We start from the raw sequence: 71,872 nt of genomic DNA on the forward strand, positions 1-71,872 counted from the left end.
ATGTACCTGTGACTACATTTCACAGATGGTGTGTCAGTGCGCCACTTTACAGAAGGGAGAGGAAGAGAATCTTCCTGGGATGAGGTACAGTCTCTTGTTGTTAATGTCCTTGAGTGACTATATATGTACCAGTGGATTCTGAGACATAAACCGGGGGTTGGTGTGAGTGTGCATCTTCACGTTTGCATCTGCTGATGAGAATTTTTGACTTATGCTTTTAACTTACAGTTTAGGATGTGATTCTGTGCTTAATGCCGTAGGACTGGATAATGCACTTGTGTTCAATTTCCAGACTCACCTAATGAAGCCAGTGTCTGTATGTGCATTCTTGTTTTCAGGGTCTTTCCATTACAATTCATTAGAGGATATTGAAAAGAAATTCATCCCTGGGAAAGTTAGGTGCATCTTGATGGTGGTTCTTGTTTTAGCCGTTCTCACTTGAAATTAATTAAGTGATGTTTCATTTTCAAGGCAGCAAGTTTTGTTTTCCCTTTCCACCGCCAGTAACAGTGGTCTAGTTTCCTTAATGCCTTACGCTGTTTCTCACCTGCTCCTTTTACTCAGGCCGCCCTTCCCGAAATCCCATCCAAATCCCCCCTCTGCGCTGGATCTCTCTTTTACGAAACAGTGCGGTCTTCCCAGCATTCCCTGAGTTATCCACGTGCAGCGGACTCTCCTGTCCTTTGTGGAGTTACTGTACCCGTTCACCTCAGTTGTAGAGCTGTTGAAACTTTTATGTGCTGATTTGTTTTCATGGATCCTGTGCCTCTGGAAGAACAGAGAGGAGAATCTGCCTTTTATTTTTTACCGCCAGCTTCTCCCAGGATAGGGCTTATGTTCTGATAGCTTCGGTAAATAACTGTTGTCTAACTGAATGAATAAGCGTAGGCACATGGTCTGAACTTCGGTTCCTGATTTATCTTGTTTGTGTTCCTAGGAAGGGGCGACTTAGCCCGAAATTACAAAACCGGTGTACGCTACTGGGACTGTAGAATTGGCTCTGCAGGAGCTGACGGATCATAAAACACTGACCACTGTTGGTGGATCACACGGAGCTTATTATACACTGGGTAAGTTAGTGAACATGGCTGGCATTTCTTGTTCTCTCTGACTAGAAATTAGTGTGCTCTGGGGGGAAGGGTATATGTAGCTCAGCAGTAGAGCGAATGCGGGCTTAGCATGCAGGAGTTCCTGGGGTCAGTATCCAGTTCCTCCAATTAACGAGTGTGATACGGGGAAGGAAGGAAAGAAGGAAGGAAGGCGCAAAGGTTTTGATTCGCTTCAGCAGTGTCTTCGAAGGAAAGTCTAATCCTTCATTGTTTTCTGTGGTTTTTAGCCGATGCAGGACCTGGCGCGGCTCCGGTGTTGCCCGGCAGCGCCCGCCCTCCTGCGGCGGCCCCGGAGACCCAGGGAAGTGGGGTGGTCATGCTCTGTTGGGCCTCGTCCTGGGAAAGGTGATCTTCCCGTTCTCCCGGCAGCCGTTCCTGGAATCGTCTGCAAACTGTTTGTCCTGTGACGGGTCTGGCATGGCGTGTCGCTGCCTTTTTCAGACTCAAAACTCTTGCCCAGGAGCCAGTGGGCTGCTTCTCCCGGGAGCCCGTTGCCTTGGCTGGTGCCTGCAGGTGCAATGAGTGAGTGCTTAGGAGCCGGGGCCCGCAGACTTTGACAGTGGGTTTCACGAAGCAGCATGAGGAGAGTGAGCCCTCGCTCCACACTGACTTCTCCTGGCTCGGCTGACTCCTTCCTAACCTCCTGCACCTAGGGTTGCTCCTGGGTCACTGAGATGGGTTTCTGTGTCGTCGTTCTTTGGACTGGTTTCCCGGCTCAGGCCAGGTTATTCTCCTGTTTAGAATGTCCATTCAGATCCTGGCAACTGGAAAAAGGGCAAAGCCCGCCCTCCAGCTTTGTACGGTGTGCTTTGCGCAACTTGGAGTCTTCCTGGGTGTGGTAAGCTTCACAGCCCGACACAGTCTTTTCTCGGGAGGTAAGTGTGTCTTGGCCGCTGCCTCCAGTTGTACTCTGGGCAGAAAAGCCTGGCTCTCGGAGATGGTGCGTATTTAGTAGGGAATAGAGGCTGGAAGGGAAAGAGCCCGCCGGGAAAATGCCTCCTTCCCTTCGGGGGAATTCCGATGCGCACCAGAGTGCGTACGTTATGATTGTCCCCCACCCTGCGCCGGGACGGGCCTGCCCTGGAAGCTGTCAGAGCTGCTCGTCGGTCTCATTGCACAAGGTGGGGTTTTGCGCACGAGCTGGTACAGTCCCTTTGGTGTCAGGTGTGGGAATGAGACTCCCATCCTCACTCTCCCGTAGCACGCAGGTAGGGTGCGTTCCGTAGTGAACGTAAAATCCAGACGTCCCTGAGGATCGGGATGATTGTAGCGGAGCCTGAGTCCCTTCTGAGGACAGCTTTGTCCCCTCAGGAGCCCTTGGCCAGCTCCGCCGCAGGACTCCGGGATGCCCAGCTCCTCAGGGCACTTTGCGCCCAGGGGAAGCCCCTGTGGGGCGGAGGAGGGCCCTTTGTGAGGAGGGGCCGAGAGGGCCTTGCAGGGTCCTGCAGGCAGAGCCCTGCAGGCAGAGCCCTGCAGGCAGAGCCCTGCAGGCAGAGCGGTGACCCTGGTGCGGCTCTGCTTGCTCGTGTGGAGAATGAGCTCTTCACCTCTGTCCCGTCTCCGTGTTCCTGGCCTGCGCCGGGCAAGCTTGCGTGGACTGGGGAAGGTGGCGGGGAGGGCCGTCCCACCCAGAGCGGCTGGCTGTTGGGAAAGCGCTAGTTTGCCTGTGTGCTGGAAGCTCTGTGTGCAGCCTCTCGGGCAGGAGGACCCTTGGCTTCCTCCAATTGGAGACAGCAGTGGATGCGACGTGTGGCGTCAGGGTCATATCCCCGTATCCCCCTGTGCGGCCCAGGCTGCAGGCAGGCCCCAGAGGCCTGGGCGGAATGTGTGGCACCGTGCTGCTCTCTGGGCACCCGGTGGAGGAGTGGGTGCCCGGTGCCGACGGCTGCTGCGTTGGGTTTCGTGTCTTGTCGGTTTTGGCTCTTTTGTCTGTCATCCAACCCAGCCCTCCCTTCTATCCTGCAGGTCACCCCGTGGGCCGGAGGGCCCCAACTTTTCCGAGGACCAGCCAGTGTGGCCTGCCACGGGTGCGGCCCGTCGTCGCCCAGCTGGGCACCTGCACCTGGTCCTCCTTGGTGCCCTGTGCAACCTCGCCCCCCACCGCCAGCTGCTCCGCTCGGTAAGAGGAAAGCATAGTCCTCTGTTTCTTCCTTGAGTCACTGCAGAAGAAGGGCAGATCGCTCTCCGGGTCTTCCCCGTGCACGGGCGGCCGTGACTGTGATCACGGCCGTGTCCCTCTGGTCCCTTAGCAGAAGAACTGGATGGACCGCGTCTTCCCATTCCTGCCCTGGGGAGGGAGTTGTCTGTTGTAGAGGGAAAGATGGTCCTCGAACGGAGGGCAGACCAATCGGTTCTGCACACGGGCCTTCATCAAACACCACGTTCCGGGCTCCCTGGAGGACAAGCCCGCCCCTGTCACTGTCTGCAGCGAGTGGAGCCCTGACATTCCACAGCCGATGATCGGTTATGGAAGACACACCCGAATCCGGGGCCTGTGTTCTCCTCAGTCATTTGTACTGTGACCTGTCTCCCACTCGGTCTGATGTAAGACTTAGTGTGATACGCGGAATAAGGCCGCAAAGATCTTTTGCGCTTCAGCAAACTAACATGTTTTGTAAGGCAGTGAACCGTGAAAGAGTGTTTTGTATTTTATTTTATCTATACCGAGAAGCGAGTTGACTTGGGGAATTACATAGTTTTGTGGTAAATAGAATGCTTGCTTAGCATGCCGAATTCCATTTGCTCATTCCCGGTACCTCCATTTAAAAACAGAAGAAAAGAAAAAACAAAAACAAGAGCAAACTTCAAATGTTAGAAATACATAGTGCGCAAACCCAACTTCCATATCCATTCTTTTTACGTGTTTTCTTCTTACTACTTGGTTTGAAAGATATCCCAAACGTGACTTAAGCATTTTTTTCAGAAAATGCTCTAACTCTTTGAAAGTCTTTTCTGCCACTTTTGTTTGGACACATCCACGAACGGAGATAGACACACATGGTTGTTTTAATATACATTCGTGAATATTCTCATTAATGTACCTGTGACTACATTTTACAGATGGTGTGTCAGTGCGCCACTTTACAGAAGGTAGAGGAAGAGAATTTTCCTGGGATGAGGTACAGTCTCTTGTTGTTAATGTCCTTGAGTGACTATATATGTACCAGGGGATTCTGAGACATAAACCGGGGGTTGGTGTGAGTGTGCATCTTCACGTTTGCATCTGCTGATGAGAATTTTTGACTTATGCTTTTAACTTACAGTTTAGGATGTGATTCTGTGCTTAATGCCGTAGGACTGGATAATGTACTTGTGTTCATTTTCCAGACTCACCTAGTGAAACCGGTGTCTGTGTGGGCATTCTTTTTTTCAGGGTCTTTCCCTTACAATTTATTAGAGGATATTGAAAAGAAATTCATCCCTGGGAAAGTTAGGTGTATCTTGGAGTTGGTTCTTGTTTTAGCCGTCCTCACTTGAAATTAATTAAATGATGTTTCATTTTCAAGGCAGCATGTTTTGTCTTCCCATTCCACCGCCAGTAACAGTGGTCTAGTTCCTTAATGCCTTACGCTGTTTCCCACCTGCTCCTTTTACTCAGGCTGCCCTTCCCCAAAGCCCCTCCACATCCCCCCTCTGCACTTGATCTCTCTTTTACGAAACAGTGCGGTCTTCCCAGCATTCCCTGAGCTATCCACGTGCAGCGGACTCTCCTGTCCTTTGTGGTGTTACTGTACCCGTTCACCTAGTTGTAAAGCTGTTGAAACTTTTCTGTGCTGATATGTTTTAATGGATCTTGTGCCTCTGGCAGAACAGAGAGGAGAATCTGCCTTTTACTTGTACCGCCAGCTTCTCCCAGGATAGGGCTTATGTTCTGATAGCTTCGGTAAATAACTGTTGTCTACCTGACTGTCTAAGCGTAGGCACATTATATGAAGTTCGGTTCCTGATTTATCTTGTTTTGTGTTCTTAGGAAGGGGCGAGTAAGCCCGAAATTACAAAACTGGAGTATGCTACTGGGACTGTAGAAGTGGCTCTGCAGGAGCTGACGGATCATAAAACACTGACATCTTTTGGTTGAGCAAACGGAGGTTATTATACACTGGGTAAGTTAGTGAACGTGGCTGCAATTTCTTGTTCTCTGGGCCTAGAAACTAGTGTGCTCTGGGGGGAAGGGTATATGTAGTTCATCAGTAGAGCGAATGCGGGCTTAGCCTGCAGGAGTTCCTGGGGTCAGTATACAGTTCCTCCAAGAAACGAGTGTGATACGGGGAAGGAAGGAAGGAAGGAAGGCGCAAAGTCTTTGTTTGGCTTCAGCAGTGTCTTCGCAGGAAATCCTAATCCTCCATACTAATGTGTGGTTTTTAAACGACGCGGGACTTGGCGCGGCTCCGGTTTGTACCGGCAGCGACCGCCCACCTGCGGCGGCCCCGGAAGCCCAGGGATGTGGGAGGCTCATGCTCTGTTCTTCCTCTTCCTGGGAAAGGTGATATTCCCGTTCTCCCGGCAGCCGTTCCTGGCCTTGTCTGCAGAATGTGTGTCCTGTGACGGGTCTGGCGTGGTGTGTCGCTGCCTTTTTCAGACTCAAAACTCTTGCCCAGGAGGCAGTGGGCTGCTTCTCCCGGGAGCCCGTCGCCTTGGCTGGTGCCTGCAGGAGCCATGAGGGAGTGCTTAGGAGTCGGGGCCCGCAGACTTTGACTGTGGATTTCTCGAAGCAGCGTGAGGAGAGTGAGCCCTCGCTCCACACTGAATTCTCCTGGCTCGGCTGACTCCTTCCTGACCTCCTGCAGCTGGGGTTGCTCCTGTGTCACTGAGACGGATTTCTGTGTCGTCGTTCTTTTGACTGGTTTCCCGGCTCAGGCCAGGTGATTCTCCTGTTTAAAATGTCCATTCAGATCCTGGTAAAAGGAAAAGGGTCAAAGCCCTCCCTCCACCTTTGTACGGTGTGCTTTGTGCAACTTGGAGTCTTCCTGGGAGTGGTAAACGTCACAGCCCGTCACTGTCTTTTCTCGGGAGGTAACTGTGTCTTGGCCGCTGCCTCCAGTTGTACTCTGGGCAGAAAAGCCTGGCTCTCTGAGATGGTGCGTTTGTAGTAGGAAATAGAGGCTGGAAGGGAAAGAGCCCGCCGTGAAAATGCCTCCTTCCCTGCGGGGGAATTCCGACACGCACCAGAGTGCGTACTTTGTGTGTGTTCCCCCACCCTGTGCCAGGTCGGGACTGCCCTGGAAGCTGTCAGAGCTGCTCGACGGTCTCATGGCACACGGTGGGGTTTTGCGCACGAGCTGGTACAGTCCCTTTGGTATCAGTTGTGGGGTTGAGACTCCCCACGTCACTCTCCCATAGCACGCAGGTAGGGAGCGTTCCGTTACGAACATAAAATCCAGACGTCCCTCAGGATAGGGATGATTCTAGCGGAGCCTGAGTCCCTTCTGAGGACAGCCTTGTCCCTTCAGGAGCCCTTGGCCAGCTCCGCCGCAGGACTCCGGGATGCCCAGCACCCCAGTGCTCTTTGCCCCGAGGGGAAGCCCCTGCGGGGCGGAGGACGGCCCTTTGTGAGGAGGGGGCAGAGAGGGCCTGGCAGTGTCCTGCAGGCAGAGCCTTCCAGGCAGAGCGGTTACCCTGGTGCAGCTCTGCTTGCTCGTGTGGAGAATGAGTTCTTCACCTTCGTCCCGTCTCCGTGTTCCTGGTCCACGCCGGGCCAGCTTGCGTGGAGCTGGGGAAGGTGGCGGGGAGGGCCGTCCCGACCAGAGCGGCTGGCTGTTGGGAAGGCGCTAGTTTGCCCGTGTGCTGGAAGCTCTGTGTGCAGCCTCCTGGGCAGTAGGACCCTTGGCTTCCTCCACTTGGAGACAGCGGCGGCGGCGACGTGAGGCATCATGGTCGTATCCCCGTGTCACCCTGTGCGGCCCAGGCTGCAGGCAGGCCCCAGAGTGCTGGGCGGAGCTTGTGGCACCGTGCTGCTCTCTGGGCACCCGGTGGAGGGGAGGGTGCCCGGTGCCGACGTCTGCTGCTTTGGGTTTCGGCTCTTGTCGGTGTTGGCGCTTTTGTCTGTCATTCAACCCAGCCATCCCTTCTGTCCTGCAGGTCACACCGTGGGCCGGAGGGCCCCAAGCTTTCCCAGAACCAGCCTGCGTGGCCTGCCACGGGTGCGGCCCGTCGTCGCCCAGCTGGGCACCTGCACCTGGTCCCCCTTGGTGCCCTGTGCATCCTCGCCCCCCACTTCCAGCTGCTCCGCTCGGTAAGAGGAAAGCATAGTCCTCTGTTTCTTCCTGGAGTCACTGCAGAAGAAGGGCAGATCGCTCTCCGGGGCTTCCCCGTGCACGGGCGGCCGTGACTGTGATCACGGCCGTGTCCCTCTGGTCCCTTAGCAGAAGAACTTGATGGACTGCGTCTTCCCATTCCTGCCCTGGGGAGGGAGTTGTCTGTTGTAGAGGGAAAGATGGTCCTCAAACGGAGGGCAGACCTATAGGTTCTGCACACGGGCCTTCAACAAACACCACGTTCCGGGCTCCCTGGAGGACAAGCCCGCCCCTGTCACTGTCTGCAGCGAGTGGATCCCTGACATTCCACAGCCGATGATCGGTTATGGAAGACACACCCGAATCCGGGGCCTGTGGTCTCTTCAGTCATTTGTCCTGTGACCTGTCTCCCACTCGGTCTGATGTAAGACTTAGTGTGATACGCGGTATAAGGCCGCAAAGATCTTTTGCGCTTCAGCAAACTAACATGTTTTGTAAGGCAGTGAACCGTGAAAGAGAGTTTTGTATTTTATTTAATCTATGCCGAGAAGCTAGTTGACTCGGGGAATTACATAGTTTTGTGGTAAATAGAATGCTTGCTTAGCATGCCGAATTCCATTTGCTCATTCCCGGTACCTCCATTTAAAAACAGAAGAAAAGAAAAAACAAAAACAAGAGCAAACTTCAAATGTTAGAAATATATAGTGCGCAAACCCAACTTCCATATCCATTCTTTTTACGTGTTTTCTTCTTACTACTTGGTTTGAAAGATATCCCAACCGTGACTTAAGCATTTTTTTCAGAAAATGCTCTAACTCTTTGAAAGTCTTTTCTGCCACTTTTGTTTGGACACATCCACGAACGGAGATAGACACACATGGTTGTTTAATATACATTCGTGAATATTCTCATTAATGTACCTGTGACTACATTTCACAGATGGTGTGTCAGTGCGCCACTTTACAGAAGGGAGAGGAAGAGAATCTTCCTGGGATGAGGTACAGTCTCTTGTTGTTAATGTCCTTGAGTGACTATATATGTACCAGTGGATTCTGAGACATAAACCGGGGGTTGGTGTGAGTGTGCATCTTCACGTTTGCATCTGCTGATGAGAATTTTTGACTTATGCTTTTAACTTACAGTTTAGGATGTGATTCTGTGCTTAATGCCGTAGGACTGGATAATGCACTTGTGTTCAATTTCCAGACTCACCTAATGAAGCCAGTGTCTGTATGTGCATTCTTGTTTTCAGGGTCTTTCCATTACAATTCATTAGAGGATATTGAAAAGAAATTCATCCCTGGGAAAGTTAGGTGCATCTTGATGGTGGTTCTTGTTTTAGCCGTTCTCACTTGAAATTAATTAAGTGATGTTTCATTTTCAAGGCAGCAAGTTTTGTTTTACCTTTCCACCGCCAGTAACAGTGGTCTAGTTTCCTTAATGCCTTATGCTGTTTCTCACCTGCTCCTTTTACTCAGGCCGCCCTTCCCGAAATCCCATCCAAATCCCCCCTCTGCGCTGGATCTCTCTTTTACGAAACAGTGCGGTCTTCCCAGCATTCCCTGAGATATCCACGTGCAGCGGACTCTCCTGTCCTTTGTGGAGTTACTGTACCCATTCACCTCAGTTGTAGAGCTGTTGAAACTTTTATGTGCTGATTTGTTTTCATGGATCCTGTGCCTCTGGAAGAACAGAGAGGAGAATCTGCCTTTTATTTTTTACCGCCAGCTTCTCCCAGGATAGGGCTTATGTTCTGATAGCTTCGGTAAATAACTGTTGTCTAACTGAATGAATAAGCGTAGGCACATGGTCTGAACTTCGGTTCCTGATTTATCTTGTTTGTGTTCCTAGGAAGGGGCGACTTAGCCCGAAATTACAAAACCGGTGTACGCTACTGGGACTGTAGAATTGGCTCTGCAGGAGCTGACGGATCATAAAACACTGACCACTGTTGGTGGATCACACGGAGCTTATTATACACTGGGTAAGTTAGTGAACGTGGCTGGCATTTCTTGTTCTCTCTGACTAGAAATTAGTGTGCTCTGGGGGGAAGGGTATATGTAGCTCAGCAGTAGAGCGAATGCGGGCTTAGCATGCAGGAGTTCCTGGGGTCAGTATCCAGTTCCTCCAATTAACGAGTGTGATACGGGGAAGGAAGGAAAGAAGGAAGGAAGGCGCAAAGGTTTTGATTCGCTTCAGCAGTGTCTTCGAAGGAAAGTCTAATCCTTCATTGTTTTCTGTGGTTTTTAGCCCATGCAGGACCTGGCGCGGCTCCGGTGTGGCCCGGCAGCGCCCGCCCTCCTGCGGCGGCCCCGGAGACCCAGGGAAGTGGGGTGGTCATGCTCTGTTGGGCCTCGTCCTGGGAAAGGTGATCTTCCCGTTCTCCCGGCAGCCGTTCCTGGAATCGTCTGCAAACTGTTTGTCCTGTGACGGGTCTGGCATGGCGTGTCGCTGCCTTTTTCAGACTCAAAACTCTTGCCCAGGAGCCAGTGGGCTGCTTCTCCCGGGAGCCCGTTGCCTTGGCTGGTGCCTGCAGGAGCAATGAGTGAGTGCTTAGGAGCCGGGGCCCGCAGACTTTGACAGTGGGTTTCACGAAGCAGCATGAGGAGAGTGAGCCCTCGCTCCACACTGACTTCTCCTGGCTCGGCTGACTCCTTCCTAACCTCCTGCACCTAGGGTTGCTCCTGGGTCACTGAGATGGGTTTCTGTGTCGTCGTTCTTTGGACTGGTTTCCCGGCTCAGGCCAGGTTATTCTCCTGTTTAGAATGTCCATTCAGATCCTGGCAACTGGAAAAAGGGCAAAGCCCGCCCTCCAGCTTTGTACGGTGTGCTTTGCGCAACTTGGAGTCTTCCTGGGTGTGGTAAGCTTCACAGCCCGACACAGTCTTTTCTCGGGAGGTAAGTGTGTCTTGGCCGCTGCCTCCAGTTGTACTCTGGGCAGAAAAGCCTGGCTCTCGGAGATGGTGCGTATTTAGTAGGGAATAGAGGCTGGAAGGGAAAGAGCCCGCCGGGAAAATGCCTCCTTCCCTTCGGGGGAATTCCGATGCGCACCAGAGTGCGTACGTTATGATTGTCCCCCAACCTGCGCCGGGTCGGGCCTGCCCTGGAAGCTGTCAGAGCTGCTCGTCGTTCGCATATCACACCGTGGGGTTTTTGTGCACGAGCTGGTACAGTCCCTTTGGTGTCAGGTGTGGGAATGAGACTCCCATCGTCACTCTCCCGTAGCACGCAGGTAGGGTGCGTTCCGTAGTGAACGTAAAATCCAGACGTCCCTGAGGATCGGGATGATTGTAGCGGAGCCTGAGTCCCTTCTGAGGACAGCTTTGTCCCCTCAGGAGCCCTTGGCCAGCTCCGCCGCAGGACTCCGGGATGCCCAGCTCCTCAGGGCACTTTGCGCCCAGGGGAAGCCCCTGTGGGGCGGAGGAGGGCCCTTTGTGAGGAGGGGCCGAGAGGGCCTTGCAGGGTCCTGCAGGCAGAGCCCTGCAGGCAGAGCCCTGCAGGCAGAGCCCTGCAGGCAGAGCGGTGACCCTGGTGCGGCTCTGCTTGCTCGTGTGGAGAATGAGCTCTTCACCTCTGTCCCGTCTCCGTGTTCCTGGCCTGCGCCGGGCAAGCTTGCGTGGACTGGGGAAGGTGGCGGGGAGGGCCGTCCCACCCAGAGCGGCTGGCTGTTGGGAAAGCGCTAGTTTGCCTGTGTGCTGGAAGCTCTGTGTGCAGCCTCTCGGGCAGGAGGACCCTTGGCTTCCTCCAATTGGAGACAGCGGTGGATGCGACGTGTGGCGTCAGGGTCATATCCCCGTATCCCCCTGTGCGGCCCAGGCTGCAGGCAGGCCCCAGAGGCCTGGGCGGAATGTGTGGCACCGTGCTGCTCTCTGGGCACCCGGTGGAGGAGTGGGTGCCCGGTGCCGACGGCTGCTGCGTTGGGTTTCGTGTCTTGTCGGTTTTGGCTCTTTTGTCTGTCATCCAACCCAGCCCTCCCTTCTATCCTGCAGGTCACCCCGTGGGCCGGAGGGCCCCAACTTTTCCGAGGACCAGCCAGTGTGGCCTGCCACGGGTGCGGCCCGTCGTCGCCCAGCTGGGCACCTGCACCTGGTCCTCCTTGGTGCCCTGTGCAACCTCGCCCCCCACCGCCAGCTGCTCCGCTCGGTAAGAGGAAAGCATAGTCCTCTGTTTCTTCCTTGAGTCACTGCAGAAGAAGGGCAGATCGCTCTCCGGGTCTTCCCCGTGCACGGGCGGCCGTGACTGTGATCACGGCCGTGTCCCTCTGGTCCCTTAGCAGAAGAACTGGATGGACCGCGTCTTCCCATTCCTGCCCTGGGGAGGGAGTTGTCTGTTGTAGAGGGAAAGATGGTCCTCGAACGGAGGGCAGACCAATCGGTTCTGCCCACGGGCCTTCATCAAACACCACGTTCCGGGCTCCCTGGAGGACAAGCCCGCCCCTGTCACTGTCTGCAGCGAGTGGAGCCCTGACATTCCACAGCCGATGATCGGTTATGGAAGACACACCCGAATCCGGGGCCTGTGTTCTCCTCAGTCATTTGTACTGTGACCTGTCTCCCACTCGGTCTGATGTAAGACTTAGTGTGATACGCGGAATAAGGCCGCAAAGATCTTTTGCGCTTCAGCAAACTAACATGTTTTGTAAGGCAGTGAACCGTGAAAGAGTGTTTTGTATTTTATTTTATCTATACCGAGAAGCGAGTTGACTCGGGGAATTACATAGTTTTGTGGTAAATAGAATGCTTGCTTAGCATGCCGAATTCCATTTGCTCATTCCCGGTACCTCCATTTAAAAACAGAAGAAAAGAAAAAACAAAAACAAGAGCAAACTTCAAATGTTAGAAATACATAGTGCGCAAACCCAACTTCCATATCCATTCTTTTTACGTGTTTTCTTCTTACTACTTGGTTTGAAAGATATCCCAAACGTGACTTAAGCATTTTTTTCAGAAAATGCTCTAACTCTTTGAAAGTCTTTTCTGCCACTTTTGTTTGGACACATCCACGAACGGAGATAGACACACATGGTTGTTTTAATATACATTCGTGAATATTCTCATTAATGTACCTGTGACTACATTTTACAGATGGTGTGTCAGTGCGCCACTTTACAGAAGGTAGAGGAAGAGAATTTTCCTGGGATGAGGTACAGTCTCTTGTTGTTAATGTCCTTGAGTGACTATATATGTACCAGGGGATTCTGAGACATAAACCGGGGGTTGGTGTGAGTGTGCATCTTCACGTTTGCATCTGCTGATGAGAATTTTTGACTTATGCTTTTAACTTACAGTTTAGGATGTGATTCTGTGCTTAATGCCGTAGGACTGGATAATGTACTTGTGTTCATTTTCCAGACTCACCTAGTGAAACCGGTGTCTGTGTGGGCATTCTTTTTTTCAGGGTCTTTCCCTTACAATTTATTAGAGGATATTGAAAAGAAATTCATCCCTGGGAAAGTTAGGTGTATCTTGGAGTTGGTTCTTGTTTTAGCCGTCCTCACTTGAAATTAATTAAATGATGTTTCATTTTCAAGGCAGCATGTTTTGTCTTCCCATTCCACCGCCAGTAACAGTGGTCTAGTTTCCTTAATGCCTTACGCTGTTTCCCACCTGCTCCTTTTACTCAGGCTGCCCTTCCCCAAAGCCCCTCCACATCCCCCCTCTGCACTTGATCTCTCTTTTACGAAACAGTGCGGTCTTCCCAGCATTCCCTGAGCTATCCACGTGCAGCGGACTCTCCTGTCCTTTGTGGTGTTACTGTACCCGTTCACCTAGTTGTAAAGCTGTTGAAACTTTTCTGTGCTGATATGTTTTAATGGATCTTGTGCCTCTGGCAGAACAGAGAGGAGAATCTGCCTTTTACTTGTACCGCCAGCTTCTCCCAGGATAGGGCTTATGTTCTGATAGCTTCGGTAAATAACTGTTGTCTACCTGACTGTCTAAGCGTAGGCACATTATATGAAGTTCGGTTCCTGATTTATCTTGTTTTGTGTTCTTAGGAAGGGGCGAGTAAGCCCGAAATTACAAAACTGGAGTATGCTACTGGGACTGTAGAAGTGGCTCTGCAGGAGCTGACGGATCATAAAACACTGACATCTTTTGGTTGAGCAAACGGAGGTTATTATACACTGGGTAAGTTAGTGAACGTGGCTGCAATTTCTTGTTCTCTGGGCCTAGAAACTAGTGTGCTCTGGGGGGAAGGGTATATGTAGTTCATCAGTAGAGCGAATGCGGGCTTAGCCTGCAGGAGTTCCTGGGGTCAGTATACAGTTCCTCCAAGAAACGAGTGTGATACGGGGAAGGAAGGAAGGAAGGAAGGCGCAAAGTCTTTGTTTGGCTTCAGCAGTGTCTTCGCAGGAAATCCTAATCCTCCATACTAATGTGTGGTTTTTAAACGACGCGGGACTTGGCGCGGCTCCGGTTTGTACCGGCAGCGACCGCCCACCTGCGGCGGCCCCGGAAGCCCAGGGATGTGGGAGGCTCATGCTCTGTTCTTCCTCTTCCTGGGAAAGGTGATATTCCCGTTCTCCCGGCAGCCGTTCCTGGCCTTGTCTGCAGAATGTGTGTCCTGTGACGGGTCTGGTGTGGTGTGTCGCTGCCTTTTTCAGACTCAAAACTCTTGCCCAGGAGGCAGTGGGCTGCTTCTCCCGGGAGCCCGTCGCCTTGGCTGGTGCCTGCAGGAGCCATGAGGGAGTGCTTAGGAGTCGGGGCCCGCAGACTTTGACTGTGGATTTCTCGAAGCAGCGTGAGGAGAGTGAGCCCTCGCTCCACACTGAATTCTCCTGGCTCGGCTGACTCCTTCCTGACCTCCTGCAGCTGGGGTTGCTCCTGTGTCACTGAGACGGATTTCTGTGTCGTCGTTCTTTTGACTGGTTTCCCGGCTCAGGCCAGGTGATTCTCCTGTTTAAAATGTCCATTCAGATCCTGGTAAAAGGAAAAGGGTCAAAGCCCTCCCTCCACCTTTGTACGGTGTGCTTTGTGCAACTTGGAGTCTTCCTGGGAGTGGTAAACGTCACAGCCCGTCACTGTCTTTTCTCGGGAGGTAACTGTGTCTTGGCCGCTGCCTCCAGTTGTACTCTGGGCAGAAAAGCCTGGCTCTCTGAGATGGTGCGTTTGTAGTAGGAAATAGAGGCTGGAAGGGAAAGAGCCCGCCGTGAAAATGCCTCCTTCCCTGCGGGGGAATTCCGACACGCACCAGAGTGCGTACTTTGTGTGTGTTCCCCCACCCTGTGCCAGGTCGGGACTGCCCTGGAAGCTGTCAGAGCTGCTCGACGGTCTCATGGCACACGGTGGGGTTTTGCGCACGAGCTGGTACAGTCCCTTTGGTATCAGTTGTGGGGTTGAGACTCCCCACGTCACTCTCCCATAGCACGCAGGTAGGGAGCGTTCCGTTACGAACATAAAATCCAGACGTCCCTCAGGATAGGGATGATTCTAGCGGAGCCTGAGTCCCTTCTGAGGACAGCCTTGTCCCTTCAGGAGCCCTTGGCCAGCTCCGCCGCAGGACTCCGGGATGCCCAGCACCCCAGTGCTCTTTGCCCCGAGGGGAAGCCCCTGCGGGGCGGAGGACGGCCCTTTGTGAGGAGGGGGCAGAGAGGGCCTGGCAGTGTCCTGCAGGCAGAGCCTTCCAGGCAGAGCGGTTACCCTGGTGCAGCTCTGCTTGCTCGTGTGGAGAATGAGTTCTTCACCTTCGTCCCGTCTCCGTGTTCCTGGTCCACGCCGGGCCAGCTTGCGTGGAGCTGGGGAAGGTGGCGGGGAGGGCCGTCCTGACCAGAGCGGCTGGCTGTTGGGAAGGCGCTAGTTTGCCCGTGTGCTGGAAGCTCTGTGTGCAGCCTCCTGGGCAGTAGGACCCTTGGCTTCCTCCACTTGGAGACAGCGGCGGCGGCGACGTGAGGCATCATGGTCGTATCCCCGTGTCACCCTGTGCGGCCCAGGCTGCAGGCAGGCCCCAGAGTGCTGGGCGGAGCTTGTGGCACCGTGCTGCTCTCTGGGCACCCGGTGGAGGGGAGGGTGCCCGGTGCCGACGTCTGCTGCTTTGGGTTTCGGCTCTTGTCGGTGTTGGCGCTTTTGTCTGTCATTCAACCCAGCCATCCCTTCTGTCCTGCAGGTCACACCGTGGGCCGGAGGGCCCCAAGCTTTCCCAGAACCAGCCTGCGTGGCCTGCCACGGGTGCGGCCCGTCGTCGCCCAGCTGGGCACCTGCACCTGGTCCCCCTTGGTGCCCTGTGCATCCTCGCCCCCCACTTCCAGCTGCTCCGCTCGGTAAGAGGAAAGCATAGTCCTCTGTTTCTTCCTGGAGTCACTGCAGAAGAAGGGCAGATCGCTCTCCGGGGATTCCCCGTGCACGGGTGGCCGTGACTGGGCTCACGGCCGTGTACCTCTGGTCCCTTTGCAGACGCATTTGATGGACCGCATATTCCCCATCCTGCCCTGGGGAGGGAGTTGTCTGTTGTAGAGGGATAGTGGGTCCTCTGACGGAGGGCAGACTTGTCGGTACTGCACACGGGCCTTCAACAGATACAACGTTCCGGGATCCCTGGAGGACAAGCCTGCCCCTGTCACTGTCTGCAGTGAGTGGAGCCCTGACCTTCCACAGCCGATGATCGGTTATGGAAGACACACCCGAACCCGGGGCCTGTGGTCTCTTCAGTCAAGGGTCCTGAGACCTGTCTCCCACTCGGTCTGATGTGAGACTTAGTGTGGTATGGGGAAGAAGGCCTCAAAGATCTTTTGCGCTTCAGCAAACTAACATGTTTTGTAAGGCAGTGAACCGTGAAATAGTGTTTTGTATTTTATTTTATCTATGCCGAGAAGCTAGTTGACTCGGTGAATTACATAGTTTAGTGATAAATAGAATGCTTGCTTAGCATGCCGAATTCCGTGTGCTCATTCCTGGTACCTCCATTTAAAAACAGAAGAAAAGAAAAAACAAAAACAAGAGCAAACTTCAAATGTTAGAAATACATAGTGCGCAAACTCAAATTTCATAGCCATTCTTTTCACGTGTTTTCCTCTTACTACTTGGTTTGATATATATCCCAACCCTGACTTAAGCATTTTTTTCAGAAAATTCTCTAACTCTTTGAAAGTCTTTTCTGCCACTTTTGTTTTGACACATCCACGAACGGAGATAGATGCACATGGTTGTTTTAATATACATTCGTGAATATTCTCATTAATGTACCTGTAACTACATTTTACAGATGGTGTGTCAGTGCGCCACTTTACAGAAGAGAGAGGAAGAAAATCTTCCTGGGATGAGGTACAGTCTCTTGTTGTTAATATCTTTGTGTGACTATATAAGTACCAGGGGATTCTGAGACATGAACCGGGGGTTGATGTGAGTGTGCATCTTCACGATTGCATCTGCTGATGAGAAATTTTGACTTATGCTTTTAACTTACAGTTTAGGATGTGATTCTGTGCTTAATGCCGTAAGAATGAATAATGTACTTGTGTTCATTTTCCAGACTCACCTAGTGAAACCACTGTCTGTGTGGGCATTCTTATTTTCAGGGTCTTTCCCTTACACTTCATTAGAGGGTATTGAAAAGAAATTCATCCCTGGGAAAGTTAGGTGTATCTTGGAGTTGGTTCTTGTTTTAGCCGTCCTCACTTGAAATTAATTAAGTGATGTTTCATTTTCAATGCAGCATGTTTTGTCTTCCCATTCCACCGCCAGTAACAGTGGTCTAGTTTCCTTAATGCTTTACGCTGTTTCCCACCTGCTCCTTTTACTCAGGCTGCCCTTCCCCAAAGCCCCTCCACATCCTCCCTCTGCACTGGACCTCTCTTTTACGAAACAGTGCGGTCTTCCCAGCATTCCCTGAGCTATGCACGTGCAGCGGACTCTCCTGTCCTTTGTGGTGTTACTGTACCCGTTCACCTAGTTGTAGAGCTGTTGAAACTTTTCTGTGCTGATTTGTTTTCATGGATCCTGTGCCTCTGGCAGAACAGAGAGGAGAATCTGCCTTTTACTTCTACAGCCAGCTTCTCCCAGGATAGGGCTTAAGTTCTGATAGCTTCGGAAAATAACTCTTGTCTACCTGACTGACTAAGCGTAGGCACATTATATGAAGATCGGTTGCTGATTTATCTTGTATTGTGTTCCTAGGAAGGGGGGACTAAGCCCGAAATTACAAAACCGGAGTATGCTACTGGGACTGTAGAAGTGGCTCTGCAGGAGCTGACGGATCATAAAACACTGACTTCTGTTGGTGGAGCACACGGAGGTTATTATACTCTGGGTAAGTTAGTGAACGTGGCTGCAATTTCTTGTTCTCTGGGCCTAGAAAATAGTGTGCTCTGTGGGGAAGGGTATATGTAGCTCATCAGTAGAGCGAATGCGGTCTTAGCCTGCAGGAGTTCCTGGGGTCAGTATCCAGTTCCTCCAAGGAACGAGTGTGATACGGGGAAGGAATGAAGGAAGGAAGGAAAGCGCATAGGCTTTGTTTGGCTTCAGCAGTGTCTTCGCAAGAAAGCCTAATCCTCCATACTATTCTGTGGTTTTTAAGCCGACGCGGCACCTGGCGCGGCTCCGGTGTGTCCCGGCAGCGACCGCCCACCTGCGGCGGCCCCGGAGGCCCAGGGAAGAGGGGTGGTCATGCTCTGTTGGGCCTCGTCCTGGGAAAGGTGATCTTCCCGTTCTCCCGGCAGCCGTTCCTGGCCTCGTCTGCAGACTGTGTGTCCTGTGACGGGTCTGGCATGGCGTGTCGCTGCCTTTTTCAGACTCAAAATTCTTGCCAAGGAGCCAGTGGGCTGCTTCTCCCGGGAGCCCGTCGCCTTGGCTGGTGCCTGCAGGAGCTATGAGGGAGTGCTTAGGAGCCGGGGCCCGCAGAATTTGACTGTGTGTTTCTCGAAACAGCATGAGGAGGGTGAGCCCTCGCTCCACACTGACTTCTCCTGGCTCGGCTGACTCCTTCCTGACCTCCTGCACCTAGGGTTGCTCCTTGGTCACTGAGATGGATTTCTGTGTCGTCGTTCTTTTGACTGGTTTCCCGGCTCAGGCCAGGTGATTCTCCTGTTTAGAATGTCCATTCAGATCCTGGTAACTGGAAAAGGGGCAAAGCCCTCCCTCCAGCTTTGTACGGTGTGCTTTGTGTAACTTGGAGTCTTCCTGGGTTTGGTAAACTTCACAGCCCGTCACTGTCTTTTCTCGGGAGGTAAGTGTGTCTTGACCGCTGCCTCCAGTTGTACTCTGGGCAGAAAAGCCTGGCTCTCGTAGATGGTGCGTTTGTAGTAGGGAATAGAGGCTGGAAGGGAAAGAGCCCGCCGTGAAAATGCCTCCTTTCATGCGGGGGAATTCCGACGCGCACCAGTGTGCTTACTTTGTGTGTGTTCCCCCACCCTGCGCCGGGTCGGGCCTGCCCTGGAAACTGTCAGAGCTGCTCGTCGGTCTCATGGCACAAGGTGGGGTTTTGCGCACGAGCTGGTACAGTACCTTTGGTGTAAGGTGTGGGTTTGAGACTCCCCACTTCACTCTGCCGTAGCACGCAGGTAGGGTGGGTTCCGTAGCGAACATAAAATCCAGAAGTCCCTGAGAATACGGATGATTGTAGCGGAGCCTGAGTCCCTTCTGAGGACAGCCTTGTCCCCTCAGGAGCCCTTTGCCAACTCCGCCACAGGGCTCCGGGATGCCCAGCACCCCAGGGCAATTTGCGCCGAGAGGAAGACCCTGCGGGGTGGAGGAGGGACCTTTGTGAGGTGGTGGCAGAGAGGGCCTGACAGGGTCTTGAAGGCAGAGGCCTTCAGGCAGAGTGGTGACCCTGGTGCGGCTCTGCTTGCTCGTGTGGAGAATGAGTTCTTCACCTCCGTCCCGTCTCCGTGTTCCTGGTCCGCGCCGGGCAAGCTTGCGTGGAGCTGGTGAAGGTGGCGGGGATGGCTGTCCCGCCCAGAGCGGCTGGCTGTTGGGAAGGCGCTAGTTTGCCCGTGTGCTGGAAGCTCTGTGTGCAGCCTCTCGGGCAGGAGGACCCTTGGCTTCCTCCACTTGGAGACAGCGGCGGAGGAGATGTGCTGCGTCAGGGTCGTATCCCCGTATCCCCCTGTGCGGCCCAGGCTTCAGGCAGGCCCCAGAGGGCTGGGCGGAGCGTGTGGCACCATGCTGCTCTCTGGGCACCCGGTGGAGGGGAGGGTGCCCTGTGCCGACCTCTTCTGCATTGGGTTTCTGCTCTTCTCTGTGTTGGCGCTTTTGTCTGTCATCCAAGCCAGACATCCCTTCTGACCAGCAGGTCACTCCGTGGGCCGGAGGGCCCCAAATTTCTGAGGACCAGCCTGCGTGGCCTGCCCCGGGTGCGGCCCGTCGTCGCCCAGCTGGACACCTGCACCTGGTCCCCCTTGGTGCCCCCTGCAAACTCGCCCACCACCGCCAACTGCTCCGCTGGGTAAGAGGAAAGCATAGTCCTCTGTTTCTTCCTGGAGTCACTACAGAAGTGCAGATCGCTCTCCAGGGTTTCCACGTGCACGGGCGGCCGTGACTGGGCTCACGGCCGTGTACCTCTGGTCCCTTAGCAGACGCACTTGAAGGACCGCGTCTTCCCCGTCCTGCCCTGGGGAGGGAGGTGTCTGTTATAGAGGGAAAGAGGGTCCTCTGACGGAGGGCAGACGTGTCGGTTCTGCACACGGGTCTTCAACAGACACCACGTTCCGGGCTCCCTAGAGGACAAGCCTGCCCCTGTCACTGTCTGCAGCGAGTGGAGCCCTGAACTTCCACAGCTGATGATCGGTTATGGAAGACACACCCGAACACGGGGCCTGTGGTCTCTTCATTCCAGGGTCCTGAGACCTGTCTCCCACTCGGTCTGATGTGAGACTTAGTGTGATACGGGGAAGAAGGCCTCAAAGATCTTTTGCGCTTCAGCAAACTAACATGTTTTGTTAGGCAGTGAACCGTGAAAGAGTGTTTTTTACTTTATTTTATCTATGCCGAGAAGCTAGTTGACTCGGGGAATTCCATAGGTTAGTGGTAAATAGAATGCTTGCTTAGCATGCCGAATTCCGTGTGCTCATTCCCGGTACCTCCATTTAAAAACAGAAGAAAAGGAAAAACAAAAACATGAGCAAACTTCAAATGTTAGAAAATTCATAGTGTGCAAACCCAACTTCCATATCCATTCTTTTTACGTGTTTTCCTCTTACTACTTGGTTTGATATATATCCCAACCGTGATTTAAGCATTTTTTCAGAAAATGCTCTAACTCTTTGAAAGTTTTTTCTGCCACTTTTGTTTTGACACATCCACGAACGGAGATTGATGCACATGGTTGTTTTAATATACATTCGTGAATATTCTCATTAATGTAACTGTAACTACATTTTACATATGGTGTGTCAGTGCGCCACTTTACGGAATAGAGTGGAAGAGAATCTTCCTGGGATGAGGTACAGTCTCTTGTTGTTAATGTCCTTGTGTGACTATATAAGTACCAGGGGATTCTGAGACATAAACCGGGTGTTGGTGTGAGTGTGCATCTTCACGTTTGCAGCTGCTGATGAGAATTGTTGTCTTATGCTTTTAACTTACATTTTAGGATGTGATTCTGTGCTTAATGCCGTAGGACTGGATAATGCACTTGTTTTCATTTTCCAGACTCACCTAGTGAAGCCAGTGTGTGTATGGGCATTCTTATTTTCAGGGTCTTTCCCTTACAGTTCATTAGAGGATATTGAAAAGAAATTCATCCCTGGGAAAGTTAGGTTCATCTTGGTGTTGGTTCTTGTTTTAGCCGTCCTCACTTGAAATTAATTAAGTGATGTTTCATTTTCAAGGCAGCATGATTTGTCTTCCCATTCCAACGCCTGTAACAGTTGTCTAGTGACCTTAATGCCTTATGCTGTTTCCCACCTGCTCCTTTTACTCAGGCTGCCCTTCCCCAAAGCCCCTCCACATCCACCTTCTGCGCTGGATCTCTCTTTTACGAAACAGTGCGGTCTTCCCAGCATTCCCTGAGCTATCCACGTGCAGTGGTCTCTCCTGTCCTTTGTGGCGTTACTGTACCAGTTCACCTCAGTTGTTGAGTTGTTGAAACATTTCTGTGCTGATTTGTTTTCATGGATCCTGTGCCTCTGGCAGAACAGAGAGGAGAATTTGCCTTTTATTTGTACCGCCAGCTTCTCCCAGGATAGGGCTTATGTTCTGATAGCTTCGGTAAATATCTGTTGTCTACCTGACTGACTAAGCGTAGGCACATGATCTGAAGTTCGGTTCCTGATTTATGTTGTTTTGAGTTCCTAGGAAGGGGCTACGAAGCCCGAAATTACAAAACCGGAGTACGCTACTGGGACTTTAGAAGTGGCTCCGCAGGAGCTGACGGATCATAAAACACTGACCTCTGTTGTTGGAGCACACGGACCTTATTATACACTGGGTAAGTTAGTGAACGTGTTTGGCATTTCTTGTTCTCTGTGCCTAGAAACTAGTGTGCTCTGGGTGGAAGGGTATATGTAGCACAGCAGTAGATAGAATGCGGGTTAGCATGCAGGAGTTCCTGGGGTCAGTATCCAGTTCCTCCAAATAACGAGTGTGATACGGGGAAGGAAGGAAGGAAGGAAGGCGCAAAGGTTTTGTTTCGCTTCAGCAGTGTCTTCGCATGAAAGCCTAATCCTCCATAGTATTCTGTGGTTTTTATCCGACACGGGACCTGGCGCGGCTCCGGTGTGGCCCGGAAGCTCCCACCCACCAGCGGCGGCCCCGGAGTCCCAGGGAAGTGGTGTGGTCATGCTCTGTTGGGCCTCGTCCTGGGAATGGTGATCTTCCCGTTCTCCCGGCAGCCTTTCCTGGCCTCGTCTGCAGACTGTGTGTCCTGTGACGGGTCTGGCGTGGCGTGTCGCTGCCTTTTTCAGACTCAAAACTCTTGCCCAGGAGCCAGTGGGCTGCATCTCCCGGGAGCCCGTCGCCTTGGCTTGTGCCTGCAGGAGCCATGAGGGAGTGCTTAGGAGCCGGGGCCCGCAGACTTTGACTGTGGGTTTCTCGAAGCAGCGTGAGGAGAGTGAGCCCTCACTCCACACTGACTTTTCCTGGCTCGGCTGACACCTTCCTGACCTCCTGCACCTAGGGTTGCTCCTGGGTCACTTAGACGGGTGTCTGTGTCTTCGTTCTTTTGACTGGTTTCCCGGGCAGGCCATTTGATTCTCCTGTTTAGAATGTCCATTCAGATCCTGGTAACTGGAAAAGGGGCAAAGCCCTCCCTCCAGCTTTGTACGGTGTGTTTTGTGCAACTTGGAGTCTTCCTGGGTGTGGTAAAAGTCACAGCCCGTCACTGTCTTTTCTCGGGAGGTAAGTGTGTCTTGGCCGCTGACTCCAGTTTTACTCTGGGCAGAAAAGCCTGGCTCTCGGAGATGGTGCGTTTGTAGTAGGGAATAGAGGCTGGAAGGGAAACCCGCCGTGAAAATGCCTCCTTCACTGCGGGGGAATTCCGATGCTCACCAGTGTGCGTACGTTGTGTTTGTACCCCACCCTGCACCGGGTCGGGCCTGCCCTGGAAGCTGTCAGAGCTGCTCGTCGGTCTCATGGCACACCGTGGTGTTTTGCGCACGAGCTGGTACAGTCACTTTGGTGTCAGTTGTGGAGTTGAGACTCCCAACGTCACTCTCCCGTAGCACGCAGGTAGTGAGCGTTCCGTAGCGAACGTAAAATCCAGATGACCCTGAGGATAGGGAAGATTGTAGCGGAGCCTGAGTCCCTTCTGAGGACAGCCTTGTCCCCTCGGGAGCCCTTGGCCAGCTCCGCCGCATGACTCGGGGTTGCCCAGCTCCCCAGGGCTCTTTGCGCCCATGGGTAGCCCATGCGTGGACGAGGAGGGCCCTTTGTTAGGAGGGGGCAGTGAGGGCCTGGCAGGGTCCTGCAGGCAGAATCCTGCAGGCAGAGCCCTGCAGGCAGAGCCCTGCAGGCAGAGCGGTGAACCTGGTGCTGCTCTGCTTGCTCGTGTTGAGAATGAGATCTTTACGTCCGTCCCGTGTCCGAGTTCCTGGTCCGCACCGGGCAAGCTTGCATGGACCTGAGGAAAGTGGCGGGGAGGGCCTTCCCACCTACAGCGGCTGGCTGTTGGGAAGGCGCTAGTTTTCCCGTGTGCTGGAATCTCTGTGTGCAGCCTCTCGGGAAGGAGAACCCTTAGCTTCCTCCACTTGGAGACAGCGGCGGCGGCGACATGCGGCATCATGGTCGTAACCCCGTGTCCCCCTGTGTGGCCATGCTGCAGCAGGCCCCAGAGGCTTGGGCGGAGCACGTGGCACCGTGCTGCTCTCTGGGCACCCGGTGTAGGGGAGGGTGCCCGGTGCCGACCGCTGCTGCGTTGGGTTTCGGCTCTTGTCGGTGTTGGCGCTTTTGTCTTTCATCCAACCCAGCCATCCCTTCTGTCCTGCAGGTCACCCCGTGGGCCGAAGGGCCCCAACCTTTCTGAGGAGCAGCCTGCGTGGCCTGCCCCGGGTGCGGCCCGTCGTCGCCCAGCTGGGCACCTGAACCTGGTCCCCCTTGGTGCCCTGTGCAACCTCGCCCCCCACCGCCAGCTGCTCCGCTCGGTAAGAGGAAAGCATAGTCCTCTGTTTCTTCCTGGAGTCACTGCAGAAGAAGGGCAGATCGCTCTCCGGGGCTTCCCCGTGCACGGGCGGCCGTGACTGGGCTCACGGCCGTGTCCCTCTGGTCCCTTAGCAGACGCACTTGATGGACCGCGTCTTCCCCATCCTGCCCTGGGGAGGGAGGTGTCTGTTATAGAGGGAAAGAGGGTCCTCTGACGGAGGGCAGACATGTCGGTTCTGCACACTGGCCTTCAACAGACACCACGTTCCGGGCTCCCTGGATGACAAGCCTGCCCCTGTCACTGTCTGCAGCGAGTGGAGCCCTGAACTTCCACAGCCGATGATCGGTTATGGAAGACACACTGGAACACGGGGCTTGTGGTCTCTTCAGTCAAGGGTCCTGAGGCCTGTCTCCCACTCGGTTTGATGTGAGACTTAGTGTGATACGGGGAAGAAGGCCTCAAAGATCTTTTGCGCTTCAGCAAACTAACATGTTTTGTAAGGCAGTGAACCGTGAAAGAGTGTTTTGTACTTTATTTTATCTATGCCGAGAAGCTAGTTGACTCGGGGAATTACATACGTTAGTGGTAAATAGAATGCTTGCTTAGCATGCCGAATTCCGTGTGCTCATTCCCGGTACCTCCATTTAAAAACAGAAGAAAAAAAAAAACATAAACAAGAGCAAATTTCAAATGTTAGAAATACATAGTGCGCAAACCCAAATTCCATATCCATTCTTTTAACGTGTTTTCCTCTTACTACTTGGTTTCATATATATCCCAACCGTGACTTAAGCATTTTTTTCAGAAAATGCTCTAACTCTTTGAAAGTCTTTTCTGCCACTTTTGTTTTGACACATCCACGAACGGACATAGACGCACATGGTTGTTTTAATATACATTCGTGAATATTCTCATTAATGTACCTGTAACTACGTTTTACAGATGGTGTGTCAGTGCGCCACTTTACGGAAGAGAGAGGAAGAGAATCTTCCTGGGATGAGGTACAGTCTCTTGTTGTTAATGTCCTTGTGTGACTATATATGTACCAGGGGATTCTGAGACATAAACCGGGTGTTGGTGTGAGTGTGCATCTTCACGTTTGCAGCTGCTGATGAGAATTGTTGTCTTATGCTTTTAACTTACAGTTTAGGATGTGATTCTGTGCTTAATGCCGTAGGACTGGATAATGCACTTGTTTTCATTTTCCAGACTCACCTAGTGAAGCCAGTGTGTGTATGGGCATTCTTATTTTCAGGGTCTTTCCCTTACAGTTCATTAGAGGATATTGAAAAGAAATTCATCCCTGGGAAAGTTAGGTTCATCTTGGTGTTGGTTCTTGTTTTAGCCGTCCTCACTTGAAATGAATTAAGTGATGTTTCATTTTCAAGGCAGCATGATTTGTCTTCCCATTCCAATGCCAGTAACAGTGGTCTAGTGACCTTAATGCCTTAAGCTGTTTCCCACCTGCTCCTTTTACTCAGGCTGCCCTTCCCCAAAGCCCCTCCACATCCTCCCTCCGCGCTGGATCTCTCTTTTACGAAACAGTGCGGTCTTCCCAGCATTCCATGAGCTATCCACGTGCAGCAGACTCTCCTGTCCTTTGTGGCGTTACTGTACCCGTTTACCTCAGTTGTAGAGCTGTTGAAACTTTTCTGTGCTGATTTGTTTTCATGGATCCTGTGCCTCTGGCAGAACAGAGAGGAGAATCTGCCTTTTATTTGTACCCCCAGCTTCTCACAGGATAGGGCTTATGTTCTGATAGCTTCGGTAAATAACTGTTGTCTACCTGACTGACTAAGCGTAGGCACATGATCTGAACTTCGGTTCCTGATTTATCTTGTTTTTTGTTCCTAGGAAGGGGCTACGAAGCCCGAAATTACAAAACCGGAGTACGCTACTGGGACTGTAGAAGTGGCTCCGCAGGAGCTGACGGATCATAAAACACTGACCTCTGTTGGTGGAGCACACAGAGCTTATTATACACTGGGTAAGTTAGTGAACGTGGCTGGCATTTCATGTTCTCTGTGCCTAGAAACTAGTGTGCTCTGGGGGGGAAGGGTATATGTAGCTCAGCAGTAGAGAGATTGCGGGCTTAGCATGCAGGAGTTCCTGGGGTCAGTATCCAGATTCTCCAAGAAACGAGTGTGATACGGGGAAGGAAGGAAGGAAGGAAGGCGCAAAGGTTTTGTTTCGCTGCAGCAGTGTCTTCGCAGGAAAGCCTAATCCTCCATCCTTTTCTGTGGTTTTTAGCCGACGCGGGACCTGGCGCAGCTCTGGTGGCCCGGAAGCGCCCGCCCACCTGCGGCGGCCCCGGAGGCCCAGGGAATTGGGGTGGTCATGCTCTGTTGAGCCTCGTCCTGGGAAAGGTGATCTTCCCGTTCTCCCGGCAGCCGTTCCTGGCCTCGTCTGCAGACTGTGTGTACTGTGACGGGTCTGGCGTGGTGTGTCGCTGCCTTTTTCAGACTCAAAACTCTTGCACAGGAGCCAGTGGGCTGCTTGTCCCGGGAGCCCGTCGCCTTGGCTGGTGCCTGCAGGAGCCATGAGTGAGTGCTTAGGAGACGGGGCCCTCACACTTTGATTGTGGTTTTCTCGAAACTGTGTGAGGAGGGTAAGCGCTCGCTCCACACTGACTTCTCCTGGCTCGGCTGACTCCTTCATGACCTCCTTCACCTTGGGTTGCTCCTGGGTCACTGAGACGGATTTCTGTGTTGTCGTTCTTTTGACTGGTTTCCCGGGTAATGCCAGGAGATTCTCCTGTTTAGAATGTCCATTCAGATCCTGGTAACTGGAAAAGGGGCAATGCCCTCCCTCCAGCTTTGTACGGTGTGCTTTGTGCAAGTTGGAGTCTTCCTGGATGTGGTAAAATTCACAGCCCGTCACTGTCTTTTCTCGGGAGGTAAGTGTGCCTTGGCCGCTGCCTCCAGTTGTACTCTGGGCAGAAAAGCCTGGCTCTCGGAGATGGTGCGTTTGTAGTAGGGAATAGAGGCTGGAAGGTAAAGAGCCCGCCGTGAAAATGCCTCCTTTCATGCGGGGGAATTCCAATGCCCACCAGCGTGCGTACGTTGTTTTTGTCCCCCACCCTGCGCCGGGTCGGGCCTGCCCTGGAAGCTGTCAGAGCTGCTCGTCGGTCTCATGGCACACCGTGGGGTTTTGCGCACGAGCTCGTACAGTCCATTTTGTGTCAGTTGTGGGTTTGAGACTCCCCACGTCACTCTCCCGTAGCACACAGATAGGGTGCGTTCCGTAGCCAACGTAAAATCCAGACGTCCCTGAGGATAGGGATGATTGTAGCGGAGCCTGACTCCCTTCTGAGGACAGCCTTGTCCCCTCAGGGGCCCTTGTCCATCTCCGCCACATGACTCCGGGATGCCCAGCTCCCCAGGGCCCTTTGCGCCCAGGGGCATCCCCTGCGTGTTGGAGGAGGGCCCTTTGTGGGGAGGGGGCCGAGAGGGCCTGGCAGGGTCCTGCAAGCAGAGCCCTGCAGGCAAATCCCTGCAGGTAGATCGTTGACCCTGGTGCGGCTCTGCTTGCTCGTGTGGAGAATTAGCTCTTCACGTGCTTCCCGTCTCCGTGTTCCTGGTCCGCGCAGAGCAATCTTGCGTGGAGCTGGGGAACGTGGCGTGGAGGGCCGTCCCGCCCAGAGCGGCTGGCTGTTGGGAAGGCGCTAGTTTGCCCGTGTGCTGGAATCTCTGTGTGCAGCCTCTCGGGCAGGAGGACCCTTGACTTCCTCCACTTGGAGACAGCGGCGGCGGCAACGAGCGGCGTCAGGGTCGTATCCCCGTGTCCCCCTGTGTGGCCCAGGTTTCAGGCAGGCCCCAGAGTGCTGGGCGGAGCATGTGGCACCGTGCTGCTCTCTGGGAACCCGTTGGAGGTGAGGGTGCCCGGTGCCCACAGCTGCTGCGTTGGGTTTCGGCTCTTGTCGGTGATGTCGCTTTTGTCTGTCATCCAACCCAGCCCTCCCTTCTGTCCTGCAGGTAACCCCGTGGGCCGGAGGGCCCCAAACTTTCCGAGTACCTGCCTGCGTGGCCCACCCCGGGTGCAGCCCGTCGTCGCCCAGCTGGGCACCTGCACCTGGTCACCCTTGGTGCCCTGTGCAACCTCGCCCCCCACCGCCAGCTGCTCCGCTCGGTAAGAGGAAAGCATAGTCCTGTGTTTCTTCCTTGAGTCACTGCAGAAGAAGGGCAGATCGCTCTCTTGGGCTTCCCCGTGCACGGGCGGCCATGACTGGGCTCACGGCCTTGTCCCTCTGGTCCCTTAGCAGACGCCCTTAATGGGCTGCGTCTTCCCCATCCTGCCCTGGGGAGGGATGTGTCTGTTGTAGACGGAAAGATGGTCCTCTGACGGAGGCAGACGTGTCGGTTCTGCACACTGACTTTCAACAGTCACCTCGTTCCTGGCTCCCTGGAGGACAAGCCCGCCCCTGTCACTGTCTGCAGCGAGTGGGACCCTGACCTTCCACAGCCGATGTTCGGTTATGGAAGAAACACCCGAACCCGGGGCCTGTGGTCTCTTCAGTCAAGGGTCCTGTGACCTGTCTCCCACTAGGTGTGATATGAGAGCGATTGTCATATGTGAAAGAAGTCTCAAATTTTTGGTTTCCTTGAGTATAGTCTGTTCTGATAAGCCTAATCCTCCATCCTTTCTGTGTTTTTTTTTTCGATTCAGAACCTCGTGTGTCTCCTGTGTTCCCCGGTAGCTCCCACCCTCCTGAGGCGACCACATAGGCCTAGATAAATTTGGAGGTCATTTTCGGTTGATGTCTTTCTGGGATATTTATCCTTTTGTTTTTGCAGCAGCCTCTTGTGGCTCGTCTGCAGACTGTGTGTTCTGTTATGGGTCTGTCATGTCTTTTTGTTTTCAAATTCAAACTCTTGTCCAGTTTCCATTGGCTTTTCCTCTCCCCCTGTCACCTTGAGTGTTACTTGCAGAAACCATCATCGAGGGAGTGCTTGAGGGCTGAAGACCTCAGGTTTTGACTCTGTTTTTCTTAAAATAGCATAAGAATGGTGAGCCCTTGCTCCATACTGAATTCTCCTGGCTAGGCTAACTCCTTTTTTCCTCCTTCTCTTGGGATTGCTCCTGTTTCACTGAGACCGGTTCCTGTTGTCATTCTTTGAATGGTTTCCTTGCTCAGGCTGTGGGTTTCTCCTTTGTAGAATGCCCATTCAATTCCTTGTAACTGAAAACTGAGCTAAGTCACACCTCCAGCCTTACACCATGGTGTTTGTGCAACTTTGAGTCTTCCTGGTTATGGTAAATATCACAGACCATCACTGTCTCTTCTGGGGAGGTAAAGGTGCCTTCCCCGCTGCCTCCAGTTGTACTCTTGGGCAGAAAAGCCTGACTCTCAGAGATGGTGCATTTGTAGTAGGGAATTTAGGCTAGAAGGGCAAGTGCCCGCCATGAAAATGCCTACTTCCCTGCAGGAACAATTTGCACCACAGTCCTGGCATCATGTTCTCCATCCAACGGTGTGTCGGTTCTGCCTTGGAAGCTGTTAGAGCTTCTTCTCTGTCTCATCACACACCTTGGGATTTTCCACATGAGCTAAAATCCCGTTGGTGTTATTTGCAGGATTGAGACTTCCCCCTTCCCTTTCCCATATGACAAACGTAGTGTGCTTTTCCTAGCGAACTTAAAATCCAGACATCCCTGCGAATAAGTATGATTGTAGCGGAGACTGACTCCCTTCTGAGGACAGCCTTGTCCCCTCAGAAGCACTTTGCCCGCTCCCCCACAGGACTGCGGGATGCCCAGCTCCTCAGAGCTCATTGCGCCCAGGGGAAGCTCCTGCTGGCATAGGAGGGCCCTTTGTGATCATGGAGTAGTGAGAGTCTGGCAGGGTCCTGCAGACAGAGCAAGTACCAAGGTGCGGCTCTGATTCTATGTGGAAAACCAGGCCTTCACTGCCTTTCTTTCTCTGTGTTTCTGGTTCATGCAGACCATGCTTCTGTGGAGCTGGGGAAGGTGTCAGGGTGGGTTGTCCTGCACAGAAAGGCTTCCTGTTTGGGAGGTCCTAATTTATCAATTTGCTGGAACCTCTGTACATTGTCTCAGGCAGGACTCTCGCCTTTCTCCACTTACAGACACCGGCGGTGCCATGTGGCAACTGTGTTTTATCCCCAAGGTTGAGTATGTGGCACTGTGCTGCTGTCTGGGCACCCGGTGGAGGGGAGGGTGCCCGGTGCTGACAGCTGCTGCATTGGGTTTCAGGTTCTGTAGGTGTTGTTCCTTTTGTCTGTCATCCAACACAGCTCTCTCTTCTGTTCTGCAGGTCACTGTGGATTCCCGATGTCCCGGTACTTGTGCAGGACCACTTGGTGTGCCTCACCTGATAGGACACCCAGCGTCACTTCTCAGAGGCTATTCATCACCGCCACCCCCACCTCTGTTGTGGCCTATGTGTTCTCACACACCACCACCCCCACCACCACCACTTACAGCACTCGGTAAGATGAGAGCATGTGCTTCTGCTCCCTTGTCGAGTCTTTGCAGAAGGGGAGATGGCACTCCAGGGCCTTGCGATGCCTGAGGAAATCTGACTTGGGACATTGTGACGTCTGTTTAGCTTCCCAGCACACACATCTGATGGACTGTGTCATTTCCCCATCCTGACCTGGGAAGCAGATGTCTCTTGTATAGAACAGAAGAGACTTTTGACAGAATATCAAATGAATTTGAAGTCCCAGTTTGGCAGATGTGCCTCTTGCATGGACCATGTGATGTGCTCTGTGAGGGGTGAAGCACACCCCTAACTTCAGGGGCTCATGGGGTTGCCTCGAGGGGTAAGGGAGCGAGTGAGGGAGAGAGACATTCACAGCAGACAGCTTGTCACCATAGCAGATGTGCCCGTGCAGGGCCTCAGAGTGCAGAAGAGGGACACATGAGCCACACAGGAGTGAATAAGAGGGTGTGGAGGGGAAGAAAAAAATTGAAGGGCTGCCCAGTGGGCGTTTGTTGGGTTCACTCAGGTGGAGCTGGAAGGTCACTCCTGGCAGGGTGGGCAGCTCAGGCGGGCCGTGTGAATGCGGCGTGAGGTCCACTCAGAGCCACATGTGTGTGCAGGGGACTCAGTGCAGCCATGCACGTATCCCCTTCAGAACCCAGTGCCTCCAGAAAGCCCTCAGTTCACAACCTCATATAAAGATGATTGTTCTCTTGGGTTTCTGAAAGTTCTGGGTCTGGATGAAATCTCTGGATATCAGAGAAACTGAAATTTAGCTTGTTTTTTTCAGGGTAATTTGTGTGGCTGAAGTTTTCTTTTGCCCCAGTGATTTGAAAAGAGCAGGCAGGATTTAGATCAGCTGAGCAGGTGCCTTGCCCTTCAGCATGAGGCAGGTTCTTTGGGGGAAGTCAGGGGTGATCAGGAGACACCCTGTAGGACCCCTGTCCCTACACCCCTGCTCCCTCCTGTCACCATGCCCACTGTCAGCTTGGCATCTCCACATTTATGTCACAAGATCCAATTTCTGATTCTTTGAGTTCTTGCAGTTCATCCCCTAACACCAAGACTCAGTGGGGCCCCCACAGGGTCTCAGCATTGTTCTCTGTGAGCCGGGGGTAACGCTGGTCCCTGACGTCATTGTGAGGAGGTTTGGGTCAAGCACACACATTGTTTTGCAAAATGACTGGGACATATTTCTCACTCAGCATTCTCATAGTTTAAAAGAAAGTGTCTGCACACAGAATCATCAAAAGAGACCTTAGGAAGTACATTAAATTAAACTGAAGATATAAGAGCTCAGGCCCAGAGCTTACCATTCTCTGCTTTAAAGTTAAGGCAAAAGGTCCCTTTCTTCTATTAAATCTTAGGTCTTACTAGTTAAAGAAGGAAATATAATAATGAGAATGTGCACATTTTGAGATCTGTGTCTGAGATGTGAAAATAAATATTTTCATTCTGTATAGACACGGAGATGCACACACAGACTACAGTGTCCGTCAGAGTCCATACATACATTAGAGAAGACAAAATCAGGAAAAAATAAGATCCTATTAAAATAAATAACTCTTTTTGCCTTACAGCACAGTCCATTTGCCAACTGAAGGGGCCCCTCAGCTGTGGCAATGATGTGTTTAGAGAAGATGTCAGAGGTGCATTAAGGCCCGAATGTTTCCCTGCTCCAACCTGCCCCCTCTGCTATTCTCTCCTATTGTCACCCCTAATGAAATTGTCACAGTTCTCTCTGTGTCAGTGTCTGCTTCCTGGAGGACTAGTGGTCACACCCTCTTGAGGGCACGCAGTGATTCAAGGGCACACAACTCACAAACCAGCAGGAACTAAGATGACAGGGCAGATGCAAGGTTACCCCTTCAGGGCAGCAGTGACCACAGGGGCCCCGGGGCTCCTCCTGGGTGGTGGGTACAGCCTGTGTCTAGATCTAGTGATGGCTGTGCTGCTTCAGTCAGTAAACACTCACTGGGCATGTGGGGCCTGTCAGTCACACGGGTGTCCGGTCATGAGCTAGAGGACCAGAATGAAGTGGCTGTGTCTCATGGTGAGGAACGGATGAGGTGCAGGGAGGCCATGGGCGTCCAGAGAGTGGCCCTGCACTGACCAGGCCCGTGCCCCCACCCCGCATCTGCTGCCCGGCAGCCCCAGCTCCAGGCAGACCCTGAGGGGGGCTGAGGGTGGCAGTGCTCTCAGTGGGCCCCATGAGAGCCCTTCATCCTCCCACAGCCTCCTGACTCTGAGGTGGGCGGGGCAGGGTCAGTGGTTGGGGTGCCACCACTGCCAGGGAGAAGGTGTTGGGCATAAAAAGAGTCCACTCCACTCTGCACCAGCTGTCCCTGGAGCCCACGGGGCCCTCCCTCCTTCCAGGTGGGGGAGGCAGCCAGCCCTGCAGCAGCTCTGGGGTCCAGGCTGGGCCACAAACAGGTCAAGGTGAGACTGCTGCGCTGCCCGGGAAGTGGGGGGGATCAGCGATGCAGCAGCAAATGCCAGCAGGAGCAACTCTGTAACCGGGCTCCTCCACTGTGAGCAGAGCTGGGGCTGGAACATCGCTGTGAGGGTGGGAGTGCTGGGATACATGTGGCCCTGTGGCTCTGTGGCCCTGGACAAGGCTAGACCTGAGCTCAGGGCCTGAGGGCCTGGGGGAGAGGCAGAGAAAGACACACGCAGGGAGAGACAGTGTGTGAGTGAGAGAGAGAAAGGTGGGGGTCAAGTCCTAGAGAGGGACAGGAGGTGACAAGAGAGGGACACCAGTTGGGGGGAAGCAGAGACAAGAGGAGGCAGGAAGGAAAGAGGGAGCCAGCCCAGGGTGCGTGGTGGTGGGGGACGATGGGCCAGGGTGCCTGGGAAGGGGAGTTGGTCCATCCTTCACCAAGCCGTGTAGCTGCCACTGTCAGGGCCGCAGGGACCAGCAGCCCGCCCAACTAGACAGGCACCATCGGCCCTCAGGAAGGGCCCTCCGGCCACTTCCAAGGTAAGGAGGACCAGGAGGGGTCTTCCCAGCACCACAGCAGCACCATCTCTAGCTTCACAGAGACCCTGTGAGCAGGCGCCTTCCCGTCCCCTTTTCCACAGAGGGGAAACTGATGCTCGGCCAGCCAGCCAACTTGGCCCTGTCTGCAGGGTTATTCACTTACCAGATGCTTCTTTCCCAGGCAGGCCTGTGCCCCTTTCCTAAGAAGGGGGCCTGTGACAAGCCCGAAGTCCTGGGTCCCACCCGACTGCCCTCCTGTGCTGGGTGACCTGGGCAGGTCTCTTCCCCTCCTTGGGCCTCGACTGTATGACCAGAGGCTCTTCTCCCTATCTTCCTGAGTAGTGGGACCCCAGCAGGGCCATCACTCCAGGCCTCCCAGGCCCCTGGGTGGGTGTGGGGTGAGCTCTGGCTCTCGGGGGAATTCCTTTCTGGGCGAGGCGATGGCTCACGTGCACTCACCACTTTTTACGGGGTCACATCCTGCTATTTCCGTCTGGAATGGGACTTATCTACCATGGAGCCTGAAACTTGGTTTTCCACATTTTTCTAAATTGGCCCTTGTGCAGAAGAGCGACTCCCTTGGCCGGGGTGACAAACTCAGTCCTGGTGAGGAGGCCCTTCTTACTCCCCTCACCTCACTGCTGATGGTCACCCACAAACTCCAGAGCCATGCTCACCCCATTGGATTCCCTGCTCCCCCCTCCTCATGCCAAGCTCAGCCACCTCCTCCTGCCCCAGAGACCCCTCCTCCTGAGGGAAGTTGTGGGGCCCTTAGGGTCAGGACTCCAAGCCCTGTGTCACGGCAGGGGACACCCCAGCTGATTGGTGACAGGCCTGGAAACAAGGGTGGGGCCCTGGGCCCCAAGATGGGCTGTGAGGCCTTGGTCAGGTAACAGCCTCTCAGCCCAGCATCACAGCCTCGCACACCCCTCCAGGCCCACGTGCCTGAGATGTCAGTCACACACACAGGCTCCAGCCCCACTCCCCACCCCCATGCAGGCACATGGAGGGCACACATGTACACACAGGGACATGTACACACATACAGGAACATACACACATGCACAGGGACACACACACAGTCTCATCCCCCAGCCACCAGGATGCCACTTTTTCATTCTTACATGTTGCTGCTGCAATAAAATAATTAAAGCATGAATATTCAAATGGTAAATGCTAGAGAGGGTGTGGAAAAGAGTGAACCCTTGTACACTGTCGGTGGGAATGTAGTTTGGTACAGCAGTTATGGAAAATGGTATGGAGAGTCCTCAAAAAACTAAAAATACACTTACTATATGATACAATAATCCCACTCCTGGGCATATATCCAAAGGAAGCATTAATACAGAAAGACACCAACACCCCAATGTTCACAGCACTATTTACAATAGCCAAGACATGGAGACAGCTTAAATGTCCAACAACAGATGACTGGATACAGAAGCCGTGTCATGTATACAATGGAATACTACTCAGCCATAAAAAATAATATCATGCCATTTTGAGCAACATGGATGGCCCTGGAAAACATCATTCTAAGTGAAGTAAGCCAGAAAGAAAGAAAAACACCATATGACAACACTCATGTGGAATCTAAAATTAAACAGACTTAGAAAACAAACTCATGGTTATCAGAGGGGAACAGGGTGGGAAAGGATAGACTGGGAGTTCGAGATTTGCAGACAGTGAGTGGTAAATATAAAATAAAGCAACAAGTTTATACCACACAGCACAGGGAACCATAGTCAAAATCTTGTAGTAGCTCATGTTGAGAAAGGACATGAAAATGAATATACGAATGTTATTCTATGACTGAAGCATTGAGCTGTACACCAGAAATTGACACAAAATTGTAAACTGACTATAATTCAATAAAATAAAAATTTAAAAATCTGAATATTTAAAACGACCCTTGAGAGAAATGGCCCCATCTCACCAAAGGCAGGAAAACGCTGAGACACTATGGGGAGGAGGAGGGGAGATGGCGCTGAAAGGCCGGGAGAGCAGGAGGGCAGATATAGAGGGGCACCAGGCAGGGGGCAAATGCGGAGAAGAGGGGATAGATGCTCTACCACAAGGAACGCTTGCCAGCCAGATGTGTGACAGGGCCATGTGGCATTTGGACAAGCCAGGGTGGAGCAGGGCTGAAAATGGGCCACGGGCTGACCTGGGCATCTTTCAGGCTTCCAGCTGGGCTGGGGATGTAGGGAAACGTGTGACCCAGCCTCCCCTAGCCTCAGAGCAGGAGTCTTCAGACAAAAGCTCGGACAATGGCTGTATAGAAAACGGAGCTAAACAAACATCCAATTTCCGTGAATTATATGTGGAAACTGTTGATTTATCGATGCCCAGTAGGCAGAGAACCAGTGCAAACTGCTCTAACTCGCTCCCATACACACAGCATTGTAAACATCCACTCACCCAAGCCTTGGCACAGGACACTTGCCGTAGAGTGGTCTGTTATTCCAAAGACAGGATGAGGCCTCAGAAAACCTGTGAGAAGGGGAAGGCAAAGTAGAGAATGGAAACCAGTGCAGGATCTGACCTCTGGTAATGGAGCATCAAAGATGAAACACTGTTTACCTTGGAAGCACACTTTCAAGAAGGCAGCAAGCATGGGATTGAAGGTGATGCGCTGAGAGTTAGAAGAGTGCACCGCAGATGCTTCACTGACAGAACTCAAAAAATTAGCACAAAATATCCCCACAAGTGAATCTGAGACCAAGATATGAGCTGCCAAATCTGAGCTAGCAGAGGCAGTGGAAAAAGAGGGATAGGGCTGCGGATGATGGCTCACGCAGAACTCAGGGATCTAGAGTGCGTTGTGGGTATTGGTGGGTTCTTTCAAGAGAGCAAAGAGAACTGTGACCTCAGTGAGACAGCAACCGCACTGGAGCGTGAGGTTGAGTTTATCGATAAGTCCTATTGCCACATCCAATGCATCTGCAGGACCAGGGACCAATTTGATAATTTGCGAATACAGCACGTGTGGGGATCAATCAGAAATATCATGCATCTGGTCTGAGGGTTCCAGGGGGCGTTGGGTTTGAAATCAGTATTAAAAGTTTTAGGATCAGCTATATTCGTAACCTAGACTTGGATAAAGGTCTGCTTTGAGGCAGAGGATGCGGAACAGCTCTGTGTTTGCTTTCATGAACCCATGACTCAAGGATGAGAGAACAAGGAAGAGTGGTCAAAGTCCACAGCATGAGAAGATGAAGCATTTCTTACAGCATTATCTCCCAAATGCAGATGCTACATTTTGGACGGCACTGACAGGGTACTGCACCGAGGACACATAGGGCGGTCTGCGGGATCATCTCAGCAGGCCCTGAAGTATGAGATCCATACATATGCTTCCACTGGTGTTTCTGTAGACAGAGAAGTTCTGGGAAGAACTGGTAACATTGGGACATTCCCATGGCAGTAGAAAGTACAAGCGCACTCTCTGTAGGCTCTTTTGGAGACACTCTAAAATGACATACAGAGGAATGCAGACCAGAAAACTTATAGAAGCTTCATTTCCAGTAGAGGAAGTGCCTTGTGCGCTTTCAGAACTGTGAGATTAGCGTAATAAAAATGAGGTTCTACTAACTGATATAATATGGTGTGTTCATCACAACAAAGGGAACACCAGCAATTAGAGATATAACAGACAACACACACAGGAACAGGGCATGGCATCAAGGTCTAGGGAAAATTGTCCTCTCAGAAAAGCCATGGAATTGCTTACACCAAATACTCTAAAGTTTTCATAAATCCAAGCCATATAATTCTACACTACATACCTGAGAGTACTTGAAGAGTAGAGAAAAAGAAGTATAGTAAAAAAAAACAGGAAGTGCCTTTTTCTGTTACAAAGTGATTGAAGGCCCAAAAAATAAGCTTTCAAACAACTAGACGGCAAAACGCTACCAGAGAAAGCACTGAAAATGGAAGTGAGGAAAACACTGATGAACAGCAGGGTCTCTGAAAAACAAAAGGCAGAATACCAGAAAAGGGGAAGAGAAAGTCTAAAGAAGAACACAATAATGACAGAAAACTCAATGGGTGAGATAATAACTGGGCTAAAGTCAGTCCTATGCAGACTACATAATGCAGAGGGACTCGTGAATGACTGTGACGACAGGGGAACAGAAATCAATCGATCAGTAGAAGACACAGAAAAGCAAGTGTAAACCTACGTAAACATCGCTGTTGCATCATGGGTTAAGACAAAGCCGGAAAGAATAGGACTCATAGGTTTCCCAAAAGGAAAAGCAAGAGAAAAAACAAAAAATTCTGAAAAGGAATTTGTACAAAAATCAGAATGAAACTTGCTGAAAGCCAAGAAAGGATCATCTATAAGAATTCAGTAAGTACACAGCATCCAAATGAGGTGTAATCCCAATAGACCAACAAGGAGTTGTAGAATTCAAATAAACAAATTTCATGATCATCCCAGTGATGTAAAATGCACCTTGAGGAAATCAACTTAGTCACAACAGAACATCAAGAGGGGTTTCAGCTGATATCTCGGCAGAAATTTTGCTGCACGGGGAGGAGTGCCAGGACATAGACCATATCCTGAAAGAGAAAAAGCTGCAATCTAGGGTAGCCTATGCCAAATGACCGCCGTTTATAACAACGGCAGAGCTAGGGAATTTCACTGACCGGCAAACCTTAAAAGAATTCAGCACTTTGAGACTGATCCTAAAACAAAAATTGAGAATCCTACACTGAGTAGAAAAGTAGCATGATGAAATGGATATAACAAAACCATTATTGCAAATGCAAGAAGAGTCTGAGTTGCAAAGAAGTAAGAAGAAGAAGGCGAGGACATCAAAATCCTAAAGATGGGAGAGGGTAGCAGGAAATCATAGGTGATTTAAGCACTATCTTAAGTGAATCAGCTTATATGACTGTCTGTCTGAAGCAAAAGGAGAGATGCATGGCCTAATGTGTTTGCAAAACAAACAAACAATCAGACAAACAAATACCAAAAGGTTACAGTTGGCTGACATATACCAAACAACCATGATTATTCAAAACAAAATACTCAAAGTGATGTCAAGGATCATTCATCACGCAATGACACAGTATCGCGGCTAGCATGTACTCAAAACACTTGTATTCAGAACACAGACGCGTGCATTAATATTCATAGATACTGATCCAGAAGTGCATATCTTGACCCAAACAAATGACGGTTTTCAACAAGAGTGGGTCATAGAAAGGAATATAGACTTACAAGAATTCCAACAGGATGAATGAATGCCATATTCTAACCTAGGTAGAGAAGTAATGGCATAAGCCTATAACAAAGACAAGTAGCTCTGCAAAACTGTACTAAGAGCAAAATAGACATACAGGAAAGTGCACGTTGGGATTGGTTTCATTTCTAGGAATTTCAGCCCCCATGAAAAAATCGGATCCATGTTCTGAGACTGTGGGTGTTTCAGCAGAAAGCAACAGACGGATATGTATACTGGATGAATGGATATTACACAAACATGAGTTTCCTGGAGTGGGTCTCTGTGTACTGTGAACTGTTAGAAAGTTTAAAGAGCTGTCAATCGATAAACTGAACATGGGCACACTTCCCTCCGTTTTTACTGTGTATACAGATCTGAAAAAAAGGAAAGAAGAAAGAGAAAAGACCATGTTACCCTTGTTGATATAATCACATTTCTCTTAGGTACCTCTCGTCTAAAGCAGCCTCTCCCCCAACACTGACTTAATGCATCAACAACTGTGAATGTCACTTACCGGTTGGATTCCAGGTGGAATGTTGGTGTGTACCACGAGGCTTGTTGGGGCTGGTGGATCCAAGGTAACTGGGCAGAATTCTGTTGGTGGATCAGTGTGATGGAGTGGCTGCCACCCTATTTGGAGATTGGCTTAATTCTTTGTTTCGGGAAGCTGTGTAACTTGGAGATACTGCTGCGGCCCAAAGACCTGAGTTCACGGGTCAGTTTCCAGAATCTGAAAGGGCATACAGTAGAAGAACTACCTGTCATCAGCTTAAAGCTGAGGCTCCGAAGTACGTTCAGAATTGCCCATTCTTGTTGACGTCGACTTAATGGGAGACACGAAGAGAAGTTGGCAGAAAATCTGGCTACATGGACTGAGGAGACGTGCGAACACATTGATGAGAGTTTTTCTGCTACAGTGAAGAATATCGTCATGGAGACATCTCTAGAGCATACCAGGCTCGAAAGAAATTCATGAGAGCTACTGAACCTCGCTGATACTGGCAGAAACATACTGAGTGTGAACTTGTACTTGAGAAATTTACTCGATTCTCTGCTCCAAGAATGGGTCCATGATTACTAATATCTAAAAGAGAAGAGATGGCAGAGATGATAAAAGCGCTCATATTATTGGAAGAGTTCATGAGAATACACACATACCAAGGGGGCAGTTATGAATCATTCAGACCAAAATGCACCAAGCCCAAGTAAGCCGAATCCCAGGTTTGTGCCTAGCTATCAATCACATGCTCTTCCCTCCACTCCAATCAGACATCCATTTCAAAGGGTCAGAACCTGAGCTGCAATGAATCCAGTATTAGGAGAGCAAGCCCCTCCGAGAATCAGAGTACCTCCTCTTTCACACTCGTTAAAAGAGAACTCCTTAAAGGTCAAATACTCTCGAATAAAATAGATATGAATTGAACACTTAGCTCACACAAAGGAATGATGACCTTGCCGTAGATTCAGGAAATGCTGGGATTATGTATTCTTTGGGCTAAAAGAAGTGTGGTAAATGAATGGAATATTTGACTGAACTTGAACATGTATTAGGCCTCAGTTTTTCAAGACAGTACAGGAAAATATTAGAAGTCATATATTGAACAGAACTGTAAAAGTCGACAAACACATTAAAGACACAGGTTATGTGGACCGTCTTTCCCTTCCGTCAAGACCCGCTTCAATATATCTTGGAGGTGCAGACTTGGTTGTGTTAAATAGCTTTACCCAAAATGATTGGATGATTAAGCGTTCTCAGCAATGATAGAAGAACACCTGGTTCTCTATAGCCTAGCATAGCTACAGCAGGATTCTCAAAGTTAAATGCCTCTAGGTTCTTTTGGAATCAAGCCTAAATATATATATTCTGTTTACATTTTCTTGTATATTCCTAGAGAAGAATGCTACCGCTTGAAATGCAAACTTTGCCTAGTATGTGTCATTGGGAGTAAAGGGCACCAGGTGCACAAGGGAAACCCAGGTTGGGGGTTATTTCATGGTTCCAATAGGTATTTAATGGTTCCTATTGTTTTTGGATGCTTCAAGAGAAAAGAGTTGGCATGTCCCCTTCAAATTTTGGACTGCTATTTTACATTGATTCTTCCGGTTTTTTCCTTAGAGCTGACAAAATGTTACAAAAATTGATGTCTGGCTTCTAGGTTGATGTGGTAATTTTCAAAAACTAACTTCAATTTCATATAAATCACAAAACACGTAAATAGATACTATTAACTTTCTTAAAGACTGCAACTGCCTTGTCAACATAATGTCAAAACTGGAGTCATAGGACAATCCTTCCGACCATGGCTGTAAAGAAAACGGAGCTAAACAAATATCCAATTTCTGTGAATTATATGTGGAAAGTGTTGATTTATCGATGTCAAGTAGGCAGAAAAGCAGTGCAAACTGCTCTCACTAGCTCCCATAAACAAAACTTTGTAAATATCCACTCACCCAGCACTTGGCATAGGACAATTGCCTGAGTGGTCTGTTAATTCCAAAGACAGGATGAGGCCTCAAAAAACCGGAAGCAGGAAATGGCAAACTAGAGAATGGAAACCAGTGCAGGATCTGAACCCTGGTAATGGAGCATCAAAGGTGAAACACTGTTTTTCTTGGAAACACACTGTCAAGCGGGAAGCAGGCATGGGATTGAAGGTGATGCGCTGAGAGTTAGAAGACTGCACAGCAGATGCTTGGCTGACTGAACTCAAAGAAATCAGCTCAAAATATCTCCACAAGTGAATCTGAGACCAAGATCTGAGCTGCCAAATCTGAGCTAGCAGAGGCAGCGGAAAAAGAGGGATAGGGCTACGGATGATGGCTCTCGCAGAACTCAGGGATTTAGAGTGCGTTGTGGGATTTGGTGGGTACTTTCAATAGAGCAAATATTACTGTGAACTCAGTGAGACAGAAACCGCACTGGCATGTGAGGTTGAGATTATAGATATGTCCTATGGCCACATCCACTGCATCAGCAGGACCAGGGTCCAATTTGACATTTTGAGAATACAGCATGTGTGGGGCTCAATCAGAGGTATCATGCATCTAGACTGAGTGTTCCAGGGGTCGTTGGGTTTGAAATCAGTATTAAACATTTAGGATCTGCTACATTCATAACCTGGATTGGGATTACACTCAGGTTTGATGCAGAGGATGCAGAACAGCTCTGTGTTGCCTTCGTAAACCCATGACTCAAGCATGAGAGAACTAGGAAGAGTGGTCAAAGTCCACAGCATGAGAAGATGAAGCATTTCTTACAGCATTATCACCCAAATGCTGATGCTACATTTTGGACGGCACTGACAGTGTACTGCACCGAGGACACATAGGGCGGTCTGCGGGATCATCCCAGCAGTCCCTGAAGTATGACATCCATACATATACTTCCACTGGTGTTTCTGTAGACAGAGAAGCTCTGGGAAGAACTGGTAACATTGGGACATTCCCATGGCAGTAGAAAGTACAAGCGCACTCTATGTTGGCTGTTTTGGAGACACTTCAAAATGACATACAGAAGAATGCAGAGCTGAAACCCTATAGAAGCTTCATTCCCACTAGAGGAAGTGCCCTGTGCCCTTTCAGAATGTGAGATTAGTGTAATAAATATGAGGTTCTACTAACTGAAACAGTATAGTGTGTTCATCACAACAAAGGCAACACCAGGATGTAGAAATATGCCAGACAACACACACAGGACCAGAGCATGGCATCAAGGTCTAGGGAAAATTGTACTCACAGAAATACCATGGAATTGCGTACATCAAAGAGTCTAAAGTTTGCACTTAACCAAGCCCTATAAATCTATATTAGATACATGATAGTACTTGAACTGTAGAGTAAAACAAGTATAGTAAAAGAAACAGGATGTACCATTTTCAGTTCCAAAGAGATTGAAGGCAAAAATAATAAGCTTTCAAACAACTAGATGGCAAAACGTTACCAGAGCAAGCTCTGAAAATAGATGTGAGGAAAACACTGATGAACTACAGGGCCTCAGAATCACAAAAGGCAAAATACCAGAAAAGGGGAAGAGAAAGTCTAAAGAATAACCAATAAAATCAGAAAAGTCAATGGATGCGATAAAAACTGGGCTAAGGTCAATCCTAAGCAGACTACATAATGCAGAGGGACTCCTGAATGACTGCGAGGACAGGGGAACAGAAATCTCTCGATCAGAAAATGGCACAGAAAAGCAAGTGCCATCCAATGCTAACATCACTGTTGAATCATGGGTTAAGAGTAAGCAGGTAACAATAGGACTCATAGGATTCCCAAATGGAAAAGCAAGTGATAAAATAAAAAATTCTGAAAAGGAATTTGTAGAAAAATCAGAATGAAATTTGCTGAAATCCAAGAAAGTATCATCTATACCAATTCAGGAAGTACACAACGTCCAAAATAGGTGGAATCCCAATAGACCAACCAGCAGCTGTAGAATTCAAATAAACAAAGTTCATGATCATCCCAGTGATGTAAAATGCACCTCGAGGAAAGCAACTTAGTCACAATGGAACCTCCAGAGGGGTTTCAGCTGTTATCACGGCAGAAATTTTGCAGCACTGGGAGGAGTGCAAGGAAATAGACCATATCCTGAATGAGAAAAAGCTGCAATCTAGGGTAGCCTATGTCAAATGACCGCCGTTTATAACAATGGCATAGCTAGGGAATTTCACTGATCGTGAAACCTTAAAAGAATTCAGCAGTTTGAGACTGATCCTAAAACAAAAATTGAGATTCCTACCCTGAGTAGAAAAGAAGCAAGAAGAAACTGATATAACAAGACCATTATTGTAAATGCAAGGAGAGTCTGATTTGCAAAGAAGTAACAAGAATAAGGCAAGGAGGACATCAAAATCTTAAAGATGGGAGAGGATAGCATGAAATCATAGATGATTTTAAGCACTATCTTCAGTGAATCAGCTTACATGACTGTCTGAAGCAAAAGGAGAGATGCATGGCATAATGTGTTTGCAATACAATCAGACAAACAAACAAACACCAAAAGGTTACAGTTGGCTGACATATACAATACAAACATGTTTATTCAAAATCAAATGATCAAATTGATGACAAGGATCATTCAACACGCATCGACCCAGTATTGCGGCTAGCATGTACTCAACAAACTTGTATTAAGAAAACAGATGCGTGCATTAATATTCATAGATACTGATCCACAAGTGCATATTGTGAGCCTACCCAAATCACGGTTTTGAAAAAGAGTGAGTCATAGAACGGGATATAGTCTTACAAGTCTTCCAAAAGGAAGAATGAATGCCATATTCTATGCTTCGTAGGGAAGAAATGGCATAATCTTATAACAAAGAAAAGTAGCTTTGCAAAATTTTACTAAGTGCAAAAGAGACAGACAGGAATGTGCACGTTGGGATTCGTTACATTTCTAGGAATTTCAGCCCCCATGAATCAAATGGATCCATGATCTTAGAGTGTGGGTATTTCAGCAGAAAGGAAAAGACGGATATGTAATCTGGGTGAATGGATATTACACAAACATGAGTTTCCTTGAGTGGGTCTCTGTGTACTGTGAACTGTTAGAAAGTTTAAAGCGGTGTGAATCCATAAACTGAACATGAATAAACATCCCTCCATTTGTACTGTGTATACAGATCTGAACAAAAAGGAAATAGAGAAGAGAAAAAGACCACGGGACCATTCTGGATAGAATCACATTTCCCTTAGGAAACTGTCGTCAAATGCAGCATCACCCCCAAAACTGACTTGATGCATCAACCACTGGGGATAGCAGTTACCGGTTGGATTCCAGGTGGAATGTTGGTGTGTACCACGAGTCTTGTTGCGGCTGGTGGATCCAAGGTGACTGGGCAGAATTCTATGGGTGGATCAGTTTGATTGTGGTTCTGCTGCCCTATGTGGAGATTGGCTTAGGTCTTTTGTTCGGGAAGCTGAGTAAGTTTGAGATACTGCTTCTGCCCAAAGACCTCAGTTCACGGGTCAGTTTCCAGAATCTGAAAGGGCAGACAGTGGAAGATCTACCTGTCATCAGCTTACTGGTGAGGTTCCGAGGTAATTTCAGACTTGCCCATTCCTGTTGACGTCAACTTTATGGGAGACACGAAGAGAAGCTGGCAGAAAAACTGGCTGCATGGATTGAGGAGATGTGCGAACACATTGAACAAAGTTGTTCTGCTACAGTGGAGAATATCGGCATGGAGACATCTCTAGAGCATACCAGGCTCGGAAGACATTCATGAGACCTACTGAAACTCGCTGATACTGGCAGAAACATACGGAGTGTCAACGTGCCCATGAGAAAGTTACTCGATTCACTGCTCCAAGAACGGGTCAAAGATTCCTGACATCTAAAAGAGAAGAGATGGCAGAGATGATAAAAGCGCTCATGTCCTTGGAAGAGGTCGTGAGAATCCACACATCCCAAGGGGCATTTACAAATCATTCAGACCGAAATGCACCAAGCCCAGGTAAGCCTATTAACAGGTTTGTTGTTAGCTATCAATCACATGGTCTTCCCTCCACTCCACTCAGGCATCCATTTCAAAGGATCAGAACCTGAGCTGCAATGAATCCGTTAGGAGGAAAGCAAGCCCCTACTAGAATCAGAGTTCCTATTCCTTCACACACGGTGAACAACAGTGAACACCTTAAAGGTCAAATACTCTCGAGTAAAATAGAGAGGAATTGAATACTTAGCTCACACAAAGAAATTATGACTTTCTCCTAGATTCAGCAAATGCTGGGTTTATGTATACTTTGGGCTGAAAAGAGTGTGGGAAGTGTGGGGAATCTTTGACTGAACGTGACTTTGTATTAGGCCTCAGTTATTCAAGACAGTAAAGGAAAATATTAGAAGTCAGATAGTGAACTGAAATGTAAAATTAGCCAAACACATTAAAGACACAGGTTTTGTGGACCGTCGTTCCCTTCCATCAAGCCCCGGGTTCACTATATCTTGGAGGTACAGACTTTTTTGTGTTAAATTGCTTTACCCAACATGATCGGATGTTTAAGCCTTCCCAGCACTGTTAGAAGAACACATGTTTCTCAATACACTAGCAGAGCTGCAGCAGGTTTCTCAAAGTTAAATGCCTCTAAGTGCTTTTGGAAACAAGCCTAAATGTATATATTCTGTTTAGATTTTCTTGTATATTCCTAGAGAATAATGTTACCCCTTGAAATGCCAACATTGCCTAGTATGTGTCATTGGGAGTAAAGGGCACCACATGCACAAGGGAAACCCAGGTTGGGGGTTAATTCATGGTTCCAATAGTTATTTCATTGTTCCTTTTGTTGTTGGAGGCTTCAAGAGAAAAGTGTTGGCATGTCCCCTTTAAACATTTGGACTGTTATTTTACTTTGAGTCTGTGTGTTTTTTCTTTGGGAGAGGACATAATGTAACAGAAATTGTCAAGTATTGCTTCTAGGTTGATTTTGTAATTTTCAAAAACTAACTTCATTTTCATATAAATCCCACAACACGTAAATCGATACTATTAAGCTTCTTAAAGACTGCAACTGCCATATCATCTATATGTCAAAGATTCGGTCTTTGGACCAACCCTCCGAACATGGCTGTAAAGAAAACGGAGCTAAACTAATATCCAATTTCTGTGAATTATTTGTGGAAAGTTTTGATTTATCGATGCCCAGTAGGCAGAGAACCAGTGCAAACTGCTCTCACTCGCTCTCATACACAAAATTTTGTAAACATCCAATCACACAGCCCTTGGCACAGGACACTTGCGGAATAGTGGTCTGTTACTTACAAAGACAGGATGAGGCCAAAGAAAAAAGGGAAGCAGGAAAAGGCAATGTAGAAAATGGAAACCAGTACAGGGTCTGACCAGTGGTAATGGAGCAACAAAGGTGTAACACTGTTATACTTGGAAGCACACTCTCAAGCGGGCAGCAGGCATGGGATTGAAGGAGATGCACTGAGTGTTAGAAGAGTACACAGCAGATGCGTGGCTGCCAGAAATCAAAAAATCAGCACAAAATATCCCAACAATTGAATCTGAGACCAAGATTCGTGATGCCAAAGTTGAGCTAGCAGAGGCAGCGGAAAAAGAGGGATAGGGCTACGGATGATTGCTCTCACAGAACTCAGGGATTTAGAGTGCAGTGTGGGTTTTGGTGGGTACTTTCAAGAGAGCAAAGATAACTGTGAACTCAGTGAGACAGCAAAAGCACTGACTCGTGAGGTTGAGTTTATTGATATGTCCTATGGCCACATCCACTGCATCTGCAGGACCAGGGTCCAATTTGATATTTTGCCAATAGAGCACATGTGGGGCTCAATCAGAGGAATCATGCATCTGGTCTGAGGGTTCCAGGGGGCGTTGTGTATGAAATCAGTATTAAAAGATTTAGGATCCGCTACTTTCTTAAGCTGGATTGGGATTACATTTTGGTTTGAGGCAGAGGATGCGGAACAGCTCGGTGTTGCCTCAGTGAACCCATGACTCAAGCATGAGAGAACTAAGAAAAGTGGTCAAAGTCCACAGCATGAGAAGATGAAGCATTTCTTACAGCATTATCACCCAAATGCAGATGATACATTTTGGATGGCATTGACAGGGTAGTGAAATGAGGACAAATATGTCCGTCTGCGGGATCATCCCAGCAGGCCCTGAAGTATGACATCCATACATATGCTTCCACTGGTAATTCTGTAGACAGAGAATCTCTGGGAAGAACTGTTAACATTGGGACATTCCCATGGCAGTAGAAATTACAAGTGAACTCTCTTTCGGCAGTTTTATAGACTCTTCAAAATGACATACAGAAGAATGCAGAGCTGATAACATATAGAAGCTACATTTCCACTAGAGGAAGTGCCCTGTGCCCTTTCAGAATTGTGAGATTAGTGTAATAAAAACGAGGTTTAACTAACTGAAACAGTATGGTGTGTTCATCACATCAAAGGCAACACCAGGATTTAGAGATATACCAGACAACACACACAATTACGGGGCATGGCTTCAAGGTCTAGGGAAAATTATCCACACAAAAATACCATGTAATTGCATACACCAAAGAGTCTACAGTTTGCAATTTACCAAGCCCTATAAGTCTATTTTAGATACATGATAGTACTTGAACTGTAGAGTAAAAGAAGTATAGTAAAAGAAACAGGAAGTACCATTTCCAGTTCCAAAGAGATTGAAGGCCCAAAAAATAAGCTTTCAAACAACTAGACGGCAAAACGTTACTAGAGCAAGCTCTGAAAATGGATGTGAGGAAAACACTGGTGAACAACAGTGCCTCAGAATCACAAAAGGCAGAATACCAGAAAAGGGGAAGAGAAAGTCTAAAGTTGAACCCAATAAAATCAGAAAACTCAATGAATGAAATAAAAACTGGGATAAAGTCAATCCTATGCAGACTACATAATGCAGGGGGACTCGAGAATATTTGTGAGGACAGGGGAACAGAAATTCCTCGATCAGAATAAAACACAGAAAAGCAAGTGCAAACCAAAGCTAACATCACTGTTGAATCCTGAGTTAAGAAAAAGCAGGTAAGAATATGACTCATAGGGTTCCCAAATGGAATATCAAGAGATAAAATAATAAAATCTGAAAAGGATTTGTAGAAAAATCAGAATGGAACTTGCTAAAAGCCAAGAAAGTATCATCTATACGAATTCAGGAAGTACACAGCATCCAAAAGAGGTGGAATACCAATAGACCAACAAGCAGCTGTAGAATTCAAGTAAAAAAGTTCATGATCATCACAGTGATGTAAAATGCACCTCGAGGAAACAACTTAGTCACAACAGAACCTCCAGAGGGATTTCAGCTGATATTTCGGCAGCAATTTTGCAGCAAGGGGAGGAGTGCCAGGACATAGACCATCTCCTGAATGAGAAAAAGTTGCAATCTAGGGTAGCCTATGCCAAAAGACCGCCGTTTATTACAACGGCAGAGCTAGGGAAATTCACTGACCGGCAAACCTTAAAAGAATTCAGCATTTAGAGACTGATCCTAAAACAAAAATTGAGAATCCTAACCTGAGTAGAAAAGTAGCAAGATGAAATGGAAATAACAAAACCATTATTGCAAATGCAAGAAGAGCCTGAGTTGCAAGAAGTAAGAAGAAGAAGAAGGCAAGGAGGACATCAAAATCCTAAAGATCTGAGAGGGTAGCAGGAAATCACAGGTGATTTTAAGCACTATCTTAAGTGAATCAGCTTACATGACAGTCTGTCTGAAGCAAAATGAGAGATGCATGGAATAATGTGTTTGCAAAACATACAAACAATCAGACAAACAAACAAACACCAAAAGGCTACAGTTGGCTGACAAATACCAAACAACCATGAATATTCAAAAAAATATACTCAAAGTGATGTCAAGGATCATTCAGCACGCATCGACCCATTATCACGGCTAGCATGTACTCAACAAACTTGTATTCAGGAAACAGATGCGTGCATTAATATTCATAGATACTGATCCAGAAGTGCATATCGTGACCCAACACAAATGACGGTTTTGAATAAGTGTGGGTCATAGAAAGGGATATAGTCTTACAAGTCTTCAAAGTGGATGAATGAATGCCATATACTACGCTTCGTAGGGAAGTAATGGCATAAGCCTTTAACAAAGAGAAGTAGCTCTGCGAAATTGTACTAAGTGCAAAAGAGACAGACAGGAAAGTGAACGTTGGGATTGGTTTCATTTCTTGGAATTTCAGCCCCCATGAAACAAATGGATCCATGTTCTGAGAGTGTGGGTGTTTCAGCAGAAAGCAACACACGGATATGTAATCTGGGTGAATGGATATTACACAAACATGAGTTTCCTTGAGTGGGTCTCTGTGTACTGTGAAATGTTAGAATGTTTAAAGAGGTGTGAATCCATAAACTGAACATGGACACAATTCCCTCCGTTTGTACTGTGTATACAGATCTGAACAAAAGGAAAGAGGGAAGAGAAAAGGACCATGGGACCCTTCTGGATAGAATCACATTTCCCTTAGGAAACTCTCGTCTAATGAAGCATCACATCCAGCACGAATTTGATGAATCAACCTCTGGGGATGGCAGTTACCGGTTGGATTCCAGGTGGAATGTTGGTGTGTACCACGAGGCTTGTTGCGGCTGGTGGATCCAAGGTAACTGGGCAGAATTCTGTGGGTGGATCAGTTTGATGGTGGATCTGCTGCCCTATGTGGAGATTGGCTTAAGTCTTTGTTCGGGAAGCTGAGTAAGTTTGAAATACTGCTGCTGCCCAAAGGCCTGAGTTCACGGGTCAGGTTCCAGAATCTGAAAGGGCAGACAGTGGAAGATCTGCCTGTCATCAGCTTACCTGTGAGGCTCCGAGGTATTTTCAGACTTGCCCAGTCCTGTTGACGTTGACTTTATGGGACACACGAAGAGAAGATGGCAGAAAAACTGGCTGCATTGATTGAGGAGATGTGCGAACACATTGATGAAAGTTGTTCTGCTACAGTGGAGAATATCGGCATGGAGAGATCTCTAGAGAATACCAGAATCGAAAAACTTTCATGAGACCTACTGAACCTCGCTGATACTGGCAGAAACATACGGGGTTTCAACGTGCCCTTGAGAAATTTCCTCGATTCTGTGCTCCAAGAACGGGTCCAAGAATCCTGACGTCTAAAAGAGAAGAGATGGCAGAGATGATAAAAGCGCTAATGTTCTTGGAAGAAGTCGTGAGAATCCACACATCCCAAGGGTCATTTATGAATCATTCAGACCGAAATGCACCAAGCCCAGTTAAGCCTATTCCCAGATTGGTGCCTAGCTATCAATCACATGCTCTTCCCTCCACTCCACTCAGGCATCCATTTCAAAGGATCAGAACCTGAGCTGCAATGAATCCAGTAGGAGAAAGCAAGCCCCTACTAGAATCAGAGTTCCTATTCCTTCACACACGGTGAAAAACAGTGAAATCCTTAAATGTCAAATACTCTCGACTGAAATAGATAGGTATTGAATACTTAGCTCACACAAAGAAATGATGACCTTCCCCTAGATTCAGCAAATGCTGGTTTTATGTATTTATTGGGCTGAAAGGAGTGTGGGAAGTGTGGGGAATCTTTGACTGAACTTGAATATATATTAGGCCTCAGTTTCTCAAGACAGAACAGGAAAATATTAGAAGTCAGATAGTGAACTGAACCTTAAAAGACGCCGAACATATTAAAGCACAGGTTTTGTGGAACTTCGTTCCCTTCTGTCAAGCCCCGGGTTCACTATATCTTGGAGGTACAGACTTGGTTGTGTTAAAGTGCTTTACCCAACATGATTCAATAATTAAGCCTTCTCAAAACTGATAGAAGAACACCTGGTTCTCAATAGCCTAGCGTAGCTGCAGCAGGTTTCTCATAGTTAAATGCCTCTAGGTGCTTTTGGAATCAAGCCTAAATGTATATATTCTGTTTAAATTTTCTTGTATATTCCTAGAGAATTATGTTACCCCATGAAATGCCAACATTGCCTAGTATGTGTCATTGGGAGTAAAGGGCACCATGTGCACAAGGGAAACACAGGTTGGGCGTTATTTCATTGTTCCAATATGTATTTCATTGTTCCTTTTGTTGTTGGAGGCTTTAAGAGAAAAGAATTGGCATGACCCCTTCAAGGTTTTGGACCTCTATTTTATATTGAGTTTGTCTGTTTTTTCTTTAGAGCTGACAAATGTTACAGAAATTGTCAAGTCTGACTTTTTGTTGATTTGGTAATTTTCAAAAACTAACTTCAATTTCATATAAATCCCACAACACCTAAATCGATACTATTAACATTCTTAAAGACTGCAACTGCCATATGAACCTAATTTCAAAGAAGTGGTCTTGGGAAAAACCTTCCGACCATGGCTGAAAACAAAACGGAGCTAAACTAATATCCAATTTCTGTGAATTATTTGTGGAAATTGTTGATTTATCTATGTCCAGTAGGCAGAGAATCAGTGCAAACTGCTCTCACTCGCTCCCATACTCAAAATTTTGTAAACATCCAATCAACCAGCCCTTGGCACAGGACACTTGCCGAAAAGTGGTCTGTTACATCCAAAGACAGGATGAGGCCTCAGAAAACCTGGAAGCAGTAAAAGGCAAAGTAGAGAATGGAAACCAGTGCAGGGTCTGACCTGTGGTAATGGAGCATCAAAGGTGGAACTCTGTTATCCTTGGAAGCACACTCTCAAGCGGGCAGCAGGCATGGGATTGATGGAGATGCGCTGAGTGTTAGAAGAGTGCACAGCAGATGCTTGGCTGACAGAACTCAAAGAAATCAGCACAAAATATCCCCACAATTTTTTCTGAGACCAAGATCTGAGCTGCCAAATCTGAGCTAGCAGAGGCAGCGGAAAAAGAGGGATAGGGCTACGGATGATGGCTCTCACAGAACTCAGGGATCTAGAGTGCGTTGTGGGTTTTGGTGGGTACTATCAAGAGAGCAAAGATAACTGTGAACTCAGTGAGACAGTAACCGCACTGGCTCGTGAGGTTGAGTTTATCGATATGTCCTATGGCTACATCCACTGCATCTGCAGGACCAGGGTCCAATTTGACATTTTGCCAATAGAGCACATGTGGGGCTCAGAGGAATCATGCATCTGGTCTGAGGGTTCCAGGGGGCCTTGGGTTTGAAATCAGTATTAAAAGATTTAGGATCCGCTACATTCTTAACCTGGATTGGGATTCCAGTCAGGTTTCAGGCAGAAGATGCAGAACAGCTCTGTGGTTGCCTTCGTGAACTCATGACTCAAGCATGAGAGAACTAGGAAAAGTGGTCAAAGTCCACAGCATGAGAAGATGAAGCATTTCTTACAGCATTATCACCCAAAAACTGATGCTACATTTTGGAGGGCACTGACAGGTTTCTGCACCAAGGACACTTAGGTAGGTTTGCGGGATCATCCCAGCAGGCCCTGAAGTATGACATCCATACATATGCTTCCACTGTTGTTTCTGTAGACAGAGAAGCTCTGGGAAGAACTGGTAACTTTGGGACTTTCCCATGGCAGAAGAAATTACAAGCGAACACTCTGTTGGCTGTTTTGGAGACACTTCAAAAGTGATACAGAAGAATGCAGAGCTGATAACCTATAGAAGCTTCATTTCCACTAGAGGAAGTGCCCTGTGCCCTTTCAGAATTGTGAGATTAGTGTAATAAAAACGAGGTTTTACTAACTGAAACAGTATGATGTGTTCATCACATCAAAGGCAAAACCAGGATTTAGAGATATACCAGATAACACACACAGGTACGGGGCATGGCATCAAGGTCTAGGGAAATTTGTCCTCACAGAACTAACTTGGAATGGCGTACACCAAAGAGTCTAAAGTTTGCACTTAACCAAGCCCTAAAAGTCTATATTATGTACATGATAGTACCTGACCTGTAGATTAAAAGAAGTATAGTAAAAGAAACAGGAAGTACCATTTCCAATTCCAAAGAGATTGAAGGCCCAAAACATAAGCTTTCAAACAAATAGACGGCAAAACTATAACAGAGCTAGCTCTGAAAATGGAGATGAGGAAAACACTGATGAACCACCATGCCTCAGAATCACAAAAGGCAGAATACCAGAAAAGGGGAAGAGAAACTCTAAAGAAGAACCCATTAGTATCAGAAAACTCAATGGATGAGATAAAAACTTGACTAAAGTCAATCCTAAGCAGACTACTTAATGCAAGGGACTCGTGAATGACTGAGAAGACAGGGGAATAGAAATCTCTCGATCAGAAGAAGACACAGAAAAGCAAGTGCATACCAACGCTAACATCACTGTTGAATCATGGGTTAAGAAAAAGCAGGTAAGAATAAGACTCATAGGATTTCCAAATGGAAAAGCAAGAGATAAAATAATAAATTCTGAAAAGGAATTTGTAGAAAAATCAGAATGAAACTTGCTGAAAGCCAGGAAAGTATCATCTATACGAATTCAGGATGTACACATCGTTCAAAAGAGGTGGAATACAAATAGACGAACAAGAAGCTGTAGAATTCAAATAAACAAAATTCATGATCATCCCAGTGAAGTAAAATGCACCTCGAGGAAATGAACTTAGTCAAAACAGAACCTCCAGAGGGGTTTCAGCTGATATCTCGGCAGAAATTTTGAAGCACGGGGAGGAGTGCCAGGACATAGACCATATTTTGAATGAGAAAAAGCTGCAATTTAGGGTAGCCTATGACAAATGACTGCCGTTTATAACAACGGCAGAGCTAGGGAAATTCACTGACCGGCAAACCTTAAAAGAATTCAGCACTTTGAGGCTGATCCTAAAACAAAAATTGAGAATCCTACCCTGAGTAGAAATGTAGCACGATGAAATGGAAATAACAAAACCATTATTGCAAATGCAAGAAGAGCCTGAGTTGCAAAGAAGTAAGAAGAAGAAGGCAAGCAGGACATCAAAATCCTAAAGATGGGAGAGGGTAGCAGGTAATCATAGGTGAATTTAAGCACTATCTTAAGTGAATCAGCTTACATGACTGTCTGTCTGAGGCAAAATGAGAGATGTATGGCCTAATGTGTTTGCAAAACATACAAAATATCAGACAAACAAACAAACACCAAAAGTTTACAGTTGACTTACTTATACCAAACAAACATGAATATTCAAAACAATATACTCAAAGTGATGTCAAGGATCATTCAGCACGCATCGACCCATTATCGCGGCTAGCATGTACTCAAAACACTTGGGTTCAGAAAACAGATGCGTGCATTACTATTCATAGATACTGATCCAGAAGTGCATATCTTGAGCCAACACAAATGACGGTTTTGAATAAGCGTGGGTCATAGAACGGGATATAGTCTTACAAGTTTTCTAACAAGATGAATGAATGCCATATACTATGCTTCGTAGGGAAGAAATGGCATAAGCCTATAACAAAGAAAATTAGCTCTGCGAAATAGTACTAAGTGCAAAAGAGACAGACAGGAAAGTGCACGTTGGGATTGGTTTCATTTCTAGGAATTTCAGCCCCCATGAAAAAAAATGGATCCATGTGCTGAGAGTGTGGGTGTTACAGCAGAAAGCAACAGACGGATATGTAATCTGGGTGAATGGATATTACACAAACATGAGTTTCCTTGAGTGGGTCTCTGTGTACTGTGAACTGTTAGAAAGTTTAAAGAGGTGTGAATACATAAACTGAACATGGACACACTTCCCTCCGTTTGTACTGTGTATAGATATGAAGAAAAGGAAAGAGGGAAGAGAAAAGGACCATGGGACACTTCTGGATAGAATCATATTTCCCTTAGGAAACTCTCGTCTAATGCAGCATCACCTCCAACACGAATTGATTCATCAACCATTGGGGATGGCAGTTACCGATTGGATTCCAGGTGGAATGTTGGTGTGTACCACGAGGCTTGTTGCGGCTGGTGGATCCAAGGTAACTGGGCAGAATTCTGTGGGTGGATCAGTTTGATGGTGGGTCTGCTGCCCTATGTGGAGATTGGCTTAAGTCTTTTGTTCGGGAAGCTGAGTAAGTTCGAGATACTGCTGCTGCCCAGAGACCTGAGTTCAAGGGTCAGTTTCCAGAATCTGAAAGGGCAGACAGTAGAAGATCTGCCTGTCATCAGCTTACTGGTGAAGCTCCGAGGTATTTTCAGAATTGCCCAGTAGTGTTGATGTCGACTTTATGGGAGACACGAAGCGAAGCTGCCAGAAATCCTGGCTGCATGGATTGAGGAGATGTGCGAACACATTGATGAAACTTGTTCTGCTACAGTGGAGAATATCGGCATGGAGACATCTCTAGAGCATACCAGGCTCGAAAGACATTCATGAGACCTACTGAACCACGGTGATACTGGCAGAAACATACGGAGTTTCAACGTGCCCTTGAGAAAGTTACTCGATTCTCAGCTCCAAGAACTGGTCCACGATTCCTGACGTCTAAAAGAGAAGAGATGGCAGAGATGATAAAAGCGCTCATGGTCTTGGAAGAGGTCGTGAGAATCCACATATCCCAAGGGGCATTTACGAATCATTCAGACCGAAATGCACCAAGCCCCGGTAAGCCTATTCCCACGTTTGTGCCTAGCTATCAATCACATGGTCTTCCCTCCACTCCACTCACGCATCCATTTCAAAGGATCAGAAACTGAGCTGCAATGAATCCAGTAGGAGGAGAGCAAGCCCCTACTAGAATCAGAGTTCCTCCTCCTTCACACTCGGTGAACAACACTGAACTCCTTAAATGTCAAATACTCTCGAATGAAATAGGAATTCAATACTTAGCTCACACAAAGAAATGATGACCTTCCCCTAGATTCAGCAAATGCGGGGTTTATGTATTCTTAGGGCTGAAGGAGTGTGGGAAGTGTGGGGAATCTTTGACTGAACTTGAAAATGTATTAGGCCTCAGTTTCTCAAGACAGTACCGGAAAATATTCGAACTCAGATAGTGAACTGAACAGTAAAATTCGCCAAACTCAGTAAAGACACAGATTTTGTGGACCGTTGTTCACTTCAGTCAAGACCCGGGTTCACTATATCTTGGAGGTGCAGACTTGGTTGTGTTAAATTGCTTTACCCAACATGTTCGGATGATTAAGACTTCTCAGCACTGATAGAAGAACACCTGGTTCTCAAGAGCCTAGCATAGCTGCAGCAGGTTTCTCATAGTTAAATGCCTCTAGGTGCTTTAGGAATCAAGCCTAAATGTATATATTCTGTTTAGATTTTCTTGTATATCCCTAGAGAATAATGTTACCCCTTGAAATGCCAACATTGCCTAGTATGTGTCATTGGGAGTAAAGGGCACCATGTGCATAAGGGAAACGAAGGTTGGGCGTTATTTCATGGTTCCAATAGTTATTTCATTGTTCCTTTTGTTTTTGGAGGCTTCAGAAAAAGACTTGGCATGACCCCTTCAAGCTTTTGGAATGCTATATTGCATTGAGTCAGTCTGTTTTTTACTTAGAGCTGACAAAATGTTACAGAAATTGACAAGTCAGGATTTTTGTTGATTTGGTAATTTTCAAAAACTAACTTCAATTTCATATAAATCCCACAACATGTAAATCGATACTATTAATCTTCTTAAAGACTACAACTGCCATATCAACCTAATGTCAAAGATGGGGTCTTCAGACAAACCCTCTGACCATGGCTGTAAACAAAACGGAGCTAAACTAATATCCAATTTCTGTGAATTATTTGTGGAAAGTGTTGATTTATCTATGCCCAGTAGGCAGAGAACCAGTGCAAACTGCTCTCACTCGCTCCCATACACAAAACTTTGTAAACATCCAATCAACCAGCCCTTGGCACAGGACACTTGCCGAAGAGTGGTCTGTTACATCCAAAGACAGGATGAGGCCTCAGAAAACATGGAAGCAGTAAAAGGCAAAGTAGAGAATGGAAACCAGTGCAGGGTCTGACCTGTGGTAATGGAGCATCAAAGGTGGAACTCTGTTATCCTTGGAAGCACACTCTCAAGCGGGCAGCAGGCATGGGATTGAAGGAGATGCGCTGAGTGTTAGAAGAGTGCACAGCAGATGCTTGGCTGACAGAACTCAAAGAAATCAGCACAAAATATCCCCACAATTGCTTCTGAGACCAAGATCTGAGCTGCCAAATCTGAGCTAGCAGAGGCAGCGGAAAAAGAGGGATAGGGCTACGGATGATGGCTCTCACAGAACTCAGGGATCTAGAGTGCGTTGTGGGTTTTGGTGGGTACTATCAAGAGAGCAAAGATAACTGTGAACTCAGTGAGACAGCAACCGCACTGGCTCGTGAGGTTGAGTTTATCGATATGTCCTATGGCCACATCCACTGCATCTGCAGGACCAGGGTCCAATTTGACATTTTGCCAATAGAGCACATGTGGGGCTCAGAGGAATCATGCATCTGGTCTGAGGGTTCCAGGGGGCCTTGGGTTTGAAATCAGTATTAAAAGATTTAGGATCCGCTACATTCTTAACCTGGATTGGGATTCCAGTCAGGTTTCAGGCAGAAGATGCGGAACAGCTCTGTGGTTGCCTTCGTGAACTCATGACTCAAGCGTGAGAGAACTAGGAAGAGTGGTCAAAGTCCACAGCATGAGAAGATGAAGCATTTCTTACAGCATTATCACCCAAAAACTGATGCTGCATTTTGGAGGGCACTGACAGGTTTCTACACCAAGGACACATATGTAGGTTTGCGGGATCATCCCAGCAGGCCCTGAAGTATGACATCCAAACATAAGGTTCCACTGTTGTTTCTGTAGACAGAGAAGCTCTGGGAAGAACTGGTAACTTTGAGACTTTCCCATGGCAGTAGAAATTACAAGCGCACTCTCTGTTGGCTGTTTTGGAGACACTTCAAAAGTCGTACAGAAGAATGCAGAGCTGATAACCTATAGAAGCTTCATTTCCACTAGAGGAAGTGCCCTGTGCCCTTTCAGAATTGTGAGATTAGTGTAATAAAAACGAGGTTTTACTAACTGAAACAGTATGATGTGTTCATCACATCAAAGGCAACACCAGGACTTAGAGTTATACCAGACAACACACACAGGTACGGGGCATGGCATCAAGGCCTAGGGAAATTTGTCCTCACAGAACTAACTTGGAATTGCTTACACCAAAGAATCTAAAGTTTGCACTTAACCAAGCCCTAAAAGTCTATATTAGATACATGAGAGTACCTGACCTGTAGATTAAAAGAAGTATAGTAAAAGAAACAGGAAGTACCATTTCCAGTTCCAAAGAGATTGAAGGCCCAAAAAATAAGCTTTCAAAAAAATAGACGGCAAAACGATAACAGAGCTAGCTCTGAAAATGGAGATGAGGAAAACACTGATGAACCACCATGCCTCAGAATCACAAAAGGCAGAATAACAGAAAAGGGGAAGAGAAACTCTAAAGAAGAACCCAATAGTATCAGAAAATTCAATGGATGAGATAAAAACTTGACTAAAGTCAATCCTAAGCAGACTACTTAATGCATGGGACTCGTGAATGACTTAGAGGACTGGGGAACAGAAAACCCACGATCAGAAGAAGACACAGAAAAGCAAGTGCATACCAACGCTAACATCACTGTTGAATCATGGGTTAAGACAAAGCAGGTAAGAATAAGACTCATAGGATTCCCAAATGGAAAAGCAAGAGATAAAATAATAAATTCTGAAAGCGAATTTGTAGAAAAATCAGAATGAAACTTGCTGAAAGCCAGGAAAGTATCATCTATACGAATTCAGGATTTACACATCGTTCAAAAGAGGTGGAATACAAATAGACGAACAAGAAGCTGTAGAATTCAAATAAACAATATTCATGATCATCCCAGTGATGTAAAATGCACCTCGAGGAAATCAACTTAGTCAGAACAGAACCTCCAGAGGGGTTTCAGCTGATATCTCGGCAGAAATTTTGCAGCACGGGGAGGAGTGCAAAGACATAGACCATATCCTGAATGAGAAAAAGCTGCAATCAAGGGTAGCCTATTACAAATGACTGCCGTTTATAACAACGGCAAAGCTAGGGAAATTCACTGATCGGCAAACCTTAAAAGAATTCAGCACTTTGAGACTGATCCTAAAACAAAAATTGAGAATCCTACCCTGAGTAGAAATGTAGCACGATGAAATGGAAATACCAATACCATTATTGCAAATGCAAGAAGAGCCTGAGTTGCAAAGAAGTAAGAAGCAGAAGGCAAGGAGGACATCAAAATCCTAAAGATGGGAGAGGGTAGCAGGAAATCATAGGTGATTTTAAGCACTATCTTAAGTGAATCAGCTTACATGACTGTCTGTCTGAAGCAAAATGAGAGATGTATGGCCTAATGTGTTTGCAAAACATACAAAATATCAGACAAACAAACAAACACCTAAAGGTTACAGTTGACTTACATATAGCAAACAACCATGAATATTCAAAACAATATACTCAAAGTGATGTCAAGTATCATTCAGCACGCATCGACACATTATCGCGGCTAGCATGTACTAAACACACGTGTTCAGAAAACAGATGCGTGCATTACTATTCATAGATACTGATCCAGAAGTGCATATTGTAAGCCAACACAAATGACGGTTTTGAATAAGTGTGGGTCATAGAACGGGATATAGTCTTACAAGTTTTCCAACAAGATGTATGAATGCCATATACTATGCTTCGTAGGGAAGAACTGGCATAAGCCTATAACAAAGAAAATTAGCTCTGCGAAATAGTACTAAGTGCAAAAGAGACAGACAGGAAAGTGCACGTTGGGATTGGTTTCATTTCTAGGAATTTCAGCCCCCATGAAAAAAAATGGATCCATGTGCTGAGAGTGTGGGTGTTACAGCAGAAAGCAACAGACGGATATGTAATCTGGGTGAATGGATATTACACAAACATGAGTTTCCTTGAGTGGGTCTCTGTGTACTGTGAACTGTTAGAAAGTTTAAAGAGGTGTGAATCCATAAACTTAACATGGACACACTTTCCTCCGTTTGTACTGTGCATACAGATCTGAAGAAAAGGAAAGAGGGAAGAGAAAAGGACCATGGGACCCTTCTGGATAGAATCACATTTCCCTTAGGAAACTCTCGTCTAATGCAGCATCACCTCCAACACGAAATTGATGCATCAACCATTGGGGATGGCAGTTACCGTTTGGATTCCAGGTGGAATGTTGGTGTGTACCACGAGGCTTGTTGCGGCTGGTGGATCCAAGGTAACTGGGCAGAATTCTGTGGGTGGATCTGTTTGATGGTGGGTCTGCTGCCCTATGTGGAGATTGGCTTAAGTCTTTTGTTCGGGAAGCTGAGTAAGTTCGAGATACTGCTGCTGCCCAGAGACCTGAGTTCAAGGGTCAGTTTCCAGAATCTGAAAGGGCAGACAGTGGAAGATCTGCCTGTCATCAGCTTACTGGTGAGGCTCCGAGTTATTTTCAGACTTGCCCAGTAGTGTTGATGTCGACTTTATGGGAGACACGAAGCGAAGCTGCCAGAAAACTTGGCTGCATGGATTGAGGAGATGTGCGAACACATTGATGAAACTTGTTCTGCTACAGTGGAGAATATCAGCATGGAGACATCTCTAGAGCATACCAGGCTCGAAAGACATTCATGAGACCTACTGAACCACGGTGATACTGGCAGGAACATTCGTAGTTTCAACGTGCCCTTGAGAAAGTTACTCGATTCTCAGCTCCAAGAACTGGTCCACGATTCCTGACGTCTAAAAGAGAAGAGATGGCAGAGATGATAAAAGCGCTCATGGTCTTGGAAGGGGTCGTGAGAATCCACACATCCCAAGGGGCATTTACGAATCATTCAGACCGAAATGCACCAAGCCCAGGTAAGCCTATTCCCACGTTTGTGCCTAGCTATCAATCACATGGTCTTCCCTCCACTCCACTCACGCATCCATTTCAAAGGATCAGAACCTGAGCTGCAATGAATCCAGTAGGAGGGGAGCAAGCCCGTACTAGAATCAGAGTTCCTCCTCCTTCACACACGGTGAACAACACTGAACTCCTTAAATGCCAAATACTCTCGACTGAAATAGATAGGAATTCAATAATTAGCTCACACAAAGAAATGATGACCTTCCCCTAGATTCAGCAAATGCGGGGTTTATGTATTCTTTGGGCTGAAGGAGTGTGGGAAGTGTGGGGAATCTTTGACTGAACTTGAAAATGTATTAGGCCTCAGTTTCGCAAGAGATTACAGGAAAATATTCGAACTCAGATAGTGAACTGAACAGTAAAAGTCGCCAAACTCAATAAGGAAACTGGTTTTGTGGACCGTCGTTCACTTCAGTCAAGACCGGGGTTCACTATATCTTGGAGGTGCAGACTTGGTTGTGTTAAATTGCTTTACCCTACATGATTGGATGATTAAGACTTCTCAGCACTGATAGAAGAACACCTGGTTCTCAATAGCCTAGCATAGCTGCAGCAGGTTTCTCATAGTTAAATGCCTCTAGGTGCTTTTGGAATCAAGCCTAAATGTATATATTCTGTTTAGATTTTCTTGTATATCCCTAGAGAATAATGTTACCCTTTGAAATGCCAACATTGCCTAGTATGTGTCATTGGGAGTAAAGGGAACCAGGTGCATAAGGGAAATGCAGGTTGGGCGTTATTTCATGGTTCCAATAATTATTTCATTGTTCCTTTTGTTTTTGGAGGCTTCAGAAAAAGACTTGGCATGACCCCTTCAAGGTTATGGACTGCTATATTACATCCAGTCTGTCTGTTTTTACTTAGATCTGACAAAATGTTACAGAAATTGACAAGTCAGGCTTTTTGTTGATTTGGTAATTTTCAAAAACTAACTTCAATTTCATATAAATCCCACAACATGTAAATCGATTCTATTAATCTTCTTACAGACTACAACTGCCATATCAACCTAATGTCAAAGATGGGGTCTTTGGACAAACCCTCTGACCATGGCTGTAAACAAAACGGAGCTAAACTAATATCCAATTTCTGTGAATTATTTGTGGAAATTGTTGATTTATCTATGCCCAGTAAGCAGAGAACCAGTGCAAACTGCTCTCACTCGCTCCCATACACAACACTTTGTAAACATCCAATCAACTAGCCCTTGGCACAGGACACTTGCCGAAGAGTGGTCTGTTACATCCAAAGACAGGATGAGGCCTCAGAAAACCTGGAAACAGTAAAAGGCAAAGTAGAGAATGGAAACCATTGCAGGGTCTGACCTGTGGTAATGGAGCATCATATGTGTAACTCTGTTATCCTTGGAAGCACACTCTCAAGCGGGCAGCAGGCATGGGATTGAAGGAGATGCGCTGAGTGTTAGAAGAGTGCACAGCAGATGCTTGGCTGACAGAACTCAAAGAAATCAGCACAAAATATCCCCACAATTTTTTCTGAGACCAAGATCTGAGCTGCCAAATCTGAGCTAGCAGAGGCAGCGGAAAAAGAGGGATAGGGCTACGGATGATGGCTCTCACAGAACTCAGGGATCTAGAGTGCGTTGTGGGTTTTGGTGGGTACTATCAAGAGAGCAAAGATAACTGTGAACTCAGTGAGACAGCAACCACACTGGCTCGTGAGGTTGAGTTTATCGATATGTCCTATGGCCACATCCACTGCATCTGCAGGACCAGGGTCCAATTTGACATTTTGCCAATAGAGCACATGTGGGGCTCAGAGGAATCATGCATCTGGTCTGAGGGTTCCAGGGGGCCTTGGGTTTGAAATCAGTATTAAAAGATTTAGGATCCGCTACATTCTTAACCTGGATTGGGATTCCAGTCAGGTTTCAGGCAGAAGATGCGGAACAGCTCTGTGGTTGCCTTCGTGAAATCATGACTCAAGCGTGAGAGAACTAGGAAAAGTGGTCAAAGTTCACAGCATGAGAAGATGAAGCATTTCTTACAGCATTATCACCCAAAAACTGATGCTACATTTTGGAGGGCACTGACAGGTTTCTGCACCAAGGACACATAGGTAGGTTTGTGGGATCATCCCAGCAGGCCCTGAAGTATGACATCCATACATATGGTTCCACTGTTGTTTCTGTAGACAGAGAAGCTCTGGGAAGAACTGGTAACTTTGAGACTTTCCCATGGCAGTAGAAATTACAAGCGCACTCTCTGTTGGCTGTTTTGGAGACACTTCAAAAGTCATACAGAAGAATGCAGAGCTGATAACCTATAGAAGCTTCATTTCCACTAGAGGAAGTGCCCTGTGCCCTTTCAGAATTGTGAGATTAGTGTAATAAAAACGAGGTTTTACTAACTGAAACAGTATGAAGTGTTCATCACATCAAAAGCAACACCAGGAGTTAGAGATATACCAGACAACACACACAGGTTCGGGGCATGGCATCAAGGCCTAGGGAAATTTGTCCTCACAGAACTAACTTGGAATTGCTTACACCAAAGAATCTAAAGTTTGCACTTAACCAAGCCCTAAAAGTCTATATTAGATACATGAGAGTACCTGACCTGTAGATTAAAAGAAGTATAGTAAAAGAAACAGGAAGTACCATTTCCAGTTCCAAAGAGATTGAAGGCCCAAAAAATAAGCTTTCAAAAAAATAGACGGCAAAACGATAACAGAGCTAGCTCTGAAAATGGAGATGAGGAAAACACTGATGAACCACCATGCCTCAGAATCACAAAAGACAGAATACCAGAAAGGGGAAGAGAAACTCTAAAGAAGAACCCAATAGTATCAGTAAACTCAATGGATGAGATAAAAACTTGACTAAAGTCAATCCTAAGCAGACTACTTAATGCATGGGACTCGTGAATGACTGAGAGGACAGGGGAATAGAAATCTCCCGATCAGAAGAAGACACAGAAAAGCAAGTGCATACCAACGCTAACATCACTGTTGTATCATGGGTTAAGACAAAGCAGGTAAGAATAAGAATCATAGGATTCCCAAATGGAAAAGCAAGAGATAATATAATAAATCTGAAAAGGATTTGTAGAAAAATCAGAATGGAACTTGCTAAAAGCCAAGAAAGTATCATCTATACGAATTCAGGAATTACACAGCATCCAAAAGAGGTGGAATACCAATAGACCAACAAGCAGCTATAGAATTCAAGTAAAAAATGTTCATGATCATCCCAGTGATGTTAAATGCACCTCGAGGAAACAACTTAGTCACAACAGAACCTCCAGAGGGATTTCAGCTGTTATTTCGGCAGCAATTTTGCAGCACGTGGAGGAGTGCCAGGACATAGAACGTATCCTGTATGAGAAAAAGCTGCAATCTAGGGTAGCCTATGCCAAATGACCGCCGTTTATAACAACGGCAGAACTAGGGAAATTCACTGACTGGCAAACCTTAAAAGAATTCAGCATTTAGAGACTGATCCTAAAACAAAAATTGAGAATCCTACCCTGAGTAGAAAAGAAGTAAGATGAAATGGAAATAACAAAACCATTATTGCAAATGCAAGAAGAGCCTGAGTTGCAAAGAAGTAAGAAGAAGAATGCAAGGAGGACATCAAAATCCTAAAGATCTGAGAGGGTAGCAGGGAATCACAGGTGAATTTAAGCACTATCTTAAGTGAATCAGCTTACATGACAGTCTGTCTGAAGCAAAATGAGAGATGCATGGAATAATGTGTTTGCAAAACATACAAACAATCAGACAAACAAACAAACACCAAAAGGTTACAGTTGGCTGACATATACCAAACAACCATGAATATTCAAAAAATATACTCAAAGTGATGTCAAGGATCATTCAGCACGCATCGAACCATTATCACGGCTAGCATGTACTCAACAAACTTGTATTCAGAAAACAGATGCGTGCGTTAATATTCATAGGTACTGATCCAGAAGTGCATATCGTGACCCAACACAAATGACGGTTTTGAATAAGTGTGGGTCATAGAAAGGGATATAGTCTTACAAGTCTTCAAACTGGATGAATGAATGCCATATACTATGCTTCGTAGGGAAGTAATGGCATAAGCCTATAACAAAGAAAAGTAGCTCTGTGAAATTGTACTAAGTGCAAAAGAGACAGACAGGAAAGTGAACGTTGGGATTGGTTTCATTTCTTGGAAATTCAGCCCCCATGAAACAAATGGATCCATGTTCTGAGAGTGTGGGTGTTTCAGCAGAAATCAACACACGTATATGTAATCTGGGTGAATGGATATTACACAAACATGAGTTTCCTTGAGTGGGTCTCTGTGTACTGTGAAATGTTAGAAAGTTTAAAGAGGTGTGAATCCATAAACTGAACATGGACAAAATTCCCTCCGTTTGTTCTGTGTATACAGATCTGAACAAAAGGAAAGAGGAAAGAGAAAGGGACCATGGGACCCTTCTGGATAGAATCACATTTCCCTTAGGAAACTCTCGTCTAATGTAGCATCACCTCCAAAACGAACTTCATGCATCAACCTCTGGGGATGGCAGTTACCGGTTGGATTCCAGGTGGAATGTTGGTGTGTACCACGAGGCTTGTTGCGGCTGGTGGATCCAAGGTAACTGGGCAGAATTCTGTGGGTGGATCAGTTTGATGGTGGGTCTGCTGCCCTATGTAGAGATTGGCTTATGTCTTTTTTTCGGGAACCTGAGTAAGTTTGAAATACTGCTGTTGCGAAAAGGCCTGAGTTCACGGGTCAGTTTCCAGAATCTGAAAGGGCAGACAGTGGAAGATCTGCCTGTCATCAGCTTACTGGTTAGGCTCCATGGTATTTTCAGACGTGCCCTGTCCTGTTGACGTTGAATTTATGGGACACAAGAAGAGAAGATGGCAGAAACACTGGCTGCATGGATTGAGGAGATGTGCGAACACATTGATGAAACTTGTTCTGCTACAGTGGAGAATATCGGCATGGAGACATCTCTAGAGCATACCAGGCTCGAAAGACATTCATGAGACCTACTGAACCTCGCTGATACTGGCAGAAACATACGGAGTTTCAACGTGCCCTTGAGAAATTTACTCGATTCTCTGCTCCAAGAACGGGTCGAAGAATCCGGACGTCTAAAAGAGAAGAGATGGCAGAGATGATAAAAGCGCTCATGTTCTTGGAAGATGTCGTGAGAATCCACACATCCCAACGGGCATTTATGAATCATTCAGACCGAAATGCACCAAGCCCAGTTAAGCCTATTCCCAGATTGGTGCCTAGTTATCAATCACATGCTCTTCCCTCCACTCCACTCAGGCATCCATTTCAAAGGATCAGAACCTGAGCTGCAATGAATCCAGTAGGAGAAAGCAAGCCCCTACTAGAATCAGAGTTCCTCCTACTTCACACTCGGTGAACAACATTGAAATCCTTAAATGTCAAATACTCTCGACTAAAATAGATAGGAATTGAATACTTAGCTCACACAAAGAAATGATGACCTTTACCTAGATTCAGCAAATGCGGGGGTTATGTATTCTTTGGGCTGAAAGGAGTGTGGGAAGTGTGGGGAATCTTTGACTGAACTTGAATATATATTAGGCCTCAGTTTCTCAAGACAGTACAGGAAAATATTAGAAGTCAGATAGTGAACTGAACCGTAAAAGTCGCCGAACATATTAAAGCACAGGTTTTGTGGACCGTCGTTCCCTTCCGTCAAACACCGGTTTCACTATATCTTGGAGGTACAGACTTGGTTGTGTTAAAGTGCTTTACCCAACATGATTCAATAATTAAGCCTTCTCAACACTGATAGAACAACACCTGTTTCTCAATAGCCTAGCATAGCTGCAGAAGGTTTCTCATAGTTAAATGCCTCTAGGTGCTTTTGGAATCAAGCCTAAATGTATATATTCTGTTTAGATTTTCTTGTATATGCCTAGAGAATTATGTTACCCCATGAAATGCCAACATTGCCTAGTATGTGTCATTGGGAGTAAAGGGCACCATGTGCACAAGGGAAACGCAGGTTGGGCGATATTTCATTGTTCCAATATGTATTTCATTGTTCCTTTTGTTGTTGGAGGCTTCAAGAGAAAAGACTTGGCATGACCCCTTCAAGCTTATGAACAGCTATTTTACATTGAGTCTGTCTGTTTTTTCTTTAGAGAATACAAAAGTTACAGAAATTGTCAAGTCTGGCTTTTTGTTGATTTGGTAATTTTCAAAAACTAACTTCAATTTCATATAAATCCCACAACACCTAAATCGATACTATTAATATTCTTAAAGACTGCAACTGCCATATCAACCTAATTTCAAAGATGTGGTCTTCGGAAAAAACTTCCGACCATGCCTGTAAACAAAACGGAGCTAAACTAATATCCAATTTCTGTGAATTATTTGTGGAAATTGTTGATTTATCTATGCCCAGTCGGCAGAGAACCAGTGCAAACTGCTCTCACTCGCTCCCATACACAAAACTTTGTAAACATCCAATCAACCAGCCCTTGGCACAGGACACTTGCTGAAGAGTGGTCTGTTACATCCAAAGACAAGATGAGGCCTCAGAAAACCTGGAAGCAGTAAAAGGCAAAGTAGAGAATTGGAACAATTGCAGGGTCTGACCTGTGGTAATGGAGCATCAAATGTGTAACTCTGTTATCCTTGGAAGCACACTCTCAAGCGGGCAGCAGGCATGGGATTGATGGAGATGCGCTGAGTGTTAGAAGAGTGCACAGCAGATGCTTGGCTGACAGAACTCAAAGAAATCAGCACAATATATCCCCAAAATTGAATCTGAGACCAAGATCCGAGCTGAGAAATCTGAGCTAGCAGAGGCAGCAGAAAAAGAGGGATAGGGCTTCGGATGATGGCTCTCACAGAACTCAGGGATCTAGAGTGCATTGTGGGTTTTGGTGGGTACTATGAAGAGAGCAAAAATAACTGTGAACTCAGTGATACAGGAATCGCACTGGCTCGTGAGTTTGAGTTTATCAATATGTCCTATGGCCACATCCACTGCATCTGCAGGACCAGGGTCCAATTTGACATTTTGCCAATAGAGCACATGTGGGGCTCAGAGGAATCATGCATCTGGTCTGAGGGTTCCAGGGGGCATTGGGTTTGAAAGCAGTATTAAAAGATTTAGGACCCGCTACATTCTTAACCTTAATTGGGATTAGAGTCTAGTTTGAGGCAGAGGATGTGGAACAGCCCTTTGGTTGCTTCGTGAACACATGACTCAAGCGTGAGAGAACTAGGAAGAGTGGTCAAATTCCTCATCATGAGAAGATGAAGAATTCCTTACAGCATAATCACCCAAATAAAGATGCTATATTTTGGACAGCACTGAGAGTTTACTGCAACGAGGACACATAGGTCGGTCTGCGGGATCATCCCAGCAGTCCCTGTAGAATATCCATACATATGCTTCCACTGGTGTTTCTGTAGACAGAGAAATTCTGGGAAGAACTGGTAACATTGGGAAATTCCAATGGCAGTAGAAATTACAAGCGCACTCTCTGTTGGCTGTTTTGGAGACACTTCAAAATGACATACAGAAGAATGCAGAGCTGAAAACCTATAGAAGCTTCATTTCCATTAGAAGAAGAGCCCTGTGCCCTTTCAGAATTGTGAGATTACTGTAATAAAAACGATGTTTTAATAACTGAAATTGTATGGTGTGTTCTTCACATCAAAGGCAACACCAGGATTTAGAGATATACCAGATAACACACACAGTTACGGGGCATGGCATCAAGGTCTAGGGAAAATTATCCACACAAAAATACCATGTAATTGCGTACACCAAATTGTCTAAAGTTTGCACTTAACCAAGCCATATAAGTCTATATTTGATACATGATAGTACTTGAAATGAAGATTAAAGAAGTAGATGAAAAGAAACAGGAAGTACCATTTCCAGTTCCAAAGAGATTGAAGGCCCAAAAAATAAGCTTTCAAACAACTAGACGGCAAAACGTTACGAGAGCAAGCTCTGAAAATGGAAGTGAGGAAAACACTGATGAACCACAGTGCCTCAGATTCACAAAAGGCAGAATACCAGAAAAGGGGAAGAGAAACCCTAAGATGAACACAATAATATCAGAAAACTCAATGAATGACATAAAAACTGGGCTAAAGTCAATCCTATGCAGACTACATAATGCAGAGTGACTCGAGAATTACTGTGAGTACAGGGGAACAGAAGTCCATCGATCAGAATAAGACACAGAAAAGCAAGTGCAAACCAACGCTAACATCACTGTTGAATCCTGGGTTAAGACAAAGCAGGTATGAATAGGGCTCATAGGATTCCCAAATGGAAAAGCAAGAGATAAAATAATAATTTCTGAAAAGGAATTTGTAGAAAAATCAGAATGAAATTTGCTGAAAGCCAAGAAAGTATCATCTATATGAATTCAGGAAGTACACAGCATCCAAAAGAGGTGGAATACCAATAGACCAAAAAGCAGCTGTAGAATTCAAGTAAAAAAAGTTCATGATCATCACAGTGATATACAAAGCACCTCGAGGAAACATCTTAGTCAGAACAGAACCTCCAGAGGGGTTTCAGCTGATATCTCGGCAGAAATTTTGAGCACGGGGAGGAGTGCCAGGACATAGACCATATCCTGAATGAGAAAAAGCTGCAATCTAGGGTAGCCTATGCCAAATGACCGCCGTTTATAACAACGGCAGAGCTAGGGAAATTCACTGACCGGCCATTCTTAAAAGAATTCAGCACTTAGAGACTGATCCTAAAACAAATATTGAGAATCCTACCCTGAATTTAAAAGTAGCAAGATAAAATGGAAATAACTAAACCATTATTGCAAATGCAAGAAGAGCCTGAGTTGCAAAGAAGTAAGAAGAAGAAGGCAAGGAGGACATCAAAATCCTAAAGATGGGAGAGGGTAGCAAGAAATCATAGGAGATGTTAAGCACAGTCTTAAGTGAATCAGCTTACATGACTGTCTGACTGAAGCAAAAGGAGAGATATATCGCCTAATGTGTTTGCAAAACAAACAATCAGACAAACAAACAAACACAAAAAGTTTACAGTTGGCTGACATATACCAAACAAACATGATTATTCAAGACAAAATACTCAAACTGATGTCAAGAATCATTCAGAACGCATCGACTTATTACCGCAGTTACAATCTACTCAACAAACTTGTATTCATAAAACAGACGCGTGCATTAATATTCATAGATACTGATCCTGAAGTGCATATAGTGAGACAACACAAATAACGGTTTTGAATAAGAGTGGGTCATAGAACGGGATATAGACTTACAAGGCTTCCAATAGGATGAACGAATGCCTAATTTTACCCTACGTAGAGAAGAATGGCAGAAACCTATAACAAAGACAAGTCGCTCAGCAAAATTGAACTAGGTGCAAAAGAGACAGACAGGAAAGTGCACGTTGGGATTGGTTTCATTTCTAGGAATTTCAGCCCCGATGAAACAAATGGATCCATGTGCTGAGAGTGTGGGTGTTACAGCAGAAAGCAACAGACGGATATGTAATCTGGGTGAATGGATATTACACAAACATGAGTTTCCTTGAGTGGGTCTCTGTGTACTGTGAACTGTTAGAAAGTTTAAAGAGGTGTGAATCCATAAACTGAACATCGACACACTTCCCTCCGTTTGTATTGTGTATACAGATCTGAACAAAAGGAAAGAGGGAAGATAAAAAGACCATGGGACCCTTCTGGATAGAATCACGTATAATTTAGGAAACTCTCATCTAATGCAGCATCACCCCCAACATGGACTTGATGCATCAACCACTGGGGATGGCAGTTACCGGTTGGATTCCAGGTGGAATGTTGGTGTGTACCACGAGGCTTGTTTCGGCTGGTGGATCCAAGGAAACCGGGCAGAAATCTGTGGGTGGATCAGTTTGATGGTGGGTCTGCTGCCCTATGTGGGGATTGGCTTATGCCTTTTGTTCGAGAAAATGATTAAGTTCGAGATACTGCTGCTGCCCCAAGACCTGAGTTCACGGGTCAGTTTCCAGAATCTGAAAGGGCAGACAGTGGAAGATCTGCCTGTCATCAGCTTACTGGTGAGGCTCCGAGGTATTTTCAGACTTGCCCAGTCCTGTTGAGGTCGACTATATGGGAGACACGAAGAGAAGCTGGCAGAAAAAGTGGCTGCATGGATTGAGGAGATGTGCGGACACATTGATGAAAGTTGTTCTCCTACAGTTTAGATTATCGGCATGGAGACATCTCTAGAGCTTACCAGGCTCGAAAGACATTTATGAGAGCTACAGTACCTCGCTGATACTGGCAGAAACATACGGAGAGTCAACGTGCCCTTGAGAAATTTACTCGATTCTCTGCTCCAAGAACGGGTCCAAGATTCCTGACTTCTAAAGAGAAGAGATGGCAGATATGATAAAAGCGATCATGTTCTTGAAAGTGATCGTGAGAATCCACACATCCCAAGGGGCATTTATGAATCATTCAGACCGAAATGCACCAAGTCCAGGTAAGCCTATTCCCACGTTTGTGCCTAGGTATCAATCACATGCTCTTCCCTCCACTCCACTCAGGCATCCATTTCGAAGGATCAGAACCTGAGCTGCAATGAATCCAGTAGGAGGAGAGCAAGCCCCTACTACAAACAGAGTTCCTACTCCTTCACACTATGTGAACAAATTGAACTCCATAAAGGTCAAATACTCTCGACTGAAATAGATAGGAATTGAATACTTAGCTCACACAAAGAAATGATGACCTTCGCCTAGATTCAGGAAATGCTGGGGTTATGTATACTTTGGGCTGAATAGTGTGTGGGAAGTGAGGGGAATCTTTGAATGAACTTGAATATGTATTAGGCCTCAGTTTTTCAAGACATTACAGGAAAATATTAGAAGTCAGATAGTGTACTGAACAGTAAAATTCGCCAAACACATTAAAAACACAAGTTATGTGGACATTCATTCACTTCCGTCAAGCCCCGGGTGCACTATATCTTGGAGGTGCAGACTTGGTTGTGTTAAATTGCATTACCCTTTATGATCTGATGATTAAGGCTTCTCAGCACTGAT

At 47.3% G+C, this 71,872-nt stretch overlaps 2 long non-coding RNA genes across 3 annotated transcripts; one reads left to right on the forward strand and one right to left on the reverse strand.

The window, feature by feature from the left end:
* Window positions 1–1,483: 1,483 nt before the first annotated feature.
* LOC141575247 (uncharacterized) lies at window positions 1,484–9,326 on the forward strand. Of its 2 annotated transcripts, none has more exons than XR_012502690.1 (8): window positions 1,484–1,947; window positions 3,075–3,228; window positions 4,170–4,228; window positions 5,080–5,212; window positions 5,617–5,971; window positions 7,188–7,341; window positions 8,282–8,340; window positions 9,194–9,326. It is a non-coding gene; the product is annotated as an uncharacterized LOC141575247 (long non-coding RNA). The 2 variants fall into 2 exon arrangements; XR_012502691.1 differs by having other exon boundaries at window positions 5,689–5,971.
* A 23,889-nt stretch (window positions 9,327–33,215) lies between these two features.
* LOC141575244 (uncharacterized) lies at window positions 33,216–55,292 on the reverse strand. The gene is made up of 6 exons (XR_012502685.1): window positions 54,828–55,292; window positions 49,817–50,127; window positions 44,279–44,848; window positions 39,022–39,591; window positions 35,857–38,881; window positions 33,216–35,766 (listed from the first exon to the last, which is right to left on the reverse strand). It is a non-coding gene; the product is annotated as an uncharacterized LOC141575244 (long non-coding RNA).
* Between the last annotated feature and the right edge of the window lie 16,580 nt (window positions 55,293–71,872).

Source organism: Camelus bactrianus, chromosome 27, assembly GCF_048773025.1.
Source record: "Camelus bactrianus isolate YW-2024 breed Bactrian camel chromosome 27, ASM4877302v1, whole genome shotgun sequence".
In the NCBI taxonomy this organism is placed as follows: domain Eukaryota; kingdom Metazoa; phylum Chordata; class Mammalia; order Artiodactyla; family Camelidae; genus Camelus; species Camelus bactrianus.